A 72,089-nucleotide genomic window follows, 5' to 3' on the forward strand; every position below is an offset into this window, starting at 1 on the left:
GAATGTGCTGGTTTTGCAGAAGAATTTAAATTAATAAGTGTGACCTTCCAGTGACTCGTCCTGCATTCTCATAAATTTGTTCTGTTTGCTAACAATGCTCTAGTGAGAGACACTCTGGAAGTTTCTGGCATGAAAACCCACAAATTTGGCATGATTTTATAATTCAAGGAGTCTATTAAAAATAAAATAAAGCAGGGACTGTAACTTCCCAGGGTGCCTTCATGTTTTGGTGGTGTTTGGAAATTATTCATAAAATACATTTTGGAGTTAAAATCCCCCCCTTTTTTTTTCCCAAAAGCAAATTCTTTGGTGGTGTTATTAAACACCAAGTAATGTCCTGACAAATTGCTGATGAATACTTCCTGCAGACCCAGCTGTGTGAACAGCATTGCTGGTGGGGAAATGAGAATGTTTCCTGATGCCTTATGGAGCCCAAGCTGCAAAACTAATATTTCTATGTTCATTTCTTTCTATTTTCTTCTGTTGTGCATGATATTGGAGGCACAGCAGTTGGAATTTGACAGGAAGGGAATATTTAAAACACAGACAAAATGGTTCTCTTCTCTCTAGCATGTCAGTTAATTTGTGAGAATCTGTCAGCCACTGGCATTGGCCCTCTTCTTGGGATTCTCAGTTTTGCTCACACCTCCTAAAATAAAGCTAATATACTCAGTACACAACATATTAAATTCTGCAAGTGACACCGAGTCGAACTATAATATCTAGTGAAGCGTCCCCCCTGGAATGCAAGCTGCCTGCCCTCAGGGACCTTGTCCATTCTCTTCGTTGTTCTCTCCAGTATTCTGCCCATTGTAGGTACTCAAAAAAATATTCATTGAATAAATAAATGAATAGTGGCTATACATCATCACTTCTATTCTGGAAGCATCTCAGGCTGTTGAGAAACCTCCTTAGCCATATGATGAATCACTGACTACAGAGAAAATGTTTTTAACTCTAGCTGGCATTCAAGGCTTTCCACGTTCCAGCTGACCATCTTTATAACTGCCATATGCTCTCTGGGTGCTACTCTATGGAAGCAGTACAGTGCAGCAATTAAGGGCTAGTGTTGATGTCCTACTAGGACCTGGTTCAAATCACAGCTCCATTTACAATGGCTGTGCTGCTTTGAGAAAATTCCTCAGCATCTCCCATTCTCAGTTTCTGCATCTGTTAGAGAAAATAATAACAAAAACTTCGTCTGGTCCATGCGAGGTTTAAATGTGTTAACATATGTGCAACCAGTACTTTGAACAGATGTGAACGTGGCCATAATTAAAATTCAATTATATTTTTTTTCCTGTTGTCCTTTTAAAATGTACTCCTTGGGAGTAATCTCTCCTTGCTCCTTATAAAAGAGGAAAAGTTAGTTCCTGTCTTCAAGACAATCAAGGTTTGTTCAGGGAAAGAGGTAAAAGGCTGGTGATGGAAATACAAGACAGACCCAACTACTCTGTCTCCCAACTTCAGGGAATCCATTCCAGAGTTCTCTCATGGGTCCTGTCAGCCTGGGCGTGGGGGACCTCGTTATCATTCTTTTCACAGAATTATCTCTCTGGTCACCTGAATATCTTTCTTTTTTTTATTTTTTAAGATTTATTTTTTTATCTTCGAGAGAGTGGGAGGGGCACAGGGAGAGAGAAACTTAAACAGACTCCTCGCTGAGTGCAGAGCCCAACACAGGGCTTGATGCCACAATCCTGAGATCATGACCCTGAGGTCACAACCTGAGCCAAAACCAAAAGTTAGATGCTCAACCAACTGCACCACTCAGGTGCTCCCCTATTCACCTTAATTTCCAGGTGGGAGATGAGGTTCAAGAGCTATGGAGCAGGTTCTGGATCCTTTCCTTTCAAAACCTCCATAAGCAGCTCACACCCATTGGGGGGTTCTGATAGCCACTGTGTTGGCAACTCAGGTAAAACTAAAACTGGGTGAGCCCCATTATTGTACCTTGTTACAACCCTAAAGCACTTTCCATAACTTTCATATAAGTGCTTCAAAAGCTCCTCATCATTATTAATGTCCTTGGTAAGTCTGTAGCGAAACTCTCTTCCAGCAGATGTTTCTACTCAGAAGGGCCCTTCCCACATCTTTTCAGCTCAAGATGTGATTTGAATACAGTGCTGGGACACACCTGACAAAGAGGAGGTAGAGGACATCCAACTTAAGACCTAGCGGGATGGGCTGAGAGGAGGGTTGGAGAGAAAAATAGGGAATTCTGGTTGGAGTAACATTTGAGTTGAAACTGTAAGGATAAATAGCACTCAAACAGTTATAATAGAGACAGAAGGGTTCCAGCAGGGAAAGGCTACATCGGCAATTAATCTCATATTAACTTATAATATCTCAAGCTATCATGGACATTTTTTTCCTGTTTTGTTTCACATGGGAATGGTTTTATTTTCTTCATTACATCCATGAGAAGCATCTACCCACTAAATAAGTGCTCTTTAAAGAGAGATATATTCTTTATGTTTCTAGGAAAGATAATGTTATTGGCCCCAAAGAGTAAGGATTTCTATAAGCAGATCCCTAAATTGTTTGATTCATATTATTAGTGGGTTGTGATTAAAAGCAGAATCATTGACTATTTTGTTCTGGCATCCTTCTGGATCAGGGTCAGGGTCTATTCAGCTCACCATTATTTATCCCCAGAATCCAGCACCACGTCTGTTCCTCGGAGAAATACTACATGACGAAGTGAATGAACAGGAAGTAATTTGGTCCCTTAATGAATATACCAGCTGGTCAGAAAATTCTGAAGCTCACCAATCCCTGTGTTTGTTTTCTTCTTGAGCACTTAGCAAAATCTGAGCATAGAGCAAAACTGTATCTCTCAGCCCTTTTATAGTGAAGCTGTTATAACATGGCTGAGTTATGGCCAAGAAAATTTGGGCAAAATGGTGGGCATCACTGTTGGAACTGTACCATACACACCTCATATGCACAATCTTTTCTCCTCTCCCCTCCTCTCCTCTCCTTTTCTTTTCTCTTCTCTCCTCTCCTCATCTCTTCTCTTCTCTTCCCTCTATAAAGGTCCACGGAGACCTCATAATGAAGGTTATGATGGAAGGAACCTGAGTCTCTAAATAACTACACGGAGAAGATCTCCATCTATCCCTCCATGTCAGTCAAGAAAGCATTGGAGAAAAGTAGAGAATACTTATACTCAGGAAGATGAAGCACATAGATGAATTTTAATTGTTTATTTTTTTAAAGACACAGTTTTACTTTAATGCATGATAACAAGTATCTTCCATTTGTGGTAAATTTATTTGCAGGAGTGGCAAAAACTGTCTTTATCAAATAAATATATGCAACTAAAATATTAAGTAAATAATATGTGGATCTGCATATGACAAAATAAAATTTAAGAATGGAATTCCAGGCAATATTGCCTTAGAAAAGTATAATTTTGAACCTCATTGACTTTATCACTGTGATTCTTTTTTTTTTTTTGAGATCACTATTCTATGAGTGGGCAGAGAATGGCTCCTCCACGGGGATGATATAGTCTTACAGGGTACAGTGAGGAAAGCGGAAACCATAAAGGTATTTCAACAGAGAGAATTTAATGTAAGGAATTAGTTTAAAGGGTGTTAGAAAATTGGGGACGCCTGGGTGGCTCAGGGGGTCAAGCATCCAACTCTTGATTTCAGCTCGGGCCATGAGACTGAGCCCCGCATTGGGCTCTGCCCTGGGTGTGGAGCCTGCTTAAGATTCTTTCTCTCCCTCTCGCTCTGCCCTTCCACACCCCTCTATCCCTCTCTAGATAAATAAATAAATAAAGGGTATTGGCAAATTGAAAATCTAAAGGAGGGCAGTGATGTCACATAGAGATAGTAACCACACCCACAAGAAGGTGGAGGAACAGAGGAAGTGGTTGGAGTTATAAGAATCTAGAAAAAACCTTGAGGAATAGCCCCCATGGAGCTGGTACTCAATCCTGAGGATGAAGACTGGCTGGATTTAGCGCCATAGATGCTTGGCAGAGGAATAATCATTACCTAGAATGGTCCCATATCCCTAAGGGGGCATATAAGGCCACTTTTGGATATGTGTACCCAGTGATTTTCTAATTGAGTACCAAAGAAGTGATGGATCCTTGGTCACTCTACTTAACCTCAGTATCAAACTGCAACCCATTTTAGGGAAAATACATCATGCTATGATTTTTCCATCATAAAACCTTCCTTTTCATTATGTAAGGACGATTTCTGCCTCAGTATTCTTCCCTCTAGCTGAGAGTCAGATTGGTCAACAGGTACCTGATATGTGACCTAACAACCCTAACAACATAGCCAACCTCCTGGCCAGGGCAAAATTGGCCATGGATAGAGACAAAGTTGCCTCATGGATGACTCATGGGGTGGGACTACTCTGGTGATATTTCAATACCCGATTTCTTCTTTTTTGTTGTTCTGTATTTAATAGGATAGACAAAGCAAACCCATAATAATAACGTTAACTATATGAACCTACATAGCAGAAATATATATGCTTAGAAATCCAATCCCTTTTTTTGTATAATATGATTTTGCAACAATACTGGCAAAAATTTAGGGGCCAAAGTGATACTTTCAACCTATGAGGCTGGGCCAGGATCAGGTTTGGGAAACAGTTGTTACTGAAATTTTATTTACAAAGACACAGAACTTAGTCATTCAGAACATGAGCTCCAAAGACAGATTGGATGGGCTTGGATCATTACTCTGCAGCATATTAGGGGGGGAAATTTACTTAACTTCACTGTGATTCAGGTTTCTTGTCTGTAAATGAGGTTAATAATAGGAGGACTTTGATGAAGATTGAGTTCATGTGTATAGAATGTGTTCTATTCTTTTGTGCTCCCTCATACACACACATTTGAAACCCAAAATAAGATCATGATAATATTGAGTCACAACCCATATAAACTGCATTTAACATGCCATTCTCTATGCTAAGTGCTTTTTATACAGTTTCAGGACAAGTCTATGAGGTAGAAATCATTAGCCTGGAGTCTGATTTTCCTGTAACAGAGGAAGCTATGATTCTTTTATACCAGAAATAGAAATCTGTACAAGGTACCAAAATGCAAGTAATGATCTGGGATTTGAAGACTGGTTTCTCTGATTCCAAAGCCTCTGTTTTTAAATCACTGAGCTCCATTGCCTCAATCTTCAATTATAGAAAAATTTTAAAATAAATCATAGTATATCCATACAAAGGAACCTTGTGCAGTTATAAAAAGTTGTGTTACAGAAGTATGATTATTTGTATTAAAAGAGAGACAAGCTATAATCTTTGAAAAAGAAACAGATTGCAACATAGAATGTTTACTTTGATCACATTTTTCTTAAAAATGCAAATGTGTGTGTACTCAGAAAAAAATTGAAGGTGTTTATAGAAAAGTGAATGATGATTATCTCTGACTGAAGAATTGGGGTATTTATTATCTCTTGGAGAACTATGTTTATTTTTATAAAAGTGAATATATATTACCCGGGAAACCCATTTATACTTTTTTCTTTAAATCACTTAATTTTGTAGATTGCTATGTTGGAAATGCATGTAGCCATTTAGAAGCATACTTGAATAAATATTTCATTAAATTGGAAAATATTCGTGATACAGTGGACATACTATAATCATGCTTTTCACTATGATCTCAGTTTTATTATAAACAATAAATATAGGGGCACCTAGGTGGCTCAGTCAGTTAAGCATCCAACTCTCGATCTCAGCTCAGGTCTTGATCTCAGGGTCATGAGTTCAAGCCCCGTGTTGTACTCCACACTGGGCATGGAGCTTACTTAATTAAAAAAAAACTAACGAATATAAATATAATTTTAAATATTTTAATTTTAAATATAATTTTAAATATTACTGAAAGCAAAACATTATGTGTTGGAAAGCTCTGGATATGAAATTCCAACTGATTTTTTTCTTATGCTTTTTTATAATTTTCTAACTTTGTAGAATTAGAAAAAACATGATCAGAGTATACATTCTATTTTACAACCTGCTGCCAGAGTAGCACACCCAGATGAGGATACGTTGCTTACAAAATCCAAATAGACCCATAGGCATTGTGCTTCTTACTTGGGCATAGGAACAACCAGCTGCAACTAACTATCCTTCACCTTGGAAGGGATATCTTTTTTTTTTTAAGTAGGCTCCATGCTGGGCATGGAGCCCAACCTGGGGCTTGAAGTCATGACCCTGAAATCAAGATCTCAGATGAGATCAAAAGTTGGACGCTTAACTGAGTCACCCAGGCGCCCCTTTGAAGCGATATCGCAAGATGCCCCACACCACTGGGTCCCTAGAAATCTCACAGAGGTAGAAGGCCCCAGAATATTAGTCAGATTTATTCCCCATCCTCTGACATACAAATCTCCCCCAAAAAACTCTAGAGTGGTTGCTACTTCTTGCTCACTGGGTCCCATCAGTATGATGTCATCAACATAATAGACCAGTGTGACATAATGTGGAAGGGACAGTTGATCAAGATTCCTGCAAACTACATTATGGACAGTTAATATACCTCCAAGGTAGGACAGTGAAGGTACATTGCTGGCCTTGCCAGCTGAAAGAAAACTGCTTCTCGTGGTCCTTGTGGACAGGTCTGGAGAAAAATGTGTTTGTCAGATCAATAGCTGCCTACCAGGTACTAGGGGGTGTGTTAATTTGCTTAAGCAATGAAATCACATCTGGTGCAGCAGCTGCAATTTACCACCTGGCTAAACTTATGACAACCCACTGTCATTCTCCAAAAATTACTTGTCTTCTGCACAGGCCAAGTAGGAGACTTGAATGGGGATATAGTAGGAATCACCAGTCCTGCATTTTTCAAGACCCCGATTGTGGCATTAATCTCTGTAATACCTCCAGGGAAGTATTACTTTCAACTTATGATTTTCTTGGGCAGAGGCAGTTCCAGTGAATTCCACATGGCCTTTCTCACCATAATGGCCCTCACTACATAGGCAGGAAACCAACGTGGGAATCTGCCAGTGACTAAGTCTGTCTATTCCAGTTATGTATTCTAGAACTGGGGAATTAACCACAGAATGGGTAAGGGAACCCACTGGACCCACTGTGAGATGAACCTGAGCTAAACCTCCATTGGTCACCTGACCTGTCTATGCTCCAAATGTGATTGGAGGGTCACAGTGACACTCGGGGTCTTCTGGAATCAGTGTCAGTTCAGAGTCAGCATCCAGTAGTCCTCAGAATGTCTGATTATTTCCTTTTCCCCCATGCACTGTTACCCTGGTGAAAGCCCAGGTACATCCCTTCGGGGAAGGCTGAGAGATAAGTTAATAGTATATATACTTGGCTGGGTTGAGGGATGCCCAGATGGCTAGTAAAACATTGCTCTGGATATGTCTCTGAAGGTGTTCTGGAAGAGATTAGCATTTGAGTTAGACTGAGTAAAGAGAACTGCCTCACCAGGGCAGATGGGCATCACCCAACCCATTAGGAGCCTAAACAGAGCAACAGGGCAGAGGAAGGGTGAATTCACTCTCTCTGCTTGAACTGAGATATCCATCATTCTCCCGCCCTTGGACATCAGCTCTCCTGGTTCTTGAGCTTTCAGACCCACACTAGGATTGATACCATTTGTCTCTGTTTCTCAGGCCTTTGGACTTGGGCTGAATTATACCACCAGCTTTCCTGGTTGTCCAGTTGCAGAGGGCAGATTATCGGACTCCTCAGCCTACATAACTGAGTGAGCCAATTCCTGTAATAAATGTCCTCTGATATGTATACACGTATATCCTATCGTTTCTGTTTCTCTAGAGAATCCTAGAGATTGGGACACACGGAGATTGGGACCTCTGAGATCAAAGGACCAGCAAATCAGGTGTCTGGTGAGAACCAGTCTCCTGGCTTGTCGATAGCAGTCTTTTTATCTTTTTATCTGGCAGAGAGCAGAGAGTGAAAATAAGAACACTAAGAACACTAATTATATAGAATCTTCTCCTTATAAGAACATCTCCCATGGTGCCACCTCCAAACACCATCATACTGGGGATTAGGGTTTCAACATAGGATTCCCAGAGGCTGCAAACATTCAGTGCACAGCAGGGGACAAGCGGGGGGAGTTAAGCTCTAGACAGAACTCTGATGAGGTCAAGTGATGTGAGAGGTTATGTATTTGTATCTGTGCAATTGGTAGATCCCCAAAAGCACTTTAGATGGCAAATCTGCTTTGTGAAATAAATGGACATGGGCTGAATATATAAATCTACTTTGAAATATAACCGTTAAACAACTACATACACATATCTGAGAAGCCATTTTATTAGGACGTGCATTCCTTAATCTATGTTATTTTTGAGTGGGTGCTAAAATTTCAGATAAACTCTGACAAGCATCAGCTCCAGGGTTTTGCTAGTTAGTAAGCTGAATAGTTGTCCATCAAAGAAATGCACTCCATTCTCCCTTTAAAGGAGAACAATTTAACAAGTGGCAGTGGAATTTTTTCTCTCCTTGCATGCAAAAAAAATATTTAACTTGGCTTGTCACACCTTAATTTCAACCCAAATTGTGTGTTATTTTTATATTGTTTCAAAACCACCCAGTGCCATGTCTCCAAATGAGTTGGAATATAATCAATTACTCATCAATGACTAAGAATACTTTTCTTACTCCTCCTTCCTCTACACAGAGGCTGACATTAACTTGAGTAGAGTAGTTTTGAGGCTTGGTTTTTATGCTTCCTAAATGCATTTGCAAGTAAATGTGACGTTCCCTGTAATTGAATAATGGAATCAGGAAAGGTTGGTTTATGTCAGAATAGGATTAAACTCCATCATTATTTTTCTATTTCTCTAGAAAGTGTAGGGCCAAGGTACAGCACCTAAAGTGAGCGGTAAAAGTCCAAGCACTTCAATGAAAGAAGATGGTTGGATTGAGAAACACTTGAATATCTTACAATCCTAATTGGTCTAGATGGTGAAGGGGAACCCTTCCACCTGGACAGTTCTTTGCCATTCTCAAGTCCTTTCTTGTAATCATTTGGTGCCTACATCACCATCAGAGAAATGGATTTTTATCTTCATGTGTTTTTTTTTAATTAAGGCAGTATTAAGTGGTGATTAAATTGCAATATGAAAATGTGTAATTGACCAATCAATTAATAAATCTGTTACTATTTCCGGTTAAATGTCTTTCAGTGATGCTGTTTTACTGTGTCCTCTCTAGCAGCCTTCCGGAATAAGAAGGCAACTGATTTGGGTTCAAATCATGGCTCTGTCACTTTCCTAAACTTAGACAAGGTAATCAACTTAGCTGGGCCACCATCCCTTTTCTCCATTTGTAAAGTGGGTATAAAAAAGAATACTCACCTCATGGGGATATTAGAAGGAGTAAAGATAATGCATAGAAATTGCATACGTAAGTGCTCAATAAATGCTTGGTGTGGTTATTGCTGATGTTGTATAATTATTGTTATCAACATCTGTAGCTGATTGGCACAGTTTCTGATATTTAATAAGTGATCAATAGATGCTTTTCTTTGCTTCCTCCTCTCCACTCAGGCCTCTCCTTACCTAGCATTCTCTTGAAACCCAGCAAAGGATAGATTCAAACATTCTCTTTTACACCGAATTCAAGTCAGTAACACAAGGTGAAGCCTTTACAGGCTGGTGTGGATGAAGCCCCCATATCTGGCTGTCAGACCACAGTTCGAATTGGTCACCATAATGCTTTTAGGAAATAATTACTTTCTTGCAAACAAACTTTACATTTGGCATAAAAAGAGGAATCAATCTTGTGTTCTGAATGGCTGAGCTCTCCCTTATATACAGAACAAGGCTCAGAATGGAAACAAAGCTATAAACAACAGCAACAGAAAATGCAGAAGCCTAGATGTGGAGCACACAAATTCAGCACCTCTGGGAAATTAGACACATAGCCTCCTTTTAATTTAATCTCTCTTTGACTCCAAAGATCAGCTTCATCTGCTTTGTTCTTAAGAAAAATTTACGTTACAGTGAGAATTAAGTTTCCTGATACTGTGTGAATGTGACCCTTGTTCCAGATCTTACCAGCTACTGTAATTTTGGTCATAAATACTTGCATACAAATGTTCAACAAATGCCCTGGGGGAAAGAAGAGGCAAGGAAGTTGACTCCAGCTGTCTAAGGAAGTCATATCGATGACCAGCTTGGGATCATGTCATTGACCTTTGAAAATCCCCATTGCCTGCACCACCAGGCACCTCCAATTAAGCTAGATTTTGTGTAGCTGTGGTTGAATGTCAAGTGGATAAACAGACTCAAAGCAGAAACTGATACTGGATACTCCCATATTAAGGTGACAATATCACAATTATTTTGGTATTCTTCTCTATGAATATTCTATATGTACATAGGACTTTGTGAAACACTTACATTTTTGCATGTTATCTACTCTTTAAAAATAACCCATGAAAGGTGTTTATTGTGTTCATTTTCATGGAGATGGAAATAGTAGCTCAGTGAGGCTGATTTATGTATGTTCTTATGACTTGACATGCCAGGCGAAAGCAAACATGGAGTCAGTTTAGTATGATCATTAACAGAGTGAGTTTGGGAGCTGGAGTCCACCAGTGTGGTCTGGAGAATGTCACTTAACATTCTAAGCCTCAGTTTCCATGTCCGAAAGTGATTATAATAGGGCCTGTCAAGGATTAAATGAATTGATTTGTGTAGGCATTGCTCACAGTGCTTAGGTCACTGTAACAGTAATTGCAAAACAATTGCAATAAATGATACTAAAAGTATCATTTATTAGTTTCATTTTTACTCTAATTTGAATTTTTTATGCAATGCATTTTTTTCCTTTTCTGTCCTCAGCCACATATGCATGAAGTCCCTGACAGCATTTTCTATAGAGAAATTGAAACAATCTTTTCTATTTCCCCAGCAAAAATAGTCTCTTAAATTAGTTCATGATAATAGACAAAACGATAGAAAACATTTGCAGCACTCACATAACTATTACATTTGAGTCCAGGTTTTCTGGAATTATATGTGTAGATACTTGTTTAATCCCCATTGAAAACCATCTCCTTTTAGGATGGGCATGCTCAAAACAGCCACACACACACACACACACACACACACACACACACACACACACACACACACACACACAAATGTGTGTGGAGTCTCCTAGATTATTGACTTGAAAAAAAGTTTTTTTAAATGTTGAATATCCTCCTGAAAGCTTTCTGACAGCAGGACAAGTTAGATTTTTCACAAAACAGTCTGGCCTCTAAAACAATCAGTTGCAAAATGCCAAAAGTAATCAGAAGGGATGATTCATGACTTCTACACCTGTTCTGAGGTAGAGAGAAGGAACAGTGGGTGGCAATTATGCCAAGCAGCCATTTGGACTTTCCCTCCTTGTTGGCCAATTAACTCTAAAAAAGATCCTTTGAGTTGGTGAGAAAAATGACTTGAGCCTAAGTCTGGAAAATTCACAGGTGGGCATTCATGGGTGCATATTGAAATGTTCCCATCACTAACCAAAGAGAGAGAGAGAGGGATAGAGAGAAATACTATAATAAGTTGGTTGGAATAAAGCTGGCCATTTTTCAAGAGTCAGCCCATACACGGTTTCTCAAAGTATGGCATATGGCTCATCTTTATGGAAATCACCCAAGGTACTTCATACAAATTCAGATTCCAGGGTCTTGTCTCAGAGGTACTAAATTGGAATCTTGGAGCACAGGGCCTTAAAAATTCATTTCTCAAAGGAACCCAAAGTGGTACTAGGTACAGTAATTTACACTCACTGGCTTTGAAGCACAAAGTAGAGCAAACATGAGCACCTGAATGGGTTGAGTAAACTTGCAGGCACATATGAAGATCCTTTCTGATTTTTCCACTTAAAAAAGTCTTCAGTGTTTGGTTGGGCTTCCTTTCAGAATCACTCAGATCTTTTCCTAAATATTTCTCTTCTCCCTGTGTTCACAGTCCCAGGTTCCATCCTAGCACTAGCTCTCACAGAAAATCTAGGGACGATGACAGGAAGTCACTAAGCCAGTATGGTAAAATTCCTTTTACATTTCTCATGTTGGTATGTAGTGACTCTTAGGTGCATTGAAAATACGTGCATTTATAAGACTGTATACACAAACACACACACACACACACGCACACAACTTTGAGTGGTCCATTTATAAAATTTAAAAATATATATTATATATTAATATACACATTACTAATCATATATTATATAATTACAGATTTTCCTTGATTTATGATGGGGATACCTCCCAATAAACCCAACATAAGTTGAAAATAACATAAGTCAAAAACGCACCTGGGGGGGGCGGAGCAAGATGGCGAAGGAGTAGGAGACCTAGATTTCGTCTGGTCTCAGGAATTCAGCTGAATAGGGATCAAACCATTCTAAACACCTACAAACTCAACAAGAGATCAAAGAGGAGAGTAGCAACAACTCTCTGAACAGAGAAGCGACCACTTACTGGAAGACAAAATGACAACACGAAAAAAATCACCTCAGCAAAAAGAACAAGAGGTAGTACCGTCAGCCAGGGACCTACTCAATACGGACATTAGTACGATGTCGGACCTAGAGTTCAGAATCATGACTTTAAAGATACTAGCTGGGCTTGAAAAAAGCGTGGAAGTTATTAGAGAAACTCTTTCTGGAGAAATAAAAGAACTAAAATTTAACCAAGTCGAAATCAAAAAGGCTATTGATGAGATGCAATCAAAAATGGGGGCACTAACTGCTAGGATAAATGAGGCGGAAGAGATCAGTGCTATAGAAGACCAAATGATGGAAAATAAAGAGGCTGAGAAAAATAGAGATAAACAACTACAGGATCATGAGGGCAGAATTCAAGAGATAAGTGATATGATAAGATGAAACAACATTAGAATAATTGGGATCCCAGAGGAATAAGAAAGAGAGAGAGGGGCAGAAGGTATATTGGAGCAAATAATAGCAGAGAACTTCCCTAATGTGAGGAAGGAAACAGGCATCAAAATCCAGGAGGCACAGAGAACCCCTCTCAAAATCAATAATAATAGGTCAACAACCCGATATCTAATAATAAAACTTATGAGTCTCAGAGACAAAGAGAAAATCCTGAAAGCAGCTCGGGAGAAGAGATATGTAACCTACAATGGTAGAAATATTAAATTGGCAACAGACCTATCCACAGAGACCTGGCAGGCCAGAAGGGACTGGCAAGATATCTTCAGAGCATTAAACGAGAAAAATATGCAGCCAAGAGTACTATATCCAGCTACGCTGTGATTGAAAATAGATGGAGAGAGCAAAAGCTTCCAGGACAAACAAAAACTAAAAGAATTTGCAAACACGAAACCAGCCCTCCAAGAAATATTGAAAGTGGTCCTCTAAGCAAAGAGAGAGCCTAAAAGCAGCATAGATCAGAAAGGAACACAGACAATATACAGTCACAGTCACCTTACAGACAATACAATGGCACTAAATTCATACCTTTCAATAGTTACCCTGAATGTAAATGGGCTAAATGCCCCAATCAAAAGACACAGGCTATCAGATTGGATTAAAAAACAAGACCCATCGATATGCTGTCTGCAAGAGACTCATTTTAGACCCAGAGACACCCCCAGATTGAAAGTGAAGGGGTGGAAAACCATTTACCATACTAATGGACACCAAAAGAAAGCTGGGGTGGCAATCCTTATATCAGACAAATTAGATTTTAAAACAAAGACTGTAATAAGAGATGAGGAGGGACACTATATCCTACTTAAAGGGTCTATCCAACAAGAAGATCTAACAATTGTAAATATCTATGCCCCGAACATGGGAGCAGCCAATTATATAAGGCAATTAATAACAAAAGCGAAGAAACACATTGACAACAATACATTAATAGTGGGGGACTTTAACACACCCCCTGACTGAAATGGACAGATCATCTAAGCAAAAGATCAACAAGGAAATAAAGACTTTACATGACACACTGGACCAAATGGATTTCACAGACATATTCAGAACATTCCATCCCAAAGCAACGGAATACACATTCTTCTCTAGTGCCCATGGAACATTCTCCAGAATTGATCACATCCTAGGTCACAAATCAGGTCTCAATCGGTACCAAAAGATTGGGATTATTCCCTGCATATTTTCAGACCACAATGCTTTGAAACTAGAACTCAATCACAAGAGGAAAGTCAGAAAGAACTCAAATACATGGAGGCTAAAGAGCATCCTACTAAAGAATGAATGGGTCAACCAGGAAATTAAAGAAGAATTAAAAAAATTCATGGAAACCAATGAAAATGAAAACACAACTGTTCAAAATCTTTGGGATACAGCAAAGGCAGTCCTGAGAGGAAAGTATAGAGCAATACAAGCCTTTCTCAAGAAACAAGAAAGGTCTCAAATACACAACCTAACCCTACACTTAAAGGAGCTGGAGAAAGAACAGCAAATAAAGCCTAAACCCAGCAGGAGAAGAGAAATAATAAAGATCAGAGCAGAAATCAATGAAATAGAAACCAAAAGAACAGTAGAACAGATCAACAAAACTAGGAGCTGGTTCTTTGAAAGAATTAACAAGATTGATAAACCCCTGGCCAGACTGATCCAAAAGAAAAGAGAAAGGACCCAAATCAACAAAATCATGAATGAAAGAGGAGAGATCACAACCAACACCAAAGAAATACAAACAATTATAAGAACATATTATGAGCAACTCTATGCCAACAAATTAGATAACCTGGAAGAAATGGGTGCATTCCTAGAGATGTATCAACTATCAAAATTGAACCAGGAAGAAATAGAAAACCTGAACAGACCTATAGCCACTAAGGAAATTGAAGCAGTCATCAAAAATGTCTCAACAAACCAGAACCCAGGGCCAGATGGCTTCCCAGGGGAGTTCTACGAAACATTTAAAGAAGAATTAATACCTATTCTTCTGAAACTGTTCCAAAAAATAGAAATGGAAGGAAAACTTCCAAATTCATTTTATGAGGCCAGCATTACCTTGATCCCAAAACCAGACAAAGACCCCATCCAAAAGGAGAATTACAGACCAATATCCTTGATGAACATGGATGCAAAAATTCTCACCAAAATACTAGCCAATAGGATCCAACAGTACATTAAAACGATTATTCACCATGACCAAGTAGGATTTATCCCTGGGCTACAAAGTTGGTTCAACATCCGCAAATCAGTCACTGTGATAGAATAGATTAACAAAAGAAAGAACAAGAATCATATGATCCTCTCAATAGATGCAGAGAAAGCATTTGACAAAGTACAGCATCCTTTCTTGATCAAAACTCTTCAGAGTACAAGAATAGAAGGTACCTACCTCAATATCATAAAAGCTATCTATGAAAAACCTACAGTGAATATCATTCTCAATGGGGAAAAACTGAGAGCTTTCCCCCTAAGGTCAGGAACGTGGCAGGGATGTCCACTATCACCACTGCTATTCAACATGTATTGGATGTCCTAGCCACAGCAATCAGACAACAAAAAGAAATCAAAGGCATCCAAATCGGCAAAGAGGAAGTCAAACTCTCACTCTTTGCAGATGATATGATACTTTATGTGGAAAATCCAAAAGACTCCACCCCAAAATTCCTAGAACTCATACAGGAATTCAGTGAAGTGGCAGGATATAAAATCAATGCACAGAAATCAGTGGCATTCCTATACACCAACAACAAGACAGAAGAGAGACAAATCAAGGAGTTGATCCCATTTACAATTGCACCCAAAACCATAAGATACCTAGGAATAAATCTAACCAAAGAGGCAAAGGATCTCTACTCAGAAAACTATAAAATACTCATGAAAGAAATTGAGGAAGACACAAAGAAATGGGAAAACGTTCCATGCTCATGGATTGGAAGAACAAACATTGTGAAGATGTCAGTGCTACCTAGAGCAATCTACACATTCAATGCAATCCCCATCAAAATACCATCCACTTTTTTCAAAGAAATGGAACAAACAATCCTAAAATTTGTATGGAACCAGAAGAGACCCCGAATAGCCAGAGGAATGTTGAAAAAGAAAAGCAAAGCTGGCGGCACCACCATTCCGGACTTCCAGCTCTATTACAAAGCTGTCATCATCAAGACAGTATGGTACTGGCACAAAACAGACACATAGATCAATGGAACAGAATAGAGAGCCCAGAAATGGACGCTCAACTCTATGGTCAACTCATCTTTGACAAAGCAGGAAAGAATGTCCAATGGGAAAAAGACAGTCTCTTCAACAAATGGTGTTGGGAAAATTGGACAGCCACATGCAGAAGCATGAAACTGGACCATTTCCTTACACCACCCACAAAAATAGACTCCAAATGGTTGAAAGACCTAAATGTGAGACAGGAGTCCATCCAAATCCTTAAGGAGAACACAGGCAACAACCTCTTTGACCTCAGCCGCAGCAACTTCTTCCTAGAAACATCGCCAAAGGTAAGGGAAGCAAGGGCAAAAATGAACTCTTGGAACTTCATCAAGAGAAAAAGCTTTTGCACAGCAAAAGAAACAGTCCACAAAACCAAAAGACAACCAACAGAATGGGAGAAAATATTTGCAAATGACATATCAGATGAAGGGCTAGTATCCAAAATCTATAAAGAACTTATCAAACTCAACCCCCAAAGAACAAGTAATCCAATCAAGAAATGGGCAGAAAACATGAGCAGACATTTTTCCAAAGGAGACATCCAAATGGCCAACAGACACATGAAAAAGTGCTCAACAGCGCTCAGCATCAGGGAAATCCAAATCAAAACCTCCATGAGATATCACCTCACACTCGTCAGAATGGCTAAAATTAACAAGTCAGGGAATGACAGATGTTGGCGGGGATGTGGAGAAAGGGGAACCCTCCTACACTGTTGGTGGGAATGCAAGCTAGTGCAGCCACTCTGGAAAACAGTATGGAGGTTCCTCAAAAAGTTGAAAATAGAGCTACCATACAATCTAGCAATTGCACTATTGGGCATTTACTCCAAAGATACAAATGTAGGAATCCGAAGGGGTACGTGCACCCCGATGTTTATAGCAGCAATGTCCACAATAGCCAAACTGTGGAAAGAGCCAAGATGTCCATCGACAGATGAATGGATAAAGAAGATGTGGTATATATACAGTGGAATATTATGCAGCCATCAAAAGGAATGAGATCTTGCCATTTGCAATGACGTGGATGGAACTGGAGGGTGTTATGCTGAGTGAAATAAGTCAATCAAAGAAAGACATGTATCATATGACCTCACTGATATGAGGAATTCTTAATATCAGGAAACAAACTGAGGGTTGCTGGAGCAGTGGGGGGGTAGGAGGGATGGGGTGGCTGGGTGATAGACACTGGGGAGGGTATGTGCTATGGTGAGCGCTGTGAATTGTGCAAGACTGTTGAATCACAGATCTGTACTTCTGAAACAAATAATGTAATATATGTTAAGGAAAAAAGAAGAAGAAGTTAGCAGGAGGGGAAGAATGAAGGGGGGAATTCGGAGGGGGAGACGAACCATGAGAGACGATGGACTCTGAAAAACAAACTGAGGGTTCTCGAGGGGAGGGGGGTGGGGGGATGGGTTAGCCTGGTGATGGGTATTAAAGAGGGCACGTTCTGCATGGAGCACTGGGTGTTATGCACAAACAATGAATCATGGAACACTACATCAAGAACTAATGATGTCATGTATGGGGATTAACAGAACAATAAACAATTAAAAGAAAAGAATTACAAAAGAAAGGAAAAGAAATTGAAGATTTTGCATGTTTCATCAAGCAAAGAATGAACCTTTCTGATTTTCAGGCTTCAGTGGGGATTCACTGTGCCCTGGATACTCATTAACCTCTCTGACCATCATGCCATGTCTCACAAACTGTCTGAGAAACATACCCGTACTCCAGATAATCTCCTTCCTGTGCACTGACCCAATGTTCTCATCCCCAGCAGGTGGTTCAGTGTGTAGCTTTCTGTGTCCTGACCCTGCTTTCCCGTAGTGAAGTCCTCATGGTGCCCGATGTTCAGTCTCCATTCATGAAAACATCCTCTAGTGCTCTCTCTAGGCAAATTAAAATCAGAAGTACAAGGTAGCTATCATCACAGAAATCTGCAGATCATGACAACTGAAAAACACTTCCAAATAATTAACCTGTTTTGTCAATGGCTATGTTGGAAACACATCTTAACCATGATTTGTGTTACTCTGAAAGCCCTGAATGTCACTGGGTTTGAGCTTTCCTAAATGTGCCGTCTGACACAACCAGTCACCCTGCAGCAGATCTACACGCCAAGGGCGCGTCCCAGGAAGCAGACCATACCCCCCACTCAACAGAATTGAGTTGCTACAAAAGAAAGATGGCACAGACCAAGACAATCCATATAAAACTTTACTACCGACATATTTTTCGTTCTATTATTCAAATGGAATGTTCAACAGGTGATGGGCATTTTATACTCAGGGCACCTTTTAATTCAGACTAACCACATGTTCAATGTTCAATAGACACATGAAGCTAGTATCAAGCATGTCAGACAACACAGATATAAATAACTGTGGGTTAGGATTCCTGAAGGAAAATCTCCTGTTACACGTGGTAATAATAGGGGTGGCAGCAACACAAACTGAAGCTAGCACTGACATGGTGCTTATTATCTGTTCTGTCCTAAGCACTTCACAGGTATGAATTCATTTATTCTTCACGAGTATGTCACGAGGATAGCAACATCACTACCAGCTGAGGAACGTAAGGCAAAGGAGAGTTTGGGACTGTTTGTGACCACCATGACACTGAAATCTCAGAACAAACTAACAAATCCAGGAGGACAAGAGAGAGGGAAGCTAAATGCCCTAATTGTTTCATTTTCTTACAAAAAGAACCCATGAATATTATGTTATTCTGAGCTGTTGAAACGTGTAGGATTAAAATATGTTAATTAAAGAAAAAGCAACATTAAGATACATGTGGGTAAATATTGCTAGTAGAGTCTAATACAGAAAGAAAAGGGAACAGCAAGGAGACATACCTAGCCTAAACTGATGCCAGAAATGAAAACAATGAATGTCTCAACCATAATAAGTTGAATTACATATTAATTAAGAAGACTTTTAGAATTAGTAAAAAAAAATAAAAACATACCATACTACAAGATAGATCCTAGAGCAAAGTGACTCAAATTGTTTTAAAAGGGAAGTATGGGCAAAATATGCCAGAAAATTAAAAAACAGAAACAAAAGCACAGTCACATCATCAACCCTCGTATTACTGACTGTAGTTTAAAGGAGAGCACTAAACAAGAGGGAAAATCCATTTGTAGTGGTGATTTAAAATAGCAAACAAACCGTTTATACTAAATTAGGGAGCACCACAATGCATAAAACCGTGTTCTCCAAATTTCAGTAATTTATATCCTAGTTCCATGAGTTTTTGCTATGTCTTCATAAAATGTATAACTTGCTTCATATGATTTTCATTGAATTCTTTTAAAATTAAATAAAAATGGTTTAGACAGAAACTCTATGTTACTATCAAAAATACAGAACCAATTCTTACTGCTATAAATAAAAGGGTATGACTAAATAAGAAACCATATTAGTAAATTTCGTCAGGTGCCATTGTCTCTGAAGAGACAAGAGGAAACAGCTCACTCAAAATGGATAAGGGGGTTTTGAAAAGAGACGGTTTAAAAGCTGTGGGCTGGTGGGGACAAGTTTAGAGAAGTCAGCGAGGAGCAGTTACCAGCCCTTGTCTGGAAGGAGCAAAGGAATGGAGTGATGACCACACACAGATTGGGCAATTGTAAGAGAAGGACCAACAGATGGGAGGTGTTGTGATTGGGGAAGGAATGGAGCCAACCCAAAGCAATTCAATGGAGCAGAAGCCAGGGAAGTAAAGACCCCTACCTCACAGTTCCCCAGTCTCTTGCCATTGCCCGGTTGGTAGGATCCAGGAGAAAACCAGAGGACCAGGAAGTCTCACTGTTTAGAATATGGTCACCTCCTGGGTCAGAGATCAGAAGGAAGAAGGGTGGGGAAGGTAGGCACAAGAGCAAACGGAAGATTCAGGATTCTGCCTAATCGTCTTAACCTAAGTTGCTCTTCTCTATTACTACATGGAATTAGCAGAGTTAACAAAGTAATAAAAATACACTAACACCACTGAATTGAGATTTTCTTCTATCATAATGCAAATTTGAAGATAAATGGAAAGGAAATAACTTCTTCACCATGTTATCCAATGTTGTTCATTCTATGCCCATGTACCATTCAAACCATCTTATCATCGCCTTTATGAGGATCCCACCCTCCAGCATATGTAACAAAACCTTCCAGATACAGCAAGAACCCCAAAACTATAAAAATATACTAGTTGTTGGAAGCATCATCATACTATCCCATCCTTGACCAATCACCAAGTTATAAAGCAAAAGTTAACTATAGTATAATCTGAATGACATAGTCCATAAGTATAGAATATAAATATTCCTGCAGAGAGAGAGAGAATGTAGCTTCTTAATAAACATGCATGGGTTATTTACGAAGACTGGCCATAATTTAGATTCAAAGCAAATTCAAAATCCCAAAGAACAGAAATAATACATACGTAGTCACCCATAGTTTGCAACAGAAATGCAATACACCCAGAAATGAATAACAGATGAAGAAACCAAATCTCTCAACCAATGGTAATATAAAAGAAAATATTTTCTTTTATTTATTTTTAAAAGATTTATTTATTTATTTGAGAGAGAGAGAGAGAGAGACAGCACATGCACATGAATAGGTGGAGGGGTAGAGGGAGAGAGAATCTTGAGCAGACTCCTTGCTGAGCACAGAGTCCTACCCAATCCCAGGACCCTGAGATCATGACCTAAGCCAAAATCAAGAGTTGGATGCTGAAATGACTGAGCCACTCAGGCACCTCAAAAATATTTTTTTAAATATTGAATAACTCTTAGGCCACTGAGATAATCAAAAGTACAATTGCCAAATCATTGGATCACAACAATACTAAAATTCTCTCTATGAAGTATTGTATGATGCCAAAAATTTGCTAAAAAGAAAAGGAGAACTATGAACATTTTTCTTACCCAAAAACAGGAAGAAAAAAAATGAGGATAGTGTGTTCGACATAAAAATATAAGAAAAAGAACTCAAAAGTCTAAGGAAAGCAGAACAATAAATTAATAAATATAAAAACACAAATTTATTTACAGGAAAGGAGAAAAATTAAAAATGATAAGTGCATGAAATAATTGAAAGGAGAAAAATGGAGTTAATACATGTAAAAGCATACATTCATGTCCTGAAAATTAGAAAAAGTAGAATTGATAAATACATAAAATAATTAGTTCTTTGAATAAAAATAAATAAAGCACCTTATAAATAAAAAAAGAAGACTACATTAACATATAAACTTAAGGATGTGAAAAGTGGAACTGATTAAAAGGATTCTAAAGGAATATTTGCTCAAAAATATGCTAACAAATTTCAGAATGTGAATAGACCATTTTCTATAAATATGAAAGTGCTGTACTTCAAATTGACTCAACAAAAGATTGAATACTTGAATAGACCCAAAACCAAGGAAGAAATTGAGAAAGCTGTCAAAGATCTACTTCTCAATAAAGTTCCAGACAATTTCATGCATGAATTCACTCAAACCTTCAAGAAACAGATAATTCATGAGCTTTTTAAATTATCCCAAAGCATAAAGTTAGAATTAATGCTTCCTAATTCTTTTTACAAAACCACTATGGCAGAAAATACCTAAACTTGACAGGGATAGCACTAAAAACAGCACCTATAAACCAAACCCATGAATATTGATTCGAAAATCACAAAGTATCAGGAAATAGAATCCACATTACATTTCAAAAATAATACACTGAACTAAGTGGGTTTCAGTTCAGATATTCAAGAAAAATCCAGTATTAGAAAAATATCACTTTAATTCAGCATATAAATAGGCAAAAAGAAAGTAATAAAATAATATGATTACATCAACAAGTGCCAAAAACTTATCTGATAGTATTCAGCAGCCAATTCTGTATTTATGAATATAAAAATATTTTATAAAGGAGATATAGCTGCTAAAGTTTTAACATTATACAAATAAGTAAAATTCTTGATCAATTAGTAAATGAATGAATCATGGTGATTTGTTTCCATATCAACAGGCTTCTATTTTGTTAGAAGAGAGTCATTCTGGGAAGGAATATTAGAAGCCCAAATAGGAAAGTGTGGACTTCAGAATTTGACAAACATGGGTGCAACTAGGATTCAGCCAGATCTTAACAAGGCAAACATGACCAATTATATAATCTGTCCAAGTCCCAGTGTTTTTTTAAAAGTCACATGAGGGCAAGAAATCACATCTTGCCACGTCGTTATAAATAACATATGCAGAATACTCAGTACAGAGTAGGTGTCCAGTAACTGCTCCCTTCAGTGTGCTTTTTGCTACCCATGGTACCAATAATTTGCACAATTTACATTTGAATCTGAGCTTACACAGGAAGTATTTTCCTCAAAGACCTCCACCTGCTCCACCACATTTATTTAGGGAGAAAACATAGCAGGTTATAATATTTTCCCATTATAAAATAATTCTTGCTTATTTGGAAAGATTGTAGAAAAATGAAAATACACAATTTAAAATTAAAGTTTCTCATCACTCTCCTTCATAGGTGTCATGACATTTTGATGCATAGACTTCTGTACTTGGGATCATACTTGGAATTGTACCCTTTACATAAATTTTTAAAGCAGAACTTTAAAGAGTTCAAAGGAAAAGTACTTAATTTGAAAATGCCATTTCACATGTAGTTTTACCATTACCCATCCATTTTCCCGCATCAAAAACTGGCAGTGTCTTTGATCTGATCAAAAGTCATACACTACAATCTGTCAATATTTATAAACCTGTATCATTGGTCAGTTGTGCGAATAGTTTGAGACATTTTGGCTCTATCAGTGAAATCCCTTCCTACCATGTTCACAAATGGATCAGTTGGAAGTGGATGCCTCTTTACTGGTAGCTCAGTCATAACCACTTCAAGGAGGAAGGACCACGGATGTAATGGCCAGAACAGAATCCTGTCAGATGCCATGGGGGAAAGCTCCTTATTTATTGATCAACCCAAAAGTGAAGTGAAAGTTGGACAATTTTCCAGTTAATTTCATCAGTGGAGACAACTCAGCTGTGCATTGGAGCTCCTCAGTGGCAAATAACACAAATGAATCACTGTGTCTCCTTGAACCTTGAATTGTCTAGTGGAACTGTCCAACTGATGAGATTAACCACGTAATTACCAGCATTCTGATTTCCACTGGGCTGTGGAAAACCTCAATATACCAATAATACCTAAACACTCTTGCCTGTTCAAACTTTTCATGTTGCCTATGGTTAAAGTTGGCTGCAATTAAACACAAGATTATTGTCTAAAAAGCCCATTATTGTCCTTGTTTAGCTGCCTAATTTCCTTCCATTATTATGTTCTTAGAGCTGTTGCAAGCCACTTTTTCCAAGCTAATTTGGGAAACACATTTTACAAAGAGCAGGTAATTTTAAAAGCATCGTTCTAATGTTGGTCTTTCATTATTTCTCTAATAAACAACATAATTGGTAGGGGCTGAGGCCACCTATAGATCAATCGTTAGACTTGTGTATTCAAGTTATAAAACTTCTTCCTGAGCCCAATTGCATTATCTTATGGGAAAATGTTGAGAAAGATTAAGTTGTAATATTTTTTCCCTGCCCCCCCAACACCCCTACTGCTGTAAAACATCATTTATCCGTCCATGTCCTGGAGAATCAGACATAATTGCAAGAGTTCCAAGAAATCAAGGGAAGAATCTGTCACATCCTATTTTCATCAGCCTTGTTTTGAAAGCTTTCAATGTGTAACATATTTTATTAAGTGACTTTATGCACATGCTCCCTACAAAAGAATAAGATGCATATATGCTGTCCACTGTATCTAGGGGTGTCATTTGGAGAATCAACCTCAATTAAATCTAATTATATTCTCCTTCAACTAGAAAAGCATGAAAAGGGTCCATAAACTTTATTTTAATTGTAAGTCAATTAGATTGTCAAAGCACAGGAAAAAAAAATATCAAATGGCTATGACAGAGATATCCTACGTGTGCTGTGGACTCTCATACAAAGAGAGTTACTAGTAGTGGATTGATTTTTGAATCCACATTCAAACCATTTTCCAAAATACTGTCCCACTACTGAACTTATCCCTTTGTTTCCAATGAAGAAGCAATCTAATGTTGAAAGATACCCTTGTTGGGTAGAATGCAGGATGATGTGTTCATGCAAACCAGTCATCCGAGGGAACACGGATTCACTTTTCTTTTAGAAGAAAAAATAAGATTTTTATTTCTGTCTTGGGTGCCAAATTCACAAGAAAATGTAAAATCCATTTTGCTTATAGAGTCATTATCAAGTGTATGAAAAATAACTAGTTGATAGCTAATTCCACCATGCTCACAAAAAGAAGCCATTTCATGGAGATATTATTTAAATATACTTTTGATTTGATCTTCTAGTTTTAAAGATAAATGAAAATGATATATCTGATAAAGAGTTCATATCCAAAATATATAAAGAATGCATACAACTCAATACCAAAACCATAAATAATCCAATTTAAAAATGGGCAGAGGACGTGAATAGACATTTTTCCAAAGAAGACATACAGATGGCCAATAGACACATGAAAAACTGCTCAATGCCACTCATAGTCAGGGAAATGCAAATCAAAACCACAATGAGATATCACTTTACACCTGTCAGAATGGCTAAAGTAAAAAACACAAGAAACAACAAGTGTTGGCGAGGATGTGGAGAAAAAGAAATCCTTGTGCACGTTGGTGGGAATGCAAACTGGTGCAGCCACTGGAAAACATTATGGAGTTTCCTCAAAAAAATCAAAAATAAAATTACCATATGATCCACTAATTCCACTATCAGGTATTTACCCAAAGAAAATGAAAACACTAATTTGAAAATATATGCACCCCTATGTTTATTGCACATTATTTACAGTAGCCAAGATATGGAAAGAACCCAAGTGTTTATCTATAGGCGAATGGATAAAGAAGATGTGCTATGTATATACAATGGAATATTACTCAGCCATAAAGAAGAATGAGAGCTTGCCGTTTGCAACAACACAGATGGATCCAGAGGGTATCATGCTAAGTGAGATAAGTCAGTCAGAGAAAGACAAATACCATATGATTTTACTCATATGTGGACTTTAAGAAACAAAACAAAGAAAAAAGAGACAAAAAACCAGACTCTTAAATACAGAGAACAAACTGGTGGTTGCCAAAGGGGAGGTAGGTGGGAGGATGGGCAAAATCGATGAGGAAGATGAGGAGTGCACTGAATCTTGGTGAGCACTGAGAAATGTATAGAATTGTTGGGGAAAAAATAAGTGAAAATATCTCCATAAACAGAATGAAATGAAGGACTCCAGCCATGGATTCTCTGAAACTCAGACAACCAGCCTAATCTGTAATTGTGGCCAAAAATAAGTCATGATTTGTATGTACATTTTTTTATTTTTCATAGGTTTCTGGGATAGAGCCCCATAAAATAATCCAAGAGGAATGTGATAGTGTAATTGTCCAGGCCTGAGTCACATAATCCTTCCTGCAGCAAAGGGCAGAGTCAACTCCACCAGAAGCACCTAGGCCAAGGTCACCGAAGGGTGTCCCCAAGGAATATGGCACACTGATAATCGAAGAAGGGTGAGTGGACACTGGCTAGCATGAACAACAGACTTCCACTACCACAGAAACTTTTAAATTGTTCCCTCGATTAAAAGATTAAAAATACTGATGGAGATTTTAGTTCCTGAACTGTATTACTTCTCACTCCAAGTCACTTTAGTGGAACTGGTCCATTTTATAAGAGATTAAATGAAACCACCTTCTAGAAATAGTCCTCATGTGTTTTGTGAAGCTCTTGTTGGAGCCTTCGTTGTTTGGCATTTCCCCCACTTCCCTTTATTTTTTACAATCCATATGAGAACTTTCTGTCCGTTCTAAGCCTCAAGAATAGTTAGGATTCTTCTGAGAAATATGCTCAATTATATCTTCTGGAAACCACGACTTGTGTAACTAATTATGTTTCCCTAATGTTGCCTTATTTTTACCTCTGAGAGAATACTAGGGCCTACTGTTAGCAAATAGAAAAAGAACAGGAGTCCAGCAAGGGATGGAAAGGGGTGAAGCCTCCCACATGAGAATTATGGAAGGGCATCGGAGCCTTTTCTAAAGGAGCAAGCACCCTTAGGTCCAGCCACTTAGCGCCATGTGGAAAAGTGAGACCAATATGGCCAGCTCTTTCAAGAAAAACTAGAAGTCAGTCCTAAGCCCACATCACCTTCAAAGAAACTTAACATTGGTGGATAATACAGAAATAATGTGTTAACTTAAAACTGTTCTTCTTTGTTTATTTTGGTCTTCATTAAAAACATAACAGATTAGAAATGTTTGGTGTATTAAAGCAGAAAAGGGATTGGTGGAAAGGTTATGAATTCCCTCCTGGAGTCAATGGGGAGCCCCCTGAACTGGAAAAATGGACAAGAGCCAAGGGTTAGAGATGGAACGTGAGCCCTTGTTCTTTCACCACTGGACACTCACAGACATGCTGCTGGCTCTATTCACTCTGCACACTGGATCCTGAAGACTGTCTCCACCTTAGAAATGCATCCCAAAAGTACCCTGCCTCTTTCAGAAGCATTCAGTAGGCTGAGCAGACCATATGCTCAAGACAAACCTGCCAGGAATTGCCAAGAAAGAGCACATATCTGAGCTTTCATCATCCATTTTTGGAGGATTTTCTGAACCCAGGACAGCAGTTCACATGCTTGGCATGCACAAGCGAAAGGGCAAATATTTATCATCTGCCCCAAGAGCAATAGCCAATTAACAGTTTCTTGAAATGACACCCAAAAAACCTATTTTACATTAAGCACTATTTTTCTTTTAAACCATCCAATTTACTATGCTTTTAATAAAGAGGAAATAAGATCAGTTTTATCTTTGGGATTACTAGTTATTATCCATTAGTGTTAAGGTTCTACCTTTGAAAATTATACAGGGTTATAAAGTAATAAGATGCTCCTTGTTTGGGCAATTAAACAAAAATTTAATGATCTCTCTGAGGGAGATTAAAAAAAACCTAGATGACTCAGCAAAAGCCTCATAGCCACCTTTAGAAAGAACCAACTCGAAGCCCTTAGTGACAGCCTCCAGTTGGTATCAAAGACCAGTGGCTCAAACTTATTAGGTTAGAACCACCTGAAAAGATTAAAAGGGCCTCACAGTACTGATGCCCAGGGCATCGCCAGAGACTCAAATTTAACTTGTCTGGAATGAGGCCCAGCACGGATAGCTGTTAAATGTTCCCCAGGTATTTTCAGGACTGAGAACCACTGACCTGAGCCCAAGAAGAAGGAATTGTATCATAAATAAAGACAAAGAAGGAAAAGAAGTTTCTTTTTAGGGGGCCACAAGATCTCATTTTTTCAGAAACATCTATCCCACTGGCCTGAAATGAGAGCCCTTTGTTTGAGTAAAGAATGAAATGGCAAGTTTTTATCAATTCCCAAGGGTCCTGAGGGGCTGCTGGGTGCTGATGTGAATATAATAATTATAACTGTGAAGCTGGAGCGAAGCCAAGCAGGAGAAAGGACAGTGACCGATCCCAAGGTCCACCATGGGCCCAGAAAGAGCAGTTTGAACAGGCAGACCACATATTTGCCATCCTTAAGTTAAAGCATTCTTTACAATATAAAGGCAAGGATCCAAAGGAGTACATGCACCCCGATGTTTATAGCAGCAATGTCCACAATAGCCAAACTGTGGAAAGAGCCAAGATGTCCATCGACAGATGAATGGATAAAGAAGATGTGGTATATATATACATATATATATATATATATATGTATATATATATGTATATATATATAATGGAATATTATGCAGCCATCAAAAGGAATGAAATCTTGCCATTTGCAACGATGTGGATGGAACTGGAGGGTATTCTGAGCGAAATAAGTCCATCAGAGAAAGACATGTATCATATGACCTCACTGATATGAGGAATTCTTAATCTCAGGAAACAAACTGAGGGTTGCTGGAGTGGTGGGGGGTGGGAGGGATGGGGTGGCTGGGTGATAGACACTGGGGAGGGTATGTGCTATGGTGAGCACTGTGAATTGTGTAAGACTGTTGAACATAGACCTGTAGCTCTGAAACAAATAACACATTATATGTTAAAAAAAAAAAAGAAGATAGGAGGGGAAGAATGAAGGGGAGTAAATCAGAGGGGAAGACGAACCATGAGAGACGATGGACTCTGAAAAACAAACTGAGGGTTCTAGAGGGGAGGGGGGGGATGGGTTAGCCTGGTGATGGGTATTAAAGAGGGCACGTTCTGCATGGAGCACTGGGTGTTATGCACAAACAATGAATCATGGAACACTACATCAAAAACTAATGATGTAATATATGATGATTAACATAACAATAAAAATTTAAAAATAAATAAATAAAGCATTCTTTACAAATGGGCCCACCTTACTCAGGATGTAGGATCTCTGATGCACATCCAACTTAACAGAGAATCAGGCTCTGAGAGAACAAGGCAAGAGACAGGTCAACTTCTCGAGAGAAAGCCAAGTCAGAAAAGAACAAAAGCAGTGTTTCTCAAAATGTGGCCCTATAGACTCCTGGAGGTCTTCCTTCTAGGAAGTCCTTGACATTGATATTATGTTCACAGTGACATTAACATACTATTTGCTTTTTTCATTGCACAGACATTTGCAGAGATGGTGGAAAAGCGATGAATCATCACAGTGCACTATAACAAGGCTCTGGGATCAAAGAGGAGACTCGTAGTCACTGTGCTCTTCGCCTCCACAAACTCACAGTAGGGAAAAAAAAGAAAAGTACATATATGTAAAAATATAAGCATAAAAATATGTTTCTATTATATTTACACACACGTATTATATGTGTGTGTGTATACAGTTTCACTCAAGAGTCCCTGATGCAGTAATTAACCTTATTCATTCTATTAAATCTGAACACTTAAGTACATTATCTTTGACTGTTCTGTGTGATGTAATGGGAAGTTCCCATAAGGCACCAGGATTGTACACCAAAGTATATGGTAGTTATCATGCCTCAGCGGGGTGTACTTGAGTAATTAACAGTTCCCTTGCAGGTGGAACCAGTCCCTTTTACCTGAAATACCATTTTTAACTATATGATAGATGAACCATGGTTATTCATACTTGTGTGGCTTGCAGATACGTTTTTGAAAAGTAATGGCATTGTCACTTTAAGGAAAACAAATAACACTATTGGTTGCCGTTGATAAAATCTGAGCTTTCAAGTGAGAATTAGAATTTTGAAAACTCACATCCGCTGCTATGAACTTGCCAGCTTCCCGATGCAGAAAAGACATTTCTTTTTTTATGATTTATTTATTTATTTTAGAGAGAGTGTGCACATGAGCGGGGATGGGAGGGGCAGGGAGAGAGCGAGAGAGAGAATCCTCAGGCAGACTCCCTCTGAGCGCAGAGCCGACCATGGGGTTCCATCCCAGGACCCTGAGATCATGACCTGAGCTGAAATCAGGAGTCAGCTGCTTAACCGACTGAGCCACCTAGGCACCCCCAGAAAAGACATTCCTGATGAGATATGTGGTAGTGTTAATGAATGTGTTTTTTTTTATATCATAGAATGAATGGGGTCAATATTTGGAAGATCCGCGGAACCCAATGAACCAATTGTTTCCAAATTACCAATGCAAGATGCTGCACATGGGAAAATGATCCATGCAGAGTAAAAGATCAATGGATTTTATGATCACAAAGAACAAAACACACACACACACACACACACACACACACACACACACATTGATATTACTTTAAATTCCATATTGCAACTAACTTTTAAAAACCACCTCTTGAAAAAGGGGAACCCTCCTACACTGTTGGTGGGAATGCAAGCTGGTGAAGCCACTCTGGAAAACAGTTTGGAGGTTCCTCAAAAAGTTGAAAATAGAGCTACCCTACAACCCAGCAATTGCACTACGGGGTATTTACCCCAAAGATACAAATGTAAGGATCCAAAGGGGTACCTGCACCCCAATGTTTATAACAGCAATGTCCACAATAGCCAAACTATGGAAAGAGCCAAGATGTCCATCAACAGATGAATGGATAAAGAAGATGTGGTATATATACACAATGGAATACTATGCAGCCATCCATTTGCAATGATGTGGATAGAACTAGAGGGTATTGGGGGCGGAGCAAGATGGCGGAGGAGTAGGAGACCTAGATTTCGTCTGGTCTCAGGAATTCAGCTGAATAGGGATCAAACCATTCTGAGCACCTACGAACTCAACAGGAGATCAAAGAGGAGAGTAGCAACAACTCTCTGAACAGAGAAGCGACCACTTACTGGAAGGTAGGACGTGCGGAGAAGTGAATCCGAGGCGATATTCGGGAGGATAGACGGCGGGGGAGGGGGCCTCCGTCGGCCGCTTCTGGCAAGTGCTAGAGCCGCGGAGCACAAAATCGGACCTTTTAGAAGCCGGCTCCGTGGAGGGACGTCGCTCCAGTGGCTAAGCGGGGGGTGGAACCCTCACGGGACAGTGTGGTCTCAGGACCCTTGGGGTCACAGAAAGACCGGGGGTGCCTGAGTGCGGCAGAGCTCCCAGGTATCGGAGCGCGGAAGCCGGCTGCAGAGACGGAGCCGAGGCGCGGGCTCTCAGCTCGGGGTGGCCATAAACTGTGATCCGCGGCCCAGTCGGGCCACTGCTCCTCCAGCAGGGACCCAACAAGCAGCAGATCCGGGGAGACTCCCCTTCCTCCCCCAGGAGGAGCGGCGCGGGAGCGCACCACAGGGATCTGCTGGGTTTGGAGACTCCACACGGGGTCGGGTGCCAGAGATAGAAACGCTCGGTCACAGGCCAGGTGAGCACGGAGTGCGGCCGGTGACCGGGGACACGGGAGTGACTGCTTTTCTCTGGGGGTGCACTGAGGAGCGGGGCCCCGAGTTCTCGGCTCCTCCGGGTGGAGATTGGGAGGCCACCATTTTTGCCCTCGTCCTCCAAAGCTGTACCAGAGCTTGCAGGGAACAAAAGCTCCTGAGATCAAACCCAAGCACCTTCCTTAGCCCGGACCGACAAGGGCGGGGCAATTCCGCCTCCGGCAAAGACATTTGGGAACCACGGCAACAGGCCCCTCCCCCAGAAGATCAGTACGAAGAGCCAGCAAGCCAAGACCAAGTTTACCGATCAAGGAGAACGGGAGAACTCCAGCGCTAGAGGAATACTGCACATAGAATTCATGGCTTTTTTTTTACCATGATTCATTAGTTCATCAAAGTTAATTTTTGTTAACTGTTTTTTTTTTATTTTTCTTTTTCCCTTTTTCAACCAACAACTTATCAATCCATTTTTAAAAAAAAAAAACATTTTTTATTTTTCATTTTTAGAGTCATATTTTATCCCTTCATAGTAGTTACCCTTATTTTTGGCATATATATATATATATGTTGTTCTCTCTTTCAAATTTTGAGATACAGTTTCTTCTAACAGATCAAAATATACCCTAAATCACTAGTGTATGGCTTTGTTCTAGTCTCCTGCCTGATCACATTCTCTTCCTTTCTCCTTTTTTTTTCTTAAATCTTCTTCTTTCTTTTTTCAAACAACTTCTTATCTTATCAAGTCCTTTTATACAATCTTTTATAATTTTCATCTTTACAGTCATCTTCCATCCCTTCATTGTATCAACCCTTATTTTGTACATATATGTCTTTCTTCCTTTAAAATTTTAGGAGGCACTTTTTTCTAACAGACCAAAATACACACAAAATCTAGTGTGTGGCACTGATCTATGCACTAGCCTGATCATATTTGATCATATTCTGCTTTTTTTGTATTGTTCTGTTTTTGTTTTTATCTTTTTTCTTTTTTTTCTCTTTCTTTTTTCTTTCTTTCCCTTTCTTTTCCCCTGGTTTCAGGTCTTTTCTGATTTGTATACAGTATATTTGCTGGGGACGTTGTAAACCTGTTAGCATTTTGTTCTCTCATTCATCTATTCTCCTCTGGACAAAATGACAAGACGAAAAAAATCACCTCAGCAAAAAGAACAAGAGGTAGTACCATCAGCCAGGGATCTACTCAATACGGACATTAGTACGATGTCGGACCTAGAGTTCAGAATCATGACTTTAAAGATACTAGCTGGGCTTGAAAAAAGCGTGGAAGTTATTAGAGAAACTCTTTCTGGAGAAATAAAAGAACTAAAATCTAACCAAGTTGAAATCAAAAAGGCTATTGATGAGGTGCAATCAAAAATGGGGGCACTAACTGCTAGGATAAATGAAGCAGAAGAGAGAATCAGCAAAATAGAAGACCAAATGATGGAAAATAAAGAGGCTGAGAAAAAGAGAGAGAAACAACTACAGGATCACGAGGGCAGAATTCGAGAGATAAGTGATACGATAAGACGAAACAACATTAGAATAATTGGGATCCCAGAAGAAGAAGAGAGAGAGAGGGGGGCAGAAGGTATATTGGAGCAAATAATAGCAGAGAACTTCCCTAATGTGAGGAAGGAAACAGACATCAAAATCCAGGAGGCACAGAGAACCCCTTTCAAAATCAATAATAATAGGTCAACACCCCAACATCTAATCATAAAACTTACGAGTCTCAGAGACAAAGAGAAAATCCTGAAAGCAGCTCGGGAGAAGAGATATGTAACCTACAATGGTAGAAACATTAGATTGGCAACAGACCTATCCACAGAGACCTGGCAGGCCAGAAAGGACTGGCAAGATATCTTGAGAGCACTAAACGAGAAAAATATGCAGCCAAGAATATTATATCCCAGTAGGCTGTCATTGAAAATAGAAGGAGAGATAAAAAGCTTCCAGAACAAACAAAAACTAAAGGAATTTGCAAACACGAAACCAGCCCTCCAAGAAATATTGAGAGGGGTCCTCTAAGCAAAGAGAGAGCCTAAAAGCAGCATAGACCAGAAAGGAATACAGACAATATACAGTCACAGTCACCTTACAGGCAATACAATGACACTAAATTCATATCTTTCAATAGTTACCCTGAATGTAAATGGGCTAAATGCCCCAATCAAAAGACACAGGCTATCAGATTGGATTAAAAAACAAGACCCATCGATATGCTGTCTGTAAGAGACTCATTTTAGACCCAAAGACACGCCAACATTGAAAGTGAGGGGGTGGAAAACCATTTACCATGCTAATGGACACCAAAAGAGCTGGGGTGGCAATCCTTATATCAGACAAACTAGATTTTAAAACAAAGACTGTAATAAGAGATGAGGAAGGACACTATATCCTACTGAAAGGGTCTATCCAACAAGAAGATCTAACAATTGTAAATATCTATGCCCCGAACATGGGAGCAGCCAATTATATAAGGCAATTAATAACAAAAGCGAAGAAACACACTGACAACCATACAATAATAGTGGGGGACTTTAACACCCCCCTCACTGAAATGGACAGATCATCTAAGCAAAAGATCAACAAGGAAATAAAGACTTTAAATGACACACTGGACCAAATGGATTTCACAGACATATTCAGAACATTCCCTCCCAAAGCAACGGAATTCACATTCTTCTCTAGTGCCCATGGAACATTCTCCAGAATTGATCACATCCTAGGTCACAAATCAGGTCTCAACCGGTACCAAGAGATTGGGATCATTCCCTGCATATTTTCAGACCACAATGCTTTGAAACTAGAACTCAATCACAAGAGGAAAGTCGAAAAGAACTCAAATACATGGAGGCTAAAGAGCATCCTACTAAAGAATGAATGGGTCAACCAGGAAATTAAAGAAGAATTAAAAAAATTCATGGAAACCAATGAAAATGAAACACAACTGTTCAAAATCTTTGGGATACAGCAAAGGCAGTCCTGAGAGGAAAGTATATGGCAATACAAGCCTTTCTCAAGAAACAAGAAAGGTCTCAAATACTCAACCTAACTCTACACCTAAAGGAGCTGGAGAAAGAACAGCAAATAAAGCCTAAACCCAGGAGGAGAAGAGAAATAATAAAGATCAGAGCAGAAATCAATGAACTAGAAACCAAAAGAACAGTAGAACACATCAACAAAACTAGGACCTTGTTCTTTGAAAGAATTAACAAGATTGATAAACCCCTGGTCAGACTTATCAAAAAGAAAAGAGAAATGACCCAAATCAACAAAATCATGAATGAAAGAGGAGAGATCACAACCAACACCAAAGAAATACAAACAATTATAAGAACATATTATGAGCAATTCTATACCAGCAAATATGATAACCTGGAAGAAATGGGTGAATTCCTAGAGATGTATCAACTACCAAAATTGAACCAGGAAGAAATAGAAAACCTGAACAGACCTATAACCACTAAGGAAATTGAAGCAGTCATCAAAAATCTCCCAAGAAAAAGGGCTAGATCAGATAAAGGGCTAGTATCCAAAATCTATAAAGAACTTATCAAACTCAACACCCAAAGAACAAATAATCCAATCAAGAAATGGGCAGAAGGCATGTGCAGACATTTTTCCAAAGAAGACATCCAAATGGCCAACAGGCACATGAAAAAGTGCTCAACATCACTCGGCATCAGGGAAATCCAAATCAAAACCTCAATGAGATACCACCTCACACCCGTCAGAATGGCTAAAATTAACAAGTCAGGAAATGACAGATGTTGGCGGGGATGCGGAGAAAGGGGAACCCTCCTACACTGTTGGTGGGAATGCAAGCTGGTGCAACCACTCTGGAAAACAGTATGGATGTTCCTCAAACAGTTGAAAATAGAGCTACCATTCGATCCAGCAATTGCACTACTGGGTATTTACCCCAAAGATACAAATGTAGGGACCCGAAGGGGTACGTGCACCCCAATGTTTATAGCAGCAATGTCCACAATAGCCAAAGTGTGGAAAGAGCCAAGATGTCCATTGACAGATGAATGGATAAAGAAGATGTGGTATATACACACAATGGAATATTATGCAGCCATCAAAAGGAATGAGATCTTGCCATTTGCAACGACATGGATGGAACTGGAGGGTGTTATGCTGAGTGAAATAAGTCAATCAGAGAAAGACATGTATCATATGACCTCACTGATGTGAGGAATTCTTAATCTCAGGAAACAAACTGAGTGTGACTGGAGTGGTTTGGGGTGGGAGGGATGGGGTGGCTGGGTGATAGACATTGGGGAGGGTATGTGCTATGGTGAGCGCTGTGAATTGTGCAAGACTGTTGAATCACAGATCCGTACTTCTGAAACAAATAACGCAACAAATTTTAAGAAAAAAGAAAAAGAAGAACATAGCAGGAGAGGAAGAATGAAGGGGAGTAAGTCAGAGGGGGAGATGAACCATGAGAGATGATGGACTCTGAAAAACAAACTGAGGGTTCTAGACGGGAGGAGGGTAGAGGGATGGGTTAGCCTGGTGATGGGTATTAAAGAGGGCACATTCTGCATGGAGCACTGGGTGTTATGAACAAACAATGAATCATGGAACACTACATCAAAAACTAATGATGTAATATATGGTGATTAACATAACCATAAAAAATTTAAAAAAAAGAACTAGAGGGTATTATGCTAAGCAAAATAAGTCAATCAGAGAAAGACAAGTATCATATGATCTCACTGATATGAGGAATTTGAGAAACAAGACAGAGGAGCATAGGGGAAGGGAGGAAAAAATGAAACAAGATGAAACCAGAAAGGGAGACAAACCATAAGAGACTCTTAATCTCAGGAAACAAACTGAGAGTTGCTGGAGTGGTGGGGGGTGAGAAGGATGGGGTGGCTGGGTGATGGATATTGGGGAGGGTATGTGCTATGGTGTGCACTGTGAATTGTGTAAGACTGATGAATCACAGACATACCTATGAAACAAATAATACATTATATGTCAAAAAAAAAAAGAAGAAAATAGTAGGAAGGAAAACTGAAGGGGGGAAAATCGGAGGGGGAGACAAACCATGAGAGACTACGAACTCTAAGAAACAAACTGAGGGTTCTAGAGGGGAGGGGGGTGGGGGTTGGGTTAGCCCGGTGATGGGTATTAAGGAGGGCACGTATTGCATGGAGCACTGGGTATTATACACAAACAATGAATCGTGGAACACTACATCAAAAACTAATGATGTAAGTAATGCATGGTGACTAACATAACATAATAAAATAAAATTTAAAAAAAAAAGGAAAAAAAAAATCTCTTGTCAAGTTTTGGTGTAGTATCAAAGAAAACTGTGGACGATTATCTAAAAAGGCTCTTAAAATTCTCTTCTTTTCCAATCACATATCTGTGTGAGGCCACATTTTGTTTTTATACTTCAACAAAAAATTATTCTACCTCTGATTAAATTTGGAAACAGATGGGAATCCAACTGGATCCCATTAAGCCAGAAATTAAAGAGATTTGTAAGTATAAATCAATGTTCCTTTTCTCACCATTTTCTTGTTTTGGGCAATATAGTTATTTTATAAAAATACAGTCATATATAATGGGTTTAATATTATTTTAAATAAAAGGTAAACATTTTAAAACTTCCGAGTTTTAATTTCTAGAACAATAAATGTTGACAGGTGTAATTGACCTAAACACAGCCACTTCAGTGTCCCCAAGGATTTTTAATGGTGTAGAGGGATCCTGAGACAAAAAAGTTTGCCACTAAACTGGAATGTCAGAAGCTGCTTAGAATGGCAGATCCCAGTGAGGTGTCACAGGCTTTTGCAAAGACAGCCAAGAAGCATTAGAAGGAAGACCAATAAAGGGGAAAATGGAGGATACTACAGAAAAATTGACTGGCTCCATAATTTTACCAGAAGAACCCTATCATCGTGTGTGTGTGTGTGTGTGTGTGTGTGTGTGTGTGGTTGTGTGTGTGTGTGTTTGAGAACTTGTGTACACCTGTACCCATCTATCATTCATCTATCATCTGTCTATCTATCTCTCCATATCTTTCCATATATCTATCTCCAAGAGTGAGTGCCTCCTTAAATTTTATACCCTAGGCCTCACTCGCCTTACTCTGTCATCACCTTGTTTTCTTCAGAAAATCATTATCTGAAATCATCTTGGTTATTTACTTATATTCTCCACTTCCAATTGTTAGGTTTCTGTTGTCACCTATGGGAGACTGCTTGCAAAAATGTCCCCAGTGATTCCCTTTCCTCTGCCCATGTCCCTTGCAATGTGGCTTTGCACCTCCTCCCAAAAAGTCCAGTCTATTCCCTGTCCTTTTATTTGCCTTAGGCAATAGAATGCAAAAGAATGATGGTGGGCTGGTTCTGCACATAGGCTCAAGGACGTTCTATTCTCTCTCTTGGAACTCTGGCTTTACCAGGAGAACAAGCACTGGGTAAGTGGAGGATGAAAGGCCGAAGAGAGCCCCCTTAATCTGAGGCGAGCCCATCCTAGGCCATCCAACAGCCAGCCAAGCCCCAAACACATGAAGGAACCTGGCCAGGGTTAGCTGAGCCGCCTACCCTATTGATGGCTGGCTGAGGGTGTGTGAAGGAGGTCGGGCAGAAGCCGCAAGCAACCCGGATGCCCTGTAGGCTCATGAGCAATAATAAATGCTTATTATTTTAGACAGCTTTTTGTTATTGTTGATGATGATTCACAGCATTGTTGTGGCGATAAATAATAGATTTCCCCCTCTATTCCAAGTACCTAGAGTGGTACTTGATGCATAGAAAAATATTTTGACAAATCAGAAAAGTTGGGAGATGTTTGAAAGCATGAGGAAATGAACGAAAAAATCACCTTCTTTCTACTCTAGCCCAATTACATTTTCCCAACTTGGTCTAGAACGAACCTAAACAATATAATAAGTTTGCTCATGCAATTAATTCAGTTCTTCTGGGCATCCACACCAATTACTGGAAAAGACAAAAACCAACATTAGAATAGACATTGCTACTAAATAAAAGGTATTCAAATATTTATATCTACTCTCTCTCTCTGCAGAGTCTATAAATACAACAGCCCAGACAAGCTTTATTGGTGCTAGCTGAAGCAGATTGCAGCTAGGAGACAATCGTTGTGTTCCACTTGCCTTTGAGCCACGGCTCACTCATAGAGAATGAAGATTCCCTGTTTTGTTTCTGCCTAATCATTTATTGTAATGCCGAAGGGAAGAAAATAAATCTTGGAAACTTTGACCAAAATCAGTTTCATTTTTCCATTATCACAGCAGGAGAGGAAAACATGGGGTTTTCATTTCTAAGGGTAATCTTTCTTAAAGTGTGTACAATAACTAGCTAAGTCTAAATAATAATACTGGGGACATTTGAAATGTTTTTAAATGGATTCAGGGCTGCACTGGCTTCTGCCTTTATATCATGAAGCCTGTTTGTTCCCAGGTTCCAATTGCTCTTAGCAGTTGGAAAGGCACCGAACACTCTGCAAACTGGAGAGGCTGTTGACTAATTTAGAGAATCCCTGGCTTAGAACTTTTGCAAATGAAATTACTGCCTAAATATTCCAGGTATTTAAAAATAAATAAATAAGATTAATATCGGCTTTCGGATGCAATGATTGTTTTAATTAATTTCCCATTCATAACATCCTATCAATTAATTTGATTAAAATATTGGGCTTTTAAACCTAATTGAATATTTGATACTGAAATGAGTCGGTCAGAAATGGTTTTCTTCCTTCCTCCCTTCCTCTCCCTTCCTCGACCCCATTAGCTCTCTCTCCTTCCGTTCCGCCTCTCTGTTGGCCTTCTTGCCATGTATTTCCTTCCTACTTTCCTCCCGCATTCTGTCCCCTTCTTTCCTTGTCTCGCTTTTTTTTCCTTCCTTCTCTCCTCTCCTCTCTTCTCTTCCTCCCCTCACCCCTTCTTCCTCTCTTCCTCCCACTGCTGCCATGTCTTCAGCAACCATGTGGTGAGAGCAATGATGAGAAAGGATGTTATTCTCTCCCGTGCCCTCACTCTGGAAACAGACAGCATGGGCCCAGCTTGTCCAATGCATTCTTTTTCTTGAGCTGACTGTAATAGATCACAAACAGAAAATCTGGTGTGTGTGGCCAAGAATCCAACTTTTTCACTTTCTAAATGCAGCTGGAATTCCTCCCCTACATCTGAGAGGTTAGAGAAAAATTACATTTTGGGCTACTTTTCCTTTTCCAATCTTTCACATTTCAAGGGTTTAACTTAACTATTTCAAACTAATTAACAATAAGGATGTGTGTATGTGTATTTGATAGTAAAACTCCGAAACACATTACAATTTATCTTATTTAGTTTTATGAAATTCCAGCTGAACACTAGATACTGTCATTTGGTCTGTTGTAATATATACATCTTATTTGTGTCCATTCACATTAATAAAAACAAGTAGTTTAACTGAATTGACATGCTAGTTCAATGTGACTTCAGTTCCGTCAATTTTATTGGTGGATTACCTCATTTAATTGATGTTTTCAATTTTTCTATAGAACCTCAGGATTTAAAACCAGTTTGTCACTGGGAGTCCAAAATTAATTTCCATTTCTAGTAAGAGAATGAGAAATAGCACAATTAAGATCCTTGGGAAAGTAGATTTTAAGTCAAAAGAATCAAATTCAAAATAATGATAGTCACCTTGGCAATACTGCAGGTTTGGTTCCAGGCCAGCACAATAAAGCAAATATCACAAGAAATTGAGTCAAATTAATTTTTTGGTTTCCTGGTGCATATAAAAGTTATGTTTACACTATGCTGTAGTCTATTAATTGTGCAATAACATTATGTCTAAAAAATATACAGACCTTAATTCCAAAATACTTTATTACTAAAAAATACTAACCATCCTCTGAGCTTTCAGCAACTCCTAATATTTTTGTTAGTGGAGGGTCTTGCCTGGATGCTGATGGCTGCTGACCAATCAGGCGGTGGGTGCCATCTTATGTGGGTGTGGCTCATGACACCCCCAAACAGTTACAATAATAACATTAAAGATCACAGATCACAGGTCACCATGACAAATATAGTAATAAGGAAAAAGTTTGAAATATTGCAAAAATTACCAAAATGTGACACAGAGACACAAAGTGAGCAGATGCTGTTGGAAAAATGGTGCTGATAGACTTGCTTGACAGGATTGCCACAAATCTTCAATTTGTAAAACAAAAACTACAGTATCTGCAGAGGACAATAAACAACGGATGCCTGTAGACCCTGGCTAACCGGGTTTAAAAATTGCTAAGAACTTTGACCCAATACTGATGCAAATGTTGTAAAATATCTACACTTGCGCATGCCTATCAATAAAGTTCATTTGCAAAAGTCTTTTGTAAGGTAATTTGAGAATGCCTTTTTTAAAAATTGTAGAAATGTTCATAAACTTGATGATTTACTAGAAGGAAATAAGGAACACCCCACCACCACCACCCCCCAAAAAACTGGAAAAATATCTGGCCACAAGATGCCCATCGTGGTGTTATTTATAATAGTAAACCATTGAAACCAACATAAGCAGGGCGCCTGGGTGGCTCAGTTGGTTAAGCGGCTGCCTTAGGCTCAAGTCAGGATCCCGGAGTCCTGGGATCGAGCCCCACATTGGGCTCCCTGCTCAGCGGCAAGCCTGCTTCTCCCTCTCCCTCTGCTGCTCCCCCTGCTTGTGTTCTCTTGAGCTCTCTGTCAAATAAATAAGTAAATAAAATCTTTATATATATATATATATATATATGTAATGACCATCCCCCCATAAAGTTTATGCTATTTAAAAGTGGAAAAATTTGTAATGTCTCTTAAATATAAGCAGTTACCATTCCAACATAAATGCAATTCTGCACACTTCCCACTGATTCCCGTCTTTATAAGATCGCCTGTCCGCTCTCAAATAACAACATCCATGAGAAGTCCCCGTCAGCAGAGGAGAATGGGGGGCTGGCTCTTACCCTTCATTCTGCACTCTCCATAGCCTCTAATTGTTCTGAGACACCAACCTTCTCACTTTCCCTTATGTTAGTTCCTTGTATTTTACTTCAACATTTCTGCTTTGCTGGTCTAGAAAAGAAGGCATTATTTTCACATTTTTCTCATCTTTCCTGGCCGCAGAGTAGTGATTTATGGCATATGTATTACTGCCGATGGATCCTTTACAAGAAAGAGGTCCTCGGGCCAAGTGACAAAATCTTTGGCTTTCTTAGACTTGTTCTTTGCTCTCACCATCTTTTTAAATATTTACTTTCCTCCAGGTATTTTGGCCGTTGGATTTCTGTCTTCCTAGGATGTCACAACCCTTGAACTAAAGACCCAGTATTTTGTTTTCAGAATAAAGTACATGGAATCGTGTAGTTTTCCGATTAGGGAGAAATAAATGATAAAAAGGTAACTAACTGCCAACTTGGAATATTTGATGAGCCAGTCTTTTTTAAATTTTAATTCAATTAGCCGACGTATAGTACGTCATTAGTTTCAGATGTAGAATTCAACAATTCATTAGTTGCATATAACACACAGTGCTCATCACATCATGTGCCCTCCTTTAATGCCCACTACACAATGATGAGGCAGTTTTTTAAAAATGTCGTTCCATATTTTATTCAGCTAAAATGGAAGCGCTACATAAATCCACACTGAGAAGTGTCTATGAGGAATATTTAATTTCAAATCATGTAAAGTCCAATTAAAAATAGATTTTTCCAGGGCGCCTGGGTGGCTCAGTTGGTTGAGCGTCTGCCTTCGGCTCAGGTCATGATCTCGGGGTCCTGGGATTGAGCCCCATATCTGGCTCTCTGCTCAGCGGGGAGCCTGCTTCTCCTTTTCCCTCTGCCTGCCCCTCTGCCTACTTGTGCTCTCTCTCTCTCTCTCTCTGTCTCTCTGTCAAATAAATAAATAAATCTAAAAAAAAAACCAAAAAAGATTTTTCCTTACAAGGACCCTTGTGATTATATTAGGCCCACCTTGATAATCCAGGACAGTTTCCCCATCTCAAGATCCTTAATCACACTTGCAAACTTCTCTTCGCAATGTACGTTCACAATTGACATAGATTTCCATGACTGAAACCTGGACGTGTTTGGGGGCGAACGTTATTCTTGTGGCATGGAGAAACAATTTGTAAATGTATACATCCCCCAAGTTTATTTGTAAATTTAACTTCATTCCAATCAATTTCCCATTGAGATGTTTCTGCAATTAATGAAATACTATGTATGAATTAGTCAGTTTTGAAAAATAATAACTGAGAGGACAGGCGCTGTCAAATACAAAAAGAGAGAAAGGATTACCTTACCTATTAAGGACCTCGTCCCACTAATAATAAACAGAAGCATATACCAATGGAAATATGAGCAAGCGAAATCAATGTGCAATTCACAAAATTAAAATATAAAAGCTTTATCAGTCAGAGTGTGACCAGAGAAACAGAACCAGTAGGAGACTCATAATAAGGGATTTATTACAAGGAGATGGCATAGGTGATTGTGGGGCTGGCTAGGCAGGTGCGAAATCCCTGGGCAGGCTATTGGAAAGGGCTGGAGCTCTCCAGCTTGGGCAGAGGCTGCTGCCTGCAGGCAGAATTTCTTCTTCACTAGAGAGCCCCAGCCCTGCTCTTAAGGCCCTTCATCTGATTGGATCAGGCTTACCCAGGTTCTCTAGGGTAATCTCTCTTACGTCAAATCAACTGATTATAGACTCTTATCACAGCTACAAAGTACCTTCACCACGGCACTTAGATGAGTGCTTGATGGAATAACTGGAGACTGTAGCCTATCCATACTGACACATCAAAAAGACCGTCACAATGTTTAATCACACCAATAATCTAAGAGAGAAACATTAATTTAAAAATATATTGTTTTCAGCAAATAGAGCCCAAATTATCTTAAAATATTAAAACTCAGTGTTAATCTGAGGATAAGGCAGAAGACACCATCACTGGGGACCACAAGTTATAAGCCCTTCTTTCTGCCAGTGAATCCTGATATCTCAGGGGCCCTAAAATTTTAGAAGGCAATTTCATGTGCAAGAAAACAGAGGATCAGTTAAATAAATTGTTATTCATCCCTGTGATGGAATACCAGATCATCATTAAATGTTAAATTGAGGATACTATTTCTTGGAAAACATCCACAATATATCAAGTAAAAGAACAAGTTAATAAATACCATACACACTTAATTTGGGGCAGCCATGACTAAGAAGGACAGAAGTATATACATATAATTTTAACAGTCATTATTTCCGGGTGATAGCACAATGGGCAAATCTTTATTGGTGACTTTAGAGATTTATAATTTCTATAATAAACATGCACTGGTTTTGAAGTTAGGCATATAACCGAGTCCAAACTCGTTCTGCTCCCCACACAACAGGCAAGTAAGTCAAGAGGCAGGACACTGGAGTGAGAAAAGCAACTTTATTCAGAAAGCCAGCAAACCAAGGATCCCAAAGAACCATCTCCCCTGGGAACATAATTTGAGCTGCTTTTATGTTAGCAAAAGCATTGGTGGGTTGGAGTCAAAAGGTGACTGCCATCTGTAGACATCCAAGGAAGGTCGTGTAACTTCTTTCTCCTTGTTCAGTTATCTTTGCACCCAGGAATCTGGTCATGTTGTTCCTATAAATCTTAAACACAGAGTCATGGCTGTATGGTCTTCTCTATCTCCTTGGGTGAGGAAGGGTTTGGGTTAAAAAGCAGCTTTTTTGCAAATCTCAGTTGTAAGCAAAATTCCTTTGAAGATTAACAAGGCTACGTGCGGAGCTAAGCAGATATTTCTAAGCTATAGGTCACAGCAACAAGGGAAATAGAAGCATCATAGAGTCAGACATGACTCTATGGTCATGAAGCTGTGGTCGTTATAATACTGAGGAGTTAAGTAATACCAGGAGACAGACTGCTGAATGCATAAGGTGTTTGAGGGTTACCATCCATTCAAGTATTTAATCACTCAACCATTCATTCATTCAACAAATACATACTCTCCTTTTAATTTATGATAATCACTGTGGAGGGCAATGAAAATACAATAGTGAGTAAGACAAATTTCGTCCCTGCCTTTATGGGGCTTAGTGGGGAAAAGGGAAAATAATAAAAAAAATCATACAAATACATATAGAATTGGCAATCCATCATAAGTGTAAAGGGAAAGAGGGCAACGAGTGTCCATGGCAGGAATCCAATATTTATATTAAAACTTTTCATGATTATCTTATCCAAATAGAGATGGCTTGTTTGTGTGTCTCTGCGTCTGTGTGTCTGTGTGTGTGTTGTGTGTGTCTCTATGTGTTGTGTATGTGTGTTTGGGTGTGAATGCATGTGTGTTTTGTGCTGCCACCAACATAACATCAACATCTTAAATCACTAGTCCAAAACTAAGAGAATGGAATTATACAAAAACATATCTGAAAATTCCTGAAAGGCCAAAAACTCTTCAAAAGAAATATTGGGAAAAAAAATCAAACTATTGCATAATGAATTCTAAATAATGGGCCGAAAGCTCTGATTGGTGCACCTCACCTCAGATTTATAGTCTTCTGCTGTGCCCATATCATTCATGCATTTTCCCCCCAGAATCTGAAAGATAGATCTGACAAGCTCTGGATAAACACTGGCTAAGACTCTCTAGTTTCTGGGGATGGAAAGGTGACATGACTTATTCCCTGTTATCATTGGTCTCCCATTAGGCAGCCTCAGCTAGGAGTCTGGATAGATCGACATGTCAGGACGGAAGCTTGGTGATAATTCAGGCTGGGGATCGGTTGAAACCAGTGCTCAAACAATTGGGAGAATACGGCCGTGCATAGATTCTTGTTAAAATGTGGGGAAAGTGAGAAGAGAAATAGGGTTTGAACTCTGACATATGAATCAGACCACACAACCAGAGACTTGCCTACCAAATTAGGCTAGTTTTATTCTTTTCCTCGAGGTGAGACTGAACGGTGCTCCTTTTGGATGTTTTAGAAATAGGATTGTGAAGAAGGGTTTGTGCACAATCAGGAACAACAGATCTCATGCTCAGATATTTCAGCATGTGTAGCCACAGGGATTTGCTTCCTTCTGTCTTTCCAGGTGCAGGTTGTGTGCATTATTCCTGCCCACATAGTGATAGCACAGGGAGAGATAACACATTCCTTAGCATGAGAGAGAAACTAGGTTTATAGACCAACTACAACTTTTTTGCCAGTGTAGACCTATCTGTGCACTATTGCTTTAATAACTAAGCAAACTCCTGGTAATTTTATGGAATTTTCCACTTCTATCTGCATTAGACAGAATCCTAAAATGGCCCCCCAAATTTCCAGGCTTTGGTGTGCATACCCAGCACAACACCCTCTCCTTAAATGTTGGTGGGCCTGACATAAGCAGGTGAGGCCCTCCGAAAAGACGCTCTAAAGTCCGAGATAGAAGAAGACGCTCCCCTGTTGGCCTTGAAGAAAAACCTGCCCTGCGGTGGAAGGGACCCCGTGGCAGGGAGCGCGGGATGCTGAGGACCCCAGTGCCACATCCAGAATGAACTGAATGCTCCCAAACATCAGTGAGCCTCGGATGAGACCCCAGCCCTGACTGACGCCTTGCTTGCAGCTTTGTGAGACCCTGAGTGGAGGAACCAGCTCAAAGGTACAGACCCCCCCAACCCAAGGAAACAGATAGATAATACGCATGTGTTGTTTTCAGCTGCTAAGTAAGCAACACTTTGTTGCACGGCAATAGAAAACAATACCTGCTCCAGGTTTCATTTCTTAATCCAATTCGATGGATTATTTCTTCTTTCATTGCCCCGCCTGTCAGCATGATGTGTCCACAGACTGCTAACTTGAGTACAAGCACATGCAAATATCATCCCCAGTGACGTATCTGGTTTAACAATTGAAAGACTAATGTTCAAACTGAGATCATTTCTTTGGGTTGAATCTCATAACTCCAGACGAGGAATGTTACAGAAGTTAGATTCTAGAACTCAGATATCTGAGTACGATAAAGATAAGGCATAATACTGATTTCTTGCTCTTTGCCATTGGTTATGCTTAGCTCCTCACTGCACTTTTTCATTTAGCCTCCCCAACAACCGTATAAGCTGGGAGACACTATATGATCCTAACTTACAGGTGACAAAACTGAAAGTTAGAAAAAGTTAACTTGCCAAAGGGCACACAGCTAGCAAGGGGTCAAGCCCCAAAATGAACCCTCCGTGCCCCTCCTCCTCCAGCTCCATTTACAAGAGACCGGCTGTGCCTTTTACCCTCCCAGAGCCAAATACTTTTTCCCAAATACTTTCCCTAGAAAGTAAATGCATCATCACGGAAATGCCTCTTGCCTGACTAAACAGGAGTTGACAATTCTTTTATTTTTCCCTCCATGTCCTCTTTAGGAGGATCCCGATCTCTCGTGTCTTGAAATGATTCTCTCTCTGTTGTCGTTTTGTAACACATTTACTTAGTTGCGTTAAAAAAAAAAGAGGGGGGGACGCGGGGGGTCGGAAAGACACAAACTCCAGCCCCGGCTGGTTCTGGGAATTTGCAGAGTCTCAGGGTGGGCTGTCTGTTTTGCTTGTCTGGGCCCCACTGCTCAGCTCAGACACGGTTTCTTGACTTCCCAGTTTCCCTACGAAGTAGTCAGGCACTGTATCACCTTCCAACATCGATAACTCAAGTCTAATTTTCCTAGGTTGATGAGGGCCTGATAGATCTGATGACCTTTTGTTGGAATGTCATTTACAAGTATGATTAAATTATTCTCCGTGGCTGAACTGTTACCTACAACAGATATATCTTCCTCCAGAGGCAGCAGAAAAATCTACTGCTTTACCCTCTCGTGCATTATAGCGATCTTTTGTAGGCAGATTTCAGATTTTCAGTTTGGGGTTTGAAAAGGTGACCCTGGAATTGATGACTTTTTTTTTTTTAATCTGTTTTAGCTGACACTATTTTTCTCCAATCTGATTAACTAGATCTATATGACTATACCTTAAAAGGCAATTTATTTATTTAATCTGTTAGGGGAAATAGGAAAAAAATAAAAAGAATGCCAGGCAAATTTCTTGGACTATGTTTTCTTCAGAAGTAAGAAAAGTCATGGACATTTTTGAGCTTTTTCTGTTTGCTACATCAAACGTTGTATTTGCGTTATCTTATGTAATCTTGGCAATAGCACATGAGGTATAATCTTTGCATTTTTTTTATATTTTGAGGGCCTACTGTATGTCAAATGCTGTTTGGGTATCTGGGGAAAGAGCAGATCCTGCCCTCATTGAATTTATCCTGATTTGAAGAAAGTGAAACAAAAATAGATTAAGTATCCATATTTTGTGTCTGGGATATAGTATATGTTCAATAAATGTTGAATATATAAAATAGAATAAGGGTTGAACCATGTCTGCCTGTTTGTTCTCTGCCTCATGATAAAAGGGATGAAGAGAAGTGAGAAAATCATTATGTACAAAGGTCCTCAAAACACTAAAAATAGAACAGCCTCTGTGTCCATCAACAGATGAGTGGATAAAGAAAATGTGGTACATATAGACAGTGGAATATTCTTCAGCTGTAAAAAAGAAGGAAATCCCGCCATTTGCAAGAACATACATGGACCTTGAGGGCATTAGGGTAAGTGAGATAAGTCAGACAGAGAAAGACAAATACAGTACGATCTCACTTATACATGGAGTCTAAAAAAAAAAAAAAAAGCCAAACTCATAGAAAAAGAGATCAGAGAGGCGGTAGCCAGAGGTGAGGGGCAGGGCGTGGGGGAATTGGGTGGAGTTGTGTGAAAGGGTACACACTTCATGGATTCGTAGTCCTTCCCACCAAAGTACACTGTTTGCCAGTTTTCTCAGAAGAAATTTTGTAGAGGTAAACTTTCTTGACTTGAACATACCTGAAAATTCCTTTTTGCCTGTGTACCTTTTTTATTTTTTTAATTTTTTAAATTTTATTTATTTATTTGGGGGAGGCAGCAGGAGAGGAAGAAACAGACTCCCTGACAAGGGGCTCAATCCCAGGACCCTGTACCTTTTTTAAAAAGTAAACTACTTTGTTAATATATACAAACATAGAGAAATAGCACAAATCATAATTATGTAGCTCGGTACATTTTTGCAAATAACTGTATTAAAAAGAGCAACAATATCCAGCACCCACACCGAGTAATGGAAACTTACCAGCATCCCAGAAGCCCCCATTGTGTATTTCTCTCCTTGCCCCAAAGATAACCTCTATCCTGATTTCTTACCCTATGCATTAGTTGGCCTGTGAACTTCAAATAAATGGAATAATATCATTTTAACATAGTTATTCTTTAGATCCTTCTAAATTGTTTTAGTATCTTAAGTCTCGTGGGGGTGCAAATTCTCCCCTTAGTTGTCTGTTAACTATTCCTCATGGTGGAGCAAATCCTTATGCGATTTTTTATTATGAATTTCCTTTTGGTATAGGCATCTATTATTTTTCCTCTTGGATTCCCAGGTGTCCTGGTTTTTGAAGAGCCCATAAAGAAGAGTTTTGTGTGTGCTTTGTCTTGCATTGACCACTAGGAATAGTCTTGGATTATATGGGTTGATCTGGTTTTAGATTCCTAGCCTGAAGTTAGGAAAATTTCAGATTCCACACCCATACATCTTACTTGAGATAAAAACATACATACTCCTGGTAGATCCCTAGTACTTTCTGTAATTTGCCCCCTATAAAACTTTTCAAAATCAAAGGAAATCTCTTTTTTTTTTTTTGTAAATTCAAACCATACTCTATATAATGATGGAGATATATCAAGGTTTACCTGACAAATAACCCAAAGACCCACATGTTGCACAGTTTTATTCTCGGTTAACACGTGAATATATCTTTTGCTCATCCCACGAACTGGGATCCAAATACCTAGAAGGATTGTCTATATTCTACAAATATATACAAATACAAATAATAATCTATTAAGTTTCCCTTGGGGCAGGCATACTGAATCCAATTTCCTCCCCTCGGTTTCTTGACCCCTCCTATCTTTTACCAGTATCTCTTTCTGCTCTCTTGAATGGTTTGAATGTCCCACTGATGCCAAAGGAGCGAGCACCAGGCTGGTAAGAAACAGCTTGTACAGGTGTTGGGGGGAGGGGAGGAGAGGGAGGTGAGGCTTAAAATCCATCAACAGTCAGACTTCAACAAAAACGGAAAAGAGTCCTCAGGACTCTTATAATTCTTTGTAGCTACCACTCTCCTCACCACCACACTAAATTCTTTGTAGTTTACTCAGTGAAGTCTTCCAAATTGACTATTTGGATTAGGAATCTGATTTTTTTTCTAATGTCTGAAGGAAATTCTAAAAGACTAAGTTCTTTGTGGGATCATTAAGCTCAGTCACTCCACCCAAAATGCAATGCTTTTGGAAAACCAAACTGACATTCGTTGAGTCCCTCTAGCTCTGGGAGAGCTGCCGATCCTCTACCTTGGTTGTCCGAAATACACCTCCTTCTGTAATTAGTCTTGCATCTCTGTTCCAAAGGGAGGTTTCGTTCTGTCTGTTCATTGCCTTGTAACTCTTACTTCTTTTGGCAGTATCTAAGATTAGGTCAGCAGTGTGTTTTCCATTTTACTCTGTGATCTTGTCTCCTGGGACCTCAAATGAATTGTGAGTTCAGCAGTCACTGCCTTTCCTGCTACTTCCCCATCAGTACCGTTTGGTGGCTCTGTGCCGTTGCTTATTATCCTCCAGGTTAGGAAGGAGAAAGAGGAAATGTATCAAAGCTATTTCCTCCCCCAATACAAAACCGGAAAATGTATATTTTATACTTCCTCAGGCTTGCCTTGATATTCACATATTACAGGCTATATGAGTAATGTACGAGATCCTTAGAAATTTGGCTAATTGTAATAACATAAATTAACATGAATTTTACCACCATACAGAGTAGAAATGGATTTTAGAATGTCAATTAAGCATTTATCACCATTATGCATTCATATAAGTATCTAGCTTAACAAAAATAGGACATTTATTTATATGTTTGTATGTGTACACACTGCTATGATCTGAATGTTTGTGTCTCCTCAAAATTCATATGTTGAAACCTAACCCTTAAGGTGATGGTATTAGGAGGTGGGCCTTTAGGATTCGAGCCCGTATCAAAGCAGCCCAAGAAAGCTCCCTAGCCCTTTCCACCATGTGAAGTTACAGAAAACTATGGTTGTTTAGGAGAAAGTAGTCTTTCACCAGAGACTGAATCTGCCAGCTCTTTGATCTTGGACTTCCTAGCCTCCAGAGCCATGAGAAGTAAATTTCTGTTGTTTAGAAACTATCTAGTCCGTGGTATTTTGTTATAGCTGCTGGAACCAACTAAGACAAACATACATATTCACTACATGTTATTGTTGTTTTTTAATATTTACTTATTTATTTGAGAGAAAGAGAGAATGTGAGTGTGGGGAGGGACAAAGCAAGAGGGAGAGAGAATCTTAAGCATGCCCAGTGCAGAGCCCGATGCGAGGCTTGATCTTACAACCCTGAGATCATGACCTGGGCCAGAATCAAGAGTTGGACACTTAACTGACTGAGCCACCCAGGTGCCCCCAGTACATGTTGGTTTTATGTAAATATGCTTAAAGCAATCAATTACACCTAGGGGAGAGATAGGTCCCTAACTCATAAACATAACTCTTATTTAAGAAAATATACTCACTGACTTTTTTCTCAACCTTGAAAGCTTCAGTCAATTTCATTTAGTGATGAAAAAAATAACGTGACTGATAATCTAAAAACTCTGGCCAAATAAACATTGGGATAATGACATTATTGACTCTGATACTCTCAGACATTTCTTTGGCAGGCACAACTTCCCTGAAAGGATTGGGTCAACTTTTAAAATCCTGGTACTTTGACCACTGAAAATAATGCACTCTGTATATTTCCCAAAGTATACTGAGGCTTAGATTATCTCAGCTGATAGTTTTTGAGGGGAAAAAATCATAATAATAAAGCATTTTTTCTGGCTCCTCACACCAAAAGATCTTAGAGAAAAATAAATTTGGATATTTTAATTACTTTGTTTTGGTTTAGAGCTCTCTAATTATAATTAATCACAGAATAAACTTCTAGAACATAATTTAATTTCCAAAGTCATGCACTAAGCATCTGATTTTTCATGAGTTTGCCAATTGAAATTCATTCTTCTCATCAAAGAACCCACTTGTATAGAAACAATTCATCTGGTGGCCTCTTGATCACAGCAAGCAATTTGGCTCTGAAGTTTCAAAACTCATTTTTATATAGGGAAAGAAAAAAAATACAAGTGTTACTCCTAATTGACATTGTCAGCAGTCAACCTACCAATGATTGACATATTTCATTTTCTCCAATTCAAGAAAGCTATTTCCTAATGTCTAAAAATTGATTCTGAATAGTATCTATGATGTCATTCTACTCTTTTATTCAAAGGTGGATAGAGTGCTGTCTAGAGATATGATTTTGTCCATATCTAAGTACATACTTATATCCATATATCTCTCTCAGGACACAATTATGGGAACGGTTACTGGTGCCTGTGTCTGGGGGACGAGGTTACAAGAGGCTTGTTTCATGTTTTACGTCCCTATTGTTCGAGGAATTCACAGTCATGTTTATGATATATAAACCTCAGCCTTCAAACTCAAGTATAACAAGAGAAATCTTTTCTCAGAGTGTGTCTTATCTCCGTAAGGAGACACACACACCTTGTGTTGAAGCAGCAGCTGGAAAGCAGGACAACAATAAAAATTTCTGCACTCCCTTCCTTTTGCCTTGGTGTTCACAGACATGCTTTTCCCTTCTGACCTTTCTATGCTGGTCCGTGGAACCCTGCTTCTCTGTCTTCCTCCTGACTGTGAGGCTTCTTCACACCCTCTGGATGGCCTTACATCAATTTTTTTTCTGCTCTCAGACATGTGTGAAACACCCTCCATGTTCTGCCCTGCTCTGGCTGGCAGAAAACTCTGTGAAGCCCTCCTACTCGAACATATTATGAAGATACACAGTAAACAAGAAAAAGTCATGTAGCAAGACCTGCCGGGAAAAGTCTGGAAAGCAGATACTGATGACGACATCCATCTGCCTGGGACGAGGCAGCTACTGCAGAGGGCACACTCAAGGATGGCTTCTTGGAACTAGTTCCAGTTGAGCAGAAGTGCCCCTCACTGTCTCCATCATAGGATTGTAAATTTAAGGTAGGACATGATCAAAGTTACTGAAGAACTGAAGGACCAGGCTTGACAAGGGGTGGGAAATGGTGCAACAAGTGGTGTCCAGGTAACAGATACTGATCAGTCGTCACATCTGGGCAAGGACTACTGGGCAGAATGAGGGCCAATACTGGTTTTCTCCACCCTTTGTTAGGTTTCATTTAAGACTCAACATCTGTGGGAAAGAGTCTAAGAGCCCATGCCGGGGTCATGGAAGACTAAGGAAGATCAGGATATCTTTCTTGCCAATTTCACCAATAATTCTCCCAAAGGAAGTTGCACTATAAGGGATTCCACCAAAAAGGGGGACGCGGGGGTGGTGCCTGGAATGGGATGCTGAGCAACCAGGAAACCACAAATGTCTCAGAATATTCTTAGGGCACATGAAGAGCGTTCTACTATTTTACTTGCTAAACAATCATCACAATTTCTTACCATCGTATTAATACCCGAAACTAGGATCACACTATAGTTCCACTCAGTATACCCATCTTGAGAAAGAAATCTGCATTCTAATGTATTACTGGCTCAACACGCAGTGAAGTTTCTTCTCTAAGAATAATGTCAAATTATTTCCCACCCCCCCAAATCTCATGTGAGAAGTTCGGTAAATACAATTTAAAAAATTAAAAATGAGGCAGACATCTTGATCCATCCCAAGGAGGTTTATTTATGCACCTATCCAAAGCTCTTCCAGTATTCTAGCAGACACTCAGTGGGCTTAGCAGTGAGGCAAAAGAGTACTGAGTTGGCAGGAAAGACCTGACTTTGACTTTTGTCTTTATTCATCACTAATTATATGGCTCGGGCTACTTATTAATACTGCTAAAGCCCCTTTTCTTATCTTTTAAGCAGGAAAATAATACAACAATATTGGTTTATGTCTGAACAAATAACGTTAAAGTCTGCAAGAAGGAAGTGCTTAATTAACAATACGTCTATTGCTCACCACTAACACCAATGTTCTAAAGCCAATCTCTTTCACCAATTTGCATTTATGCCAAAGAAAATTGACCACTGGGGTTTAGAACTAGACACTCTAAACTCTGACTCTCCCTTCAAATGAGCTGCCCTTCTTCATCTTACAGTTTCCTTTTTTCCATAAGTTAACTCTAAATTATATTTGCTTGTATTGTCATGAAATTACATTTTGCAAGTTGTATTATGCTTAGATTTTAGTTTTACATTAGGTGACTTGAGGGGGAGTGGGGCCTGAAGCAGAATAAGCCTGGTTTACAACCATTTCAGACAACCCTTTGTGCTACCAATAATTGTGTATAACATTTATAATCTCTGAATGGCATCTTTCCATTTGATTAAGGAATTTGGCTTTCTAAAAATGTCCACTTTGCATTCCCACCATCTTTGCTTTTCCACAATCTCCTGTTCCAAAAGTCACCATTCAGTTTATTTATTTTCCAAAATAAACACATCATTTAAAGATTATAAAGCTCTTCAGAATTGGCAGTAAGTCTTTGCATTGGAAAACCTTTCTATGTAATTATATTGTTGGTTTGAAACATGGGTACCTCTCCCATTTCAATGCTGTCTCATCTAAAGGATGGCTTGGAGTCCAGGGAAACATAATTAGAGAGGAATTACCCTCAGCATAGTCTTTGTTCTGTGATTGACATTAATATTAAATGTCACCATGAATGTTGCATACCTTGAGGCTCTTTGCTCCATTAGGGGGTGGAAATTGCATTATAAATGCAGGTCTGACACTAGACATAGTAAGTATTCTTTTTAATTTCATTTATTTATTTGAGAGAGAGTGCAAAGGGAGAGGGACAAGCAGACTCTGCACTGAGCACAAATCCCGATGCAGGGCTCAATCCCACGACCCTGAGATCACAACCTGAGCCAAAACCAAGAGTCGGGTGCCCAACCAACTGAGCCACCCAAGCACCCCAGGGATTCTTTTTTAAAGAACAGTCTAAAGTCAAATCTTGTCCAAGCAGCTAGTTAAGGGCTGACTATATTGTCTGATAAAACTGCAGCGATAAAAGCAAGAGGCAATCAAAACTTGGGAAAGAGGCAGGTGTCAGTATCTGCACTTATTGTACCTTAATATTTTTCAGTCTTAAAATGTCTGAGAATTGACTCTTAATCGTATGCTTAGCATGTTTTCTCATTACTCTATAAAATAAGTAAATTCACAGTATAGATTTATAACAAGTTCTCTGACAACAAAGCCATTCCATAACAAATAGATTGAGTAGACATCAATGAAAGAGAAAGATGTCAGGCATTCCCATGATGTCTTCCTGGTCTGGGAGCCAGAGGACCACCTACATCCAGCGTGGCATTCACATTTCACCTTGAAGCTACCTTGTCACCACACGAAACCCTCTGATGGTCAGGTTTAGTTTATTTGTGAAATGTGTGTTGCTGTGTGTTTCCTTTGTAACTGCAGGTTTAAAAGGATTTAGAAGATTCTAGCTTCAAAAGTCAAGCAGGTACTTGACTCAGGTAAGGTTGTTCTGGGATTTTTTTTGTTTGTTTGTTTTTTAATAAAGCAACCAGGGTCAGGAAAATTGAATGTTTTCCCTGTGGGTAGCTTAATAACAGAGTCAGTCGCCCGGATGATGGGGGCTGTTTCTACACTGGCAGGAAAAACTGTGAAAAATTGTCTCGACTGTTGGGGTTTTCCACCACTAAAAAAGTAACCACAATTAGTTTCTCTTTCTTTTTCTTCTTCTTCTTCTTCTTCTTCTTCTTCTTCTTCTTCTTCTTCTTCTTCTTCTTCTTCTTCTTTCTTCTTCTTCTTCTTCTTCTTCTTCTTCTTCTTCTTCTTCTTCTTCTTCTCCTCCTCCTCCTCCTCCTTCTTCTTCTTTCTTCTTATTCTTCTTCTCCTCCTCCTCCTCCTCCTTCTTCTTCTTTCTTCTTCTTCTTCTTCTCCTCCTCCTCCTCCTCCTCATTCTTCTTTCTTCTTCTTCTTCTCCTCCTCCTCCTCCTCCTCCTCATTCTTCTTTCTTCTTCTTCTTCTTCTTCTTCTTCTTCTTCTTCTTCTTCTTCTTCTTCTTCTTCTTCTTCTTCTTCTTCTTCTTCTTCTCCTCCACCTCCTCCTCCTCCTCTACTGCTTATATTCTTTTAAGAACTTATTTTATTTTGTCTGGGTCTGTAACCAGTTATTCATAGGTCTGACTGCCCCTTAAATCCTAACTACAGAGCAGACAACATATTTGAGACATTTCATATCCTTAGGAATTAAAATATTATCCAAAATAGGTGATGAAAGAAATAAATGGAGGTCTCAATAGTGAACGAGAGAATCTTGGGGTAACAGAAAGGGAGGAATATAGTCTGTTAGACTGAAACTAGCTTTTCTAAATTACAACAGACATTTTACCATGATGAGTTAGGAATGGAAGGTATATGGATAAATTATTTCCTTTAAAAATGTTCAAAATAGGGGCACCTGGGTGGCTCAGTCAGTTAAGCATCTGCCTTCGGCTCAGGTCATGATCCCAGGGTCCTGGGATCCAGCCCCGCATCAGGCTCCCTGCTCAGCGGGAAGCCTGCTTTTCCCTCTCCTACTCCCCCTGCTTGTGTTCCTTCTCTCGCTGTGTCTCTCCCTGTCAAATTAAAAAAAAATAAATCTTTATAAATGTTCAAAATAAACTCGGGAGAACTATGGTCTAAGACTGTCAAGTCGTAACTGATTAAAGACGGCAGTTTATCCCCACCCCCAAATATGTGTATGTGTGTGTATATATATATATATAATATATATAATATACATCTCACAATATACTTGTTTTCAATTTTAATCTTCTATGTTTACTTTTATATAATTTTCTGTGGTAAACTAATCACTTCAGTGACTGACCAGGGTTTAACATTACTCATGCATTTGCAATTGATCTTTATTGAAGTTACAAAAAAGGGGGAAAATTTTTAAATTTTGTCCTCGAATTTGGAGGTCAAGAATGGAAAAGAAGTAAACAAAAGCCTTCGGCTTTTCAGGGTATACTTCACCCTTCATACGTACAAATGTGGAGAATCAGAACGATCTGGGAGAGAAATGCCAAACCCCCTTACAGTTTAAAATAGCCAGGATTGCGTCCATGATGAGCACCTACAGAAGGGCAAGCGGGGACTGACCTGAAGTTCAAGGAAGTTCAAGGCAATGTGAACCTACAGCTGCCAGTAAAATGGAATCCAATGACAGGCGCCTGGGTGGCTCCATCAGTTAAGCGTCCAACTCTTGATTTCGGCTCAGGTCATGATCCCAGGATCGTGAAATCGAGCCCCACGTCGGGCTCCATGCTGGGCATGGAGTCTGCTTTAGATTCTCTCTCTCCCTCTCTCTCTGCCCCTCATCCTCCCTAAAAACAAAAACAAAAACAACAACAACAACAAAGAAAACCAAAAGGAATCAGTTGAGGTGTTTTTCTCTCCTTCCTTTGGTGGTCTTCTGAGGTGACAGAGAGAATAAGGGACTTGGATGCCGTGGAACAGTGACAGAGCTGGTATTTATTGTTCCAAAGCAGCATCAATGTTACTTTGATTGGGCTGTTTGTTCTGAAGGGCACTGTCATTTGGATTTGGATTGGCTACTGAATCATCCCTCTATTATTGACTTGTGTATTGTTATGGAGCTGATAAAAATGTGTGGGTTGGTTACAGTTCAAAGGAGCTTCATGCAGTTCTATAGCACAATTCTACGTGCTCTTTGGAATCATTCATTTTCTGAGTATCAGGATGTGAAAGACTTCTCTGTATAAAATTGAAAATAGTTTATGCCCAAGGACTTGGGCTATTTTTTCTATTCCATGCTGCTGTTTAAAACATTTAGTGATTGTTAATGTTATTTTGTTTAAGGAAAACAATGCATTCATCAGTTCAAGAAAAAAAATTTTATAAGAAAAACATTTTGACATATCTGGAAAGCATCACGAATGATGATGGGGTTTTGATTAAGGGTCCTCCAGTTTGTTTCTTAGCCACGTTGAGGTACAGAAGACCAACACACTTATGCTGCTGGTATAGTTCTCACCTTTTCTTTTATGCTTTTCAGGCAATAAAATTCAACAAATACTTACCAAGCATCCTTTCATTAAACACTATCCACCTAGACAGATTAAACCAAAATTTAAGTTAATCTTTATCCATCCTGTGAGTGCTCCTTCACTCATGTACTCTAAGACAGGTCTGTTTCTAGACAGAAGAGAAATTGCTAAAATGAATTAATGCATGATATTCCAGGTTTGAATTATGTGTCCCAGAAAATATCCTAGGGAAGATGTTGTGGGTCATTGGGAGAGGCCTGTATATTCTTTGTTACTTACCATATTCAAACTCTGAAAAAAGTTTTCTATATAGTTCTCTGTGGCTAAGAGCTTGCATTCCTCCACAGAGACACAGACATGGAAAAAATAATACTTATAGTCATGGTCAGAGACCTATTTATAGTTGTACATGTCTCTCTGTTAAGAGCCAGAAAGACAGTTAGCTCTTACCATATGTCAGACTCTCTCCTGAATTGCCACCAAAGTCATTTCCCTTTTATAGGAAAGTAACATAGCTGGGAACTTTCTTTTCCAGTATGTGTTTTCAATACAGTGGCCTCCAGAAGCAAGCTACAAAGGTAGAGTTTCATTCTGTAGATCACTTCATCCTCCCTGAAACCCATTTTTCACTTGAGTTCTAGAGCACCTCCTCCTGTTTTCCCTCCTTCACTGGCTGCTAGTCCTCATTGTCCGTGTGGACGATGCATCGTTTCCCTAAGCTCTAATGTTAGTGGACCCCAGCACTCAGTCTGCAGACTCCTTCTCTACAGTCATTCCCAATGGGATATGATCAAATCTTAGAACTTGAAATATAAACTACGCATTCCATAAATTTCTATTTCTGGCCTGGACTTTTGTCCCTAGAACAGATACTTCTATCTAGCTGTCTACTCAAGAAAATCTTTACTGGCTTACCTATGGATTTCAAATTTAACATGTAAAAATGCAACTCCTGATCTTTCTCCCCAAATCTGTACTTCCTTTTGTCTTCCCATAACAGTAAGGGACAAGCCATCCTCCCAGTTGCTTTAGCACCAAAAAAAAAAAAAAGAAAAGAAAAAAAGTTTTTCCTATGTCAAATATCCAGTCCTGCCAGTCTACCTTCAAATTATGTCCACCCTCCATGCATTCCTCACCACCTTTACTGATTGCATCCTGGCCAAACTATCACAAACTCTTTCTTGGATGACTGAAAAAGCCTACAACTGGTCCTTCCTTTGCTTCCTCCCTCTTTCTTGCTTTTGCTCCCTCTTTGCTCAGAGGGATCCTTTTAAAGTATAAATCCAATGAAGTCACTACTTCACCCAATGGAAAGGACCTTGTGACAATGGACTGGATATCCAAGGTGGGTGGTACCTGAATGGTGTATTAGAGACACAAACAAATATATTCTCTCTCTGTCTCTATCTCTGTGTCTTGCTGTCTCTCCCCACCTTCCCCTCTCCTTCAAAAAAGAAAAAAACTGTAGATGCTTCTGAAATTTGGAGAGGGTCAGATGTCAAATACTTGAGTCTGCCTGTAAATACCCCAGAAGAATTTTCCTTTGAGTATGATGACACTCCTGGGTCAGAGCCTGCTACCAGAGAATGGAAATAAGCATTTCCACTTTTATTTAGAAATAATAGAGCATAGCAGTTAAGACCCAAATTAATCATGGCTCTGCCACTTACTAGCTGTGACTTACCTCTCAGTACATGGGGATAATTATGGATTTACCTCATGAGTTTGTTGGTAGATAAATGAATGGATTCATGCAAAGTACCCAAAAATGTATTTAACATATAGGAAGCACAGAATAAATATTATCTTTTTAGATTCAGAGCTATTAACACCGATTCCTCTGTAAGAAAGTTCTCATAGTCATTTCAGATCCTACTTTTAGCTAATCATTTAATTAAATGCCTATGGAATGTAAAACACTGAAGATGCAAAGTTAAATAGTATGGTCTCTTCCCTCTGGAAGATAAGAGTGTAACACATAAGTAATCATAAATATAAATGGCAATAATTACTGCAAAATTTGAAGTCTGATGGGTTTAAATTAATTTTAGAAACATGATTTGACCTATTTACAATGGATTAGTTTATACCGACTCCATTTTATTGTTTTCACATAGATAAATTTACTTAAGAGTAAAATCATTAAACCATGGATGATAACACATATTATTGAGGTGATTTGGAAGCAGAAACAGTAGATAGCTCAGGAAAGATGCATCTGAGCCTGAGCTAGAAAGGAAATGCCAAAGTTAAGAATGAAATGTGACATTGATATATTAATTTTTAGATGACTAAGAAAATCAATAGACTGAACTAAATTGTTTTTGAGAAAAGATGCCATAGTCATATTTACTTGTTTTGTAGTCATATTTACTTTGAAACTCATGTACACGTTAAAGGATAATAGGTTGCAGATCTATAACTAAGATCAGAGAATGGAAAGAAGAAATACTGGTATTGAAAAAAGTGGTTTAAGTGATTAATATTGAGGTTAAAATCTTTATTTGGCTTCTGCACCTCAGGGAGCAATGAAGACCAGTGACTCTCCATTAAAGCAGGGCCAGGGTCTCATAGGGCAGGGAAGGCTGGGGACATGCTCTTGACACATAAGCACAGGCAGCAATTGGTGTCATGAGTGGGAACTGGCCGTGAGGATATTATGCTTATTTTTGTGCCTCCATGATGGGTAGCATTGGTGGAATCCCAAAACACTGTGTTTGCAAACCTTATTATATGTTAACCAAGGTTCGTGTCTGAAGAAGATGTGAGGCAGGGGGTAATTGAGGGGCAAGAAGAAATTAGAATAAAATAGAGTTAAATTAGATTAGATAAAGTCACATAAAACAAAATAAAAAATGAAAAGTAAAAGAAAGGGAGGGTAAGCAAGGGAAGAATTCAGCAGGAAGTTCGGAATACTTGGGATACTCCAGCATGTCTGTTTCCATAGTCCTTCTCCACTGGCTTCAGCAAATGTCCCTGAATGAGCAGCAGGATCATCCACTGTCCTTAGACAATAAAATGTCATCTACCCCAAGAATGTGGCAGACCATCTCCAACAGGGGTTATTCATAGGTACAAAGCTCCTCCAAGACAACGGGAATGTTGGAGAACTGATTCTTTCAATTTCCATATGGAACAATTTCCCTTAAGACACCAGATCTTGATTGTTTTCTAAACTGATCACATTTTGTGTTTACTTTTGTTGTTGTTTTTTGTGGTGGTGGCTTTTGTTGTTGCTTTGTTTTGTCTTTTGACCAGAATGCTGAGGAGGTTCAAGATGATTTAATCAGCAAACCTGGCCACTGATTTGGGTATAATATATACTTTGCTCAGCAAAAAACCAAGAAGTCACTATTTTTAAGAAAATGGTATTTCGACTCCAGGGCAGGCCTTTTTCATTTTTGTTTAATGTCTTACTCAGGTAAAAACCACATTTCTTAGTATATAACAGTAATATCATTTTTTACTAAGGCTGTTTAACACAGTAGAGAGTAGTCTCGGTACAAATGATCACTTTGAAAATAAGACACTCCCATCTTGATTTGAAATTTGCCAGGAAAGTCATTTTTTACAAAATGATCTATGGAGCCATTCTACAAGATTATAAAAAAAATTGTGAAATATTTAGAGTGCAATAAAAATGCAATGTTTTCTTTGCCTTCCTCATACTAATTTCTACATTTATTTTTATATCGAGGAAAATTCAATAGTTTTAAAACATGAAATTCTTCACGAGGGGTGGGGCTGAAGAGCAAGCCATAAAGAAGGTTATAGAATGTTTCTGCCATTTTGAAATATAGAAGGAGCTTGATATGTGCCTAGTATTTGACTCAAAGACCGCTAGCAAGAAAATAGGGTCACAGTTATATTTTAAACCCATGTTCCCCTTTGATAAATAAAAAAAACTTTGTACGCTCTTTTTTTAAAGCTCTTTGAATTTTCGGGATAATTGGTTATTATCGGTAAATATAAATCAAAGCAAATGGGGGGAAAAAAGCTCTGTTTATGTACAAACTCACTTTATCTCCAAAGAATGTGATCCCTCCAGGGGGCTGAGGACAGGACCCACGTTTCCATGCCCCTCCACCCTCATAAACCACTGCACAAGATCCCACAGATTTATGCATATTCACTAGCTCTTTATGTTATAATGTCCTCAGCAATTTGGGGGAATATCAAAACAGGTAAAAATTATTGAGGCCTGACAGCTGCAAAAGGTCACCAAATTAAATTCATGAGGATTATCTCCAGTGCATCATAATAGAGACAGAAATTAACTGACCCTCACACTTTGTAAGGAACATTCTCCAATCCTTTTTACCATCTGGTTTCACAAAAGAGCCAGACTCCTTTGACTATTTTATTTTTTTATCCTTTGACTATTTTAAACTTCACACAAATCAGAACGTAAATTAACCAGCTATAGAACATGCATTTTTTTCAAAAACCCTTGATTGTCAAAATAAAATCCAGAAGTTTGTGAGAAAGGGGATTAGAATATTGAAGGACAGACAGAGAGATGAAGTAATGGAGGAAGCCACAGATATTTAAGAATCTGATTCATTAAATAGAGGAGGAGAGATCTATTCTTGCCCAAAATATTTCTGGGATTGAATTGCCCAACACCCTAAAGAGCAGGAGCTCAGATTTGGGTTTCATTTAATTTAAGAAAATGTATTTATGTGTGTTTTTTTTTCCCTTGCACATGAGTCTTCTTAAACAATGTATAGCATTAATCTTTTTAAAGACAATCATTGATTTAGGAATCCAGTGGGAACACAAAGGAGGATATTTGGAAACAGGCAAGGGCACACAGGGAAAGGGCCCACAACCCCAAGGGAAACCAGGAGAGCCAATGCCAACATAGATCTTCATAGCTGAGACACTGAAAACAGAGAGGTGGGGACTCCCAGATTCCTGGAGGAATGCAAATCTATAGAGCAGTCACTTTTCTGCCAAAGTACAGAGTTTCGTATCAGGTAGGTTAGCAGAAAAATTAGGACCTAAGAAAGGATAGAGGAAGATTCTGGAATGCCAATGTTCCTACTACCTGGATTCGTGCTCTGTATAACCCCCTCCTGGAGAGCTCAGGCTGGACCTAGAGCCTCTTGTTAATGAAGAGAATGTGGCACAAGTGAAGGGATGTCACTTCTGGAATCAGGTTATAGAAACTGATGCCCATCTTGCTCATGTTCTCTCAGTCTTTTACTTGATCACTTGGACAAAGACAAAGTTGCCAGTTGCCCATCGAGAGGCCCATGAGGCCAGGAAGAGGACCACCAGCCAGCAGCTAATGAAGAACTGAGACCTCACTTCAACCGCAAGGAATTGAATCCCACCCACAACCATGAGTGAACTTGGAAGCGGACCCTATCCCAGTTGAAACTTGAGATGATTGTGATCCCAGTTAATACCTTGGGTGTAACCTTGAGAGATACTCTGAGACTGAGAATGCAACAGAGCTGCTACCAGATTCCTGCCCCACAGAAACTGTGAGATAATAAGTATGTCTTAACCACTGAGTTTTGGGGTAATTTGCTACAAAGGAAGCATGAACTAAAACAGGGTTTCCCAAATGCCATTCATCCAGTCCTATATCACCTTGACAACGTTGTCTTTATATGTTGTGATGTGCTGAATAATGCCCTTCCCCACAAGGGGATGTCTTCATCCCAAGGATTTGTGAATATGTTACCTCACATGGCAAGAGGGACTTTGAGATGCAATTAAATTAAGGATTTCAGTTTGGAAGTTTATCCAACGTTATCTGGGTGAACCAAGGCAAGAGGATGGAAGTCAGGAAAAGAAAAAGTGACGTGAGGAGCAGAGGTTGGAGCAATGCACTTGGAGAGGGAGGAAGGAAGCACAAAGCAAGGAATGGGGGCACCTCCAGGAGCTGGAAAATGTGAGGGAAGAGGAATGGAATCTTCCAGGGCCTCCAGAAGGAACACAGCTCTGCCAATACTTTGATTTTATCCCACAAGATCCATTTTGGGCTTCTGACTTCCAGAATGGCAAGATAGTAAAATTGTGTTCTTTTCAGTCACTAAGTAGTGATAACTTGTTATAGTAGCAATAGGAAGTATACATATGTATGTACCTTGTCCTATTACTTTCCTTAAGTCAGCTCACTTTTTGTACCTATATACATACCTGCATACATTTATTTTAAATAAAACTTGTACTTTAAGTTTGGTGTGCTGGTTTTGCATCCTGCCCCCAAGTACAATATATTATTATTAAGACAAACACATATCTCATGCAATTGAATGGTGTACATTGTACTGCCTAAAATCATCTTGTGTACTAAAGCCTGTGAGGACCACATTTTGGGACACGGAGGCACGGGAGAGATGCCACAGCAGGCCTTTCAGAATTCAGTCCTCTGGGCAGGATATGGCCGTGTTTGCTCAAGTTCTTTTTGGCTGTGAGTACAACAGAGCTGGAAGTGATCACTAACAACTACAAATCCTCCAGCTGAATCTGCTTATTTAATTAGGCTTTTCAGAGTTGGAGAAAGGCTTCACGGAGTCCCAATCTGCTGACTATGAGTAGGACTTCCCCATAGAAAGCGCAATTTTTTTTGCCTTCATCATGAAACTGAGTGAGGCTAAAATGTGCTTTGCCTTGAATGTGCTTTGCTCCTTGGAGAGGGAATGATGGTCTACTTAGAAATATGATCCAAAGATCAGTGAAATAAGCCCAACTGGCTGGGAGCTTTACAGTAGATCAGTGGTTCTCAACTTGGGCTGAGTTTGTCCCCCAGGTAGTATTTGGTAATATCTGGGGCTATTTTTGGTTGTCAGCTCAGGACTATTTTGGGTATCTAATAGACTCCAGGGATGCTGCAAAACATCCTGCCATGCACAGGACATCACACACAGGATGAGAACCCCTGCAGTAGGTGATGAATGTGCTAAATCTATTAAATTATTAAAAACTTAGAGAAGGGTAAGATCAGACACACCGGTTCTCTGGTATTACTGTAGACTGTCCTTTGAAAGCATACAGAATTAGAAAGAAACAGCCCAGACAATTGCATGAGGAGCAGGAGAGTAGAGAGGAGAAGGAGAAGAAAATACTGTCAGGAACTGTCAAAAGTGATGACTTCTCTGCAGTGTTGGATGCTATTTTATGTTCTACTGGCCAGGAAACTGTTACCTTCAGCTCAAAAGCAGGGTGAGAGGGTAGTGCAGGGTTAAAGGAAGTGTTCTGGGCACATTCCTTCCTCTCCACCATCACAGCACAAGGTCAGAGAGACAGAAAGCAGAAAGAGAAGCTCGGACCACGGAGAGCACCATGCGGAAAGAGCAGCTGATGAAGGCTAAAATCAAAAAATAAAGAAGGGTAAATGTATGTCCATTTTTTTAAGAAGCAGCTAAAACATACTCCCTAATGGCTGTACCATTGGCATTCCCACCAGCAATGAACGAGAGTTCCTGTTGCTTCACATCCTTGTCAGCATTTAGTATTGTCAGTGTTCTGGATTTTGGCCATTCTAATAGGTGTGTGGTGGTGTCTCGTCATTGACTTAGACTGCATTTCGCTGATGACATATGATGTGGATCACCATTTTGTATGCTTATTTGCCATCTATATATCTTCTTTGGTGAGGGGTCTGCTAAGATCTTTGGCCTATTTTTTTTTCATTACTGAGTTTACGAGTTCTTTGTAGATTTTGGATAACAATCCTTTATCAGATGTGTCTTTGCAAATATTTTCTCCCAGCTGTGGCTTGTCTTCTCCTTCCCTTCACAGTGTTGCTCACAGAGAAATTTTTAAGTTCAGTGAAGTTCAGTCTATCCTGTGTTTCCTTCATGGATAATGCCCTCGGTTTTATCTCTAGAAAGATATCACCACACCTGCAGTAATCTAGGTCTTCTCCTATGTTATCTTTAAGGGGTTTATAGTTTTGCATTTTCCATTTAGGTCTGTGATCCACTTTGAGTTAATTTTTGTGAAGCATGTAAGGTCTGATGATGATGATAAACATTGATGTGAATGTTTAGTTTTTCCAGCACCATTGATCAAAACACTCTCTCTGTCTCAGCATTGCCTTTACCCCTTTGTCAGAGATCAGTTGACCACATTTATGTGGGCCTATTTCTAGGCTCTCTATTCTGTTCCATTGGTCTATCTGTCTATTCTTTTACCAGACTCTGTCTTGATCACCGTAGCTTTATAGCAAGTCTCAAAGTTGGGTAATGTCAAGCCCTCAACTTTGTCTTCTCTTTCAATATTGTGTTAACTATTCTGGATCTTTTGCCTCTCCATATAAACTCTAGAATTCAGAAAATAAGTTGCTTGGAATTTGATTGGGATTGCATAGTAGCTATATATCAGGTTGGAAAGAACTGATTTCTTCATCCAACAATCATGCTCCTTTGTATTTATCCAAAGGAATTGAAAACATGTCCACACAAAACCTCTACGTGGATGTTCATAGCAGCTTTCTTTGTAACTGCTAACATTTGGAAGCAACCAAGATGTTTTTTTTTTGAGTAGGTAAATGAAAAAGCTATGGTACATCCATACAAAGGAATATTATTTGGCTCTTAAAAAATGTTATCAAGTCATGAAAAGACATGGAGGAAACTTTGATACGTATTACTGAATAGAAGAAGCCAACCTGAAAAGTCAGGTTGATCATGTATGATCAACTCTATGAAATCCTAGAAGAGGCAAACCTGTGGAGACAGTAAAATGATCAGTGGTTGTTAGTGGTTGGGTGGAGGATGATAGGTGGAGCACAGAGGATTTTTAAGTCAATGAAAAACCTGTACATGATGCTATCATGATGGATACATGTCATTATACATTTGTCCAAGTCCATAGAATGGACAACAGCAACAGTGAACCCTAAGATAAACTGGGGACTTTGGGTTATTATGACGGTCAGTGTAGGTTCCTCGATTGTAACAAGTGTGCCGTTCTGGTGGAGGGCGTTGGTAATGGAGGAGACTGTGCATGTGTGGGGACAAACCCTAATGGTATATAAGAAACCTCTGTACTTTTCTTTCAATTTTGATGTGCACTTAAAACAGTCTAAAGAATGCCTTTTTTAAAAATGTGAAGGAACTTCGGCCAAGGAAGCCAAGAATGCTCTTCAGTAGAATAGAGTTTGAAGGAATCACAGGAGCAGTGTCAACATTGATAAGGTAGCAGAGGACGTGGACTCAACTGGGACAGTTTCAAGAATTAGCAAATAATGAATGATCAGAACGATGGTAAATAAATGACTTCAACAAACCAGAAGAAAAGCAATTCCTTTATTCAAATCGAGATATAGATTTCATTGCTTCCCTCATAAAGGGAGATTGCTAGTTAAAGAAGGAGCCAGATTCTAAAAAGAATATACTTGTGGCAAAGATTGGCTCAATGCTCACCAACCACATTTTTTCTTCTTGCACACACACACACACACACACACACACACACATACAAACACACACACACACACAAAATCAAAAACAAATTTCTCATTCTTCTTTGTGGGTTGGAGTCAAGTGACTGGTTTCTAGCCAGTGAGGTATAGAAATATTCCTCTAGGAAGCAATGTTACCATTATAGGCCTGCATGACTGGGTACACTGTTGTTACTTCTCTGCAGTATTTAGGAATTCCAAGTGCTAGAGATGAGGGCCCCACCCTTGGGATTCTGCTTTCAAGAGGAGCCAACCAGAACAATCTACCAACCTGCACTTGGTCATGACATGAGTGAGAAAATGTATGGTATGAAGCTAGCAAGATTCGGGGTTTATCTACTGTAGATGGTATATACCTTAATATAACATCTTTGATACTTAAGACCTTCACGTATCAGTTTCAACTATTTGAGAGTATATTCATTTAATATTGTTGCTGTAACAGATTACTGCAATTTCAGCAGCTTAAAACAACACCTATTTATTATGCATAGTTCCAGGGGGTCAAAAGTCTGAGCACAAAATGGCTCAGGTGTGTCTTCTACTTAGTTTCACAAGACTGAAATGAAGGTGTCAACCAGGCTAGACTCTTATCTGGAAGTTCTGGGAAGGATTCACTTTCAGGCTTATTCAGGTTATTGGCTGAATATCATTCTTTGTGGTTGTAGGGCTGAGGTCCCCACATCCTGATGGCTGTCAGGTGGGGACAGCTATTTGCTCCTAAAGCTTTCACATTCCTTCTCATGCTTTCCCCATAGCCCCTTCTGGCAGGCAGCAGGCTGAGTCCCTCTCGCTCTGAATCTCTCCCATGTCCCCTCTGCATCTCTCTGCCTTCAACCAGAAAAAGATCTCTGCTTTTAAGGGCTCATGTGATTATATTAAGCTTACCTGGATAATCCCAGATAATCTTCCACTTTTAAAATCTGCCAAATCCTTTTCGCTACATAATATACATATTCATATGTTCCCAGGGATTAGGCTGTGGGCATTTTAGGCATCATTCTGCCTACCATAGAGAGTGGCATTGAAGCTTTATAACCTGAAGTACCTTGTGCATTTTCAGAGGCCTGCATTTACCTCATGATCATTGATATGCAAGACCAAGTCACCTGGCTAGGTGGATGGCCCCAGTCAACAACTCAGCATCCTCACAAGGGTGCTATTCAGTATGTACTAACTCTCATGAACTGTTCCTATGGGATTTTAACAGCGGATTTGCAAAGATCTGAAATTTATCCATTGCCAATGTCAAAAATCAGTTTTTGTTTTTTCCATGTGGTCTGTGTATATCATATTTATTGTCATTTGCCTAATAAATTATATTTAGTTCTCTCTGGATGGAGAGGGTTCAGGCATTCTCAATCTATCTTTGTACTTTTTTAAATAAAGCTTCAAGTAAAAGAATCCCCTCAAGCATTAATACAAAATATCTATGTAAATATATGGCAGATATGTTACCTATACTTAATTCCTGTGCTCAAGGCAGACATTGCTAATCAATCATGGCACTCTTTCCCAGGGAACTAACGATCAGCCTCAGACTTATTCCTAAATCAGGCTTCCAGGAAGCCACTATCAATCTAGTGAAAGTAACAGGTTTATAATATTGGCAGCTTACAGTAAACTGCCCAGGTAAACAGGACCACATGCTTTGGCCTGTCTTTTTCCAATTGTTTTTTGTTGTTGTCGTTTTGTTTTGTTTTGTTTTATGTTAAACCTCATAGATTGCCTACTGGATTTTCTGATGATTTTTTTTCCTACTTCTTACTTATTTAAAAAATAAACAAACTCTTCTTGGAAACAACAAAGTAGGGTAAAAAATAAAGCCAAAATCCTTTTCTATATTTCAATCTCTCACTCAAGACATCCTTGTAAAGTTCACAAAGCCTGAGTTCAACCACAGATCCTGAAGCTGGGTCACTTCTGAGCTCTGCAGAGCACAAGTGATCTCTTTGCTATGGGTAGGATACTTTTGCAAGGCTTTTTCAGGAACATTTGGAGTGGCTCTAAGCTTTATATAATAAAGCTATAATATCTGACTATATTATGATGCAGGTTCTTCTTCCAGTTAAATCATATTCTTTATACTCCATTATGGTGAAATGCTGTGTAATGGCCCTCCAATTTCCCATGGAGAGTTCCCAGACATGATTGCTATATTTCTTGCACCTTTGGCAACTGTGTATTCTACATCCCTTGTGACATGGCATTTATATCAATGTCTGTAGCTTTTATTATTTTTTAAATTTTTTTAATGTCTGTAGCTTTTAAAATCTCAAGTTCTATATCGAATATGGAAAGGGATAGTGATATTCTTACAGAGCCACCTAAGCTATACCATTTAGCTATTGACAGATTATCTAGCATTGTTCGGAAGATTGGACAAAGTAGGATTCATTAATCTATACTCATAGCAGACTATGACCAGGGAAAGATGGGAGGATGTCAATTACCACATCCAGCTTCACTTCATCCTATCAAACAAATCAGCTGATAAACCATGCTAACTCTGAGTTCTATCAACAAAGAAAAATAGTCTCTAGTATAATATATTAAAATCAACGACTCCAGGCTGTCCTCTCTCCTGTCACTATTTATTTTATAGGGTAATGCCATAGTCTACTGTCAATGGGTCATTAAGCCACACTCATGTAAGCCAGTGTGAGTTTGAGGACCATTGAACATGGTAAATTTGCCCTTCTGCACCAGAATTAAATAAACATCGACACTAAATAACACTGCAGTGATCTTCCAAGATCTCTGGTGGAGTAGTTAATAGCCCTTGGAATGTCTCATTTCCTTCTTGACATGGTGTGTTCTGAAGAGCTACCCATTTGGAGAGCTGTGTAAAACAGAATTCAAGCTAGTTTAACACTTCATAGTAAACGTTGGTCTTCTTTTATCCTTTAGTTTATCAGCATCGATGATTTTAATAATTAGTATTATGTACAAGGGAGTCACAGATCGGCTCAATTTACATATGGGGCATAAAAGATTCACCTGCCAGAGGTTGAGCAATGGCAGTCATTTTTAAAATACAGTTTTATTTGTTTCACTGGTGGTTTTTGAATTTTGGGAATCAGTTGCCAACACTGATAAATATAGAAATTTTGTATAAACATACAGATTTCTCTTGAAAAGCCAGAAGTTTGGCAACATTATACTTGAATTTTGTAAGGAGGCCAAAGAGAAGGCACGTAGTCCCTCCAGTTCTTGGCCGACCCAAAGTTGCCTCTCCCTAGCAATGTATACCTGTTTCAGTTAATGGCCCTTACACCTTTTTGCCCAGCCTATGCCCTTGCTGCTCACAGTATGGTCCAGGGAAGAGCAGCGATGACAGCACCTGGGGGATTACTAGACATGCAGACGCTCCAGCCCCTCCCAGGTGATCTGTGTGCCTTTCAGAAAAGTGCCGACAGAGACGTTCCACTCGGGTGGAAGAAAATACCCAGTTTCTTTATGGTCGTCTCGGCTTCTGCTGTCTTTGGCTCTTAGTCTCAGCTCTACCTTCCTCCTGTGCTTGATTTTGTTTCTCTAATTGAACACTTATATGGATATATTCTAGTCCTCGCCAGTCTCCCCTTGTCCTCTACAGACGTTCACAAAGCGCTGATATCTAAGAGGGCAAAAACATCCTCATTTCTACATTAAGAGTGCAGTTTTCAAGAATGAAATCTTGCCATTTGCAAAACAGGGATACACCTAGAAGGCATCATGCTAACCGAAATAAGTCAGAAAGAGAAAGACAAACACCATATGACTTCCCTGATATGTGGAATCTAAAAAACAAACGAACAAACCAAACCAAACAGATTCATAGATACTAGAAACAAACTGTCGGTTTCCGGGGCAGGGGGCAGGGGGGGCGGAGAGGTTAGGGGTTGGGCAAATCAGGCAAAGGGGATTAGGAGGAGTAACAGACTTCCAGCTGTAAAGTAAAGAAGTCATGGGGATGTAATGCACCGCATAGGGAATAGAGTCAATAATGTAACGACTCTGTATGGTGACAGATGGTAACTAGACGCAGTGGGATCATTTCATAAATGTATGAAAATACCTAATCACTGTGATGTACACCTGAAACTAACAGGCTATTGTATGTCAATTATACTTCAATTTTTAAAAACGAACAATTTTCCTATTTAGAACTGTAGGATTCCTGGCTTGAATGAGACATTACAACGATCACCTAATCACGTGATTCTTATGGCGGGCTGAATGGCGGCCCCTCCAAAAGATGTCCATGTCCTAACCTCCCAGAATCTGTTAACATGAACTTAAATGGAAACAGGGTCTTTGCTGATATAATTATATATATATATATGTATATATCTCCATCCTATTGGTTCTGTTTCTCTAAAGAATCCCAATACTGCCCTAAATCCAATGACAAGTGTCCTTAAAACAGACATGCAGAGAACTGACATGCAGAGGAAGTGAAGGCCGTGTGAGGACAGGCATGGAGAGTGGAGTGAGCAGCCGCAAGCCAAGGAATGCTGATAAACATCAGAAGCTGGAAGAGACAAGGAACGGGATCTCCCTTAGAGCCTCTGGAAAGAGCACAGTCCTGCTGAGAACGTCACTGTGAACTTCTGGCCTCCAGAAGTCTTAGAGAACAAGTTTCTGCTGTTATGAGTCACCTAGTCTGTGGTTATCTGCTGTGGCAGCCCTGGGACACTACTAACACAGTTCCCAAACCTGGCTGTTTCTCAGCATCCCCTGGTGGCATAATGAAGGTGACAATCATGATAGCAGGAAGGGAAAGCTAGGGGACATGCTTACAGCTGCAGCCAGAGCCATAGGTCAGCAGCGCTGACACCCCCAGGGAGCATCTTAACATGTGTCAGACACAGAGAATCTGAGGCCCCAGACCCACTGAATCAGAAACCGAATTTTAACAAGATCTCTAAGTGATTCCTCTACAGATTACAGTCTGAGCAATCCTTCCCTAGACAATTTCAATTAGCAACCTTGGCAGAGTTTCTCCTTGATCCCGTGCTTGTGTTTATCAGGATGTATAAAGTGCTCCTTCCCTCCTGTCTTGCCTAAGTCTATAAGATAATGTGAGTAGAAACACAAATTCCAGGAGAATTCAGAACAGAAAGACACCCGAGTTCCAATTTAGAGGGTGAGCACTTCTAACTCCTTAATATGACACCCTGAGAACAAAGCCGAATCATGCACCAAATGAGCTTTTGGAGGCCCAAGAACAAAGGCAAGGATGGCTAATGCATCCATTTCAACTTAGCATTACCATCCAGGCGAAAAGAGTTTGTTTATTAAAATGTTTACCTTAAGAGGGGTTTCATCTGGCAATCAAAACCAACCAAAGCACACAAAATTGTTTTGGAAATTTCAACATAAGGAATTCCCACCTAGGACTCAAAA

The sequence above is a fragment of the Zalophus californianus genome, chromosome 8 (genome assembly GCF_009762305.2).
Source record: "Zalophus californianus isolate mZalCal1 chromosome 8, mZalCal1.pri.v2, whole genome shotgun sequence".
In the NCBI taxonomy this organism is placed as follows: domain Eukaryota; kingdom Metazoa; phylum Chordata; class Mammalia; order Carnivora; family Otariidae; genus Zalophus; species Zalophus californianus.